The sequence below is a fragment of the Zingiber officinale genome, chromosome 9B (assembly GCF_018446385.1).
Source record: "Zingiber officinale cultivar Zhangliang chromosome 9B, Zo_v1.1, whole genome shotgun sequence".
Classification (NCBI taxonomy): domain Eukaryota; kingdom Viridiplantae; phylum Streptophyta; class Magnoliopsida; order Zingiberales; family Zingiberaceae; genus Zingiber; species Zingiber officinale.
Genome location: NC_056003.1, coordinates 115,518,639 through 115,590,727, shown reverse-complemented (window position 1 = coordinate 115,590,727; position 72,089 = coordinate 115,518,639). Strand labels below are relative to the sequence as shown.

Below are 72,089 nucleotides of genomic sequence, written 5' to 3'. Positions count from 1 at the left end.
CGCGATATTCGACCGTTGTTGGCAGATTGACATCAACACACGAGCCTGTTTAGATTCCTATCTACTAAAGTGTTGGTAACACTCTTAATTTATTGTTTACCTCTCATATTGGCAAAAAGGAAGTGTAGGATGTTACATTGTCGTATTTTCTATTTTGTATTCGATTACCTCTTCCAGCGGTTCCGGAAGAGACATTTAGTGGATTACCCATTGATAGATTCGTGGGACATGAGTTTTGTGTTAGGATCGTTCGTACTCGGCTAGAGAGGGGGGGTGTGAATAGTCACCCCAAATTCTCGCGTTCTTCCTACAGTTAGGGTTAGTCGCAGCGGAAATACAAGGAAGAAACTAAGGAGAAGAAAAACAAACCGATGTAACGAGGTTCGGAGATGAACTCCTACTCCTCGGCGTGTCCGTAAGGTGGACGAAGCCTACCAATCCGTCGGTGGATGAGTCCCCGGAGAACCGGCTAAATATGAGCTCCTTATGAGTGGAGAAACCTCGCCACAACTACTTCTTGCAACAGCAAGATAAGGAGTACAAATACAAGAGAAGCAAGAAGTAAATACATAGCAAATGTAAACAACCCTTGCCTTCTCGTCGACTGTTGAAGAAGCAACAGCTTCTCAGACGCCAACCACAGCAGCAGCTCAGTCGGAGTCCCAGCCGAAGGAAGAAGCTCACGCGAAGCTTGCGAAGAAGAGCTCAACAAAGCTCAAGCACCGCAGCACTTGGCAAGAGAAGAGGAAGAAGATAGCACGGAAGATGCCCTCGTCTCCTTTATACCGCGAAGAAGAAACAAAGAAACTAGCCGGGAGAAAGCGCTGATCGATCGGTGGACCGATCAGGCCCTACCGATCGGTCCCCGCACCGGTACGTAAACATTCTGCGTACTGATCGATCGCGGACCGATCAAAGGATCGGTCCGCCACGACCGATCGTGAAGCTCGATCAGCGCCTTTCGTGGCTATCGATCACCGATCGGTCTGCAGATCGATCGAACCAATGGAGCATTCGGTTACCGATCGGTCACCGATCGATCGATAACCAGTGACTTGGTTTTGCCCAAACCAAGTCCCAAGCCTTCCAAACCAACATTCGGTCAACCTCGACCTGTTGGTACTTCATTCCTAACATCTGGTCACTCCCTTGACCTGCTAGAATTCCCCGCCAAGTGTCCGGTCAATCCCTTTGACCTACTTGGACTTTCCTCAACACCAGATGTCCGATCATCCCTGATCCATCTGGATTTTCCCTTGCCTGGCTTCACTCACCCGGACTTTCACCTGGCTTCACTCACCAGGATTTCCACACTGCCTAACATCCCAGTTAGGACTTTCTCACTGCCTGGCTTCACTCACCAGGACTTTCCAACTGCCTAACATCCCAGTTAGGACTTTCCCACTGTCTGACTTCACTCACCAGGACTTTCCACACTGCCTAACATCACAGTTAGGACTTTCCCACTGCCTGGCTTCACTCACCAGGACTTTCCACCTCGTGCCAAGCTCCCTGCTTGGACTTCTCCGTGCCAAGTCTCCATACTTGGACTTTTCCAGTGCCAAGTTCCCTGCTTGGACTTTTCCGTTGCCAAGTCTCCGTACTTGGACTCTTTCCCGAATCAGGTCAACCTTGACCTACGGTTACACCAATAATCTCCCAAACATCTATTCTTGTCCCATATCAAGAATACAACTCTTCCACGAGTGTCAAACATCAAAATACAACTCAACTAGGTCAACCTTGACCTAAGGTTGCACCAACATTTTGGAGTAGGAGTCGCCGAAGGTTCCGAATCAAGTAAAATCGACTGAGTTTTCCTTGTGTGTTTTCTCTCTTTAATTTTTCCGTTGCGTAACTCTGTTTAACTGGCGATTTTCGACGAATGTGATTTACCCCTCTCAGGATCCAACACCTGTTGGGAATTGATCCTTTGCCTTATTGTAGTATATAAGTTTGTCACCCTTTAATCGATTGGGCATCTTGATTGCATTCATGGTAGCAAAAGGTGTAATCCGTCATCTCACCAGCCCCATACAGTCGCCCCCACGATCATCCGTGAGGAGGTAAATCGGGAAGCTATAGTTGGCTAGTGAGGGGAGGACTTTTTTCCCTCGATTTTATCGAGATTTGAATACTTACCCTATGGTAGCAATTATGCCTGCACTAGCCAACTCCCCCATCAACCCATGTGGCTCCGAGGGCATCTTGATTGCATTCATGTGGCTAAAGGTGATTTACTCGTCCCAACTCCCCCATCAACCCATTCCTAGGCAAACACGAAGGAAGTAAATCACTGATGACTACTAGCTATTAGTACAGTGGTCAAGATATAAGGGAAGACATGTTCAAACACACCTAATTTTAACCATATGATCTAATATGGCAACTCCTATATTTCAACCATCTCACCATCCCGAGGTACATCTCGATTGCATTCATTATGGCAAAAAGGTGAATACGCTCGCCCCCAACGCCCCCGCCAACCCGTCCCAGGGTCAACACGGAGAAGGTAAATCACGGGCGGCTACTAGCCTTTGGAATAGTGACTAACATATAAGGGAGGTATTCATCTCGATTGCATTCATGGTGGTAAAAAAAAGGCGAATACGCTCGCCCCCAGCGCCTCCGCCAATCCGTCCTAGGGCCAACACGGAGGAGGTAAATCACGGACGACTACTAGCCTTTGGAATAGTGATTAGCACATAAAAGAGATATGTATTTACCTCGATTTTACTGAGAAAATCGAGAATCTCGATTGCATTAATGATGCTTGAAGAACTAGTTGATACCGAGAACAATTAACAAATAAGGTCACACGCAGTTAAAATACACAATTAAGACATGTGCAAAGTAATCAATATTGAGACTTGTTCACCTAACGGTCTCTTCATTGGCGAATAACATATTATTTAGTCCAAATCTAATTAGTCATTCCAAATGGAGTTCAAGTTGGCAAAGGAAGGAAGTATATATTTGTTTGGTTGTAACAACTTGAGTCCAACTAATCTTGAAATCCTTGGCCCTAGTGTTTAGTGTTGATTGTGAAATTTGTAAATAGACAAATAAATTATAAAATGGAGAGATGATGAAAACGAACAGAATACTTTACTTTTTATACTTTAAATAATTTATAAAATGCTCATAACAGTTTTATTATTACCATTTTACCTTTATAAGAGGGATGAATCCATAATACTTATAAAAAGTGTGGGGCAAAATAATAAAGTGAATTAGTTAATACAATATTGTACACACTTATTAAATCACTATTTTACCACTACTGATTAAAAATTAAAATACCTAAAATAATCATACTAATTTAAAAGTCCTCCGGTATATATTCTACAAGATGATTAGTAAACTAAATTATGATATGTTTTGTATTTTAAGGAGTTGAGATGTCATCCTACCTAATTCAAGCCTAATATGTTTGTATTATGACTGATTAATTAACTAATTAATTGTCTAATCGAAATTTAACCACTCTATATGATTGGCAAAGTTATTTATGTTTTTTTTTAACAATCTTATATTATAATTAATGTTGGACGAATTGAGGAGTCATGATTCATACTTATCTTGAAAGTTAATCTACAAAATGCCGTATTCATTTTTATGAATTTATAATTAATGAGTAGCTCGTTGCCTATAGAAGAATTAGTAAGGTAATAAGTAATACCCATATAAAGGGATGATATGCACACTCATATGTGAATATCTAATGTTATTATTATTTTATTTTAATTTTCACTCCATTTTAACCTAAATATTATACTCTAAATCATCAGCTTAAAAATTTAACACCAAGTGTTCATGGATGCGACTAGATCTGAATAGTTCGAGATATTACTTCAGTAATTGAGGACTTAGTTCCCCCATTCTCTAAAAGACGAGAAGTCCTGTATACAGTAGGATGATCATAAAGTCGTCCGGGCTCAAGGGGCCCGCTTCTATTATTTCGCTCAAATTTCCAGATGCCCAGTATATATTCAAGCAACCCTAAAAATCGGATGATATTTCACTCAAATCTCCAGACACCCAGCATATATTCAAGCAGCTCTAAGAACCAAACGGTATTTCATTCAGATCTCCAAACTCCCAACATATATTCAGGCGACCTTAAGAACTGGACGATATTTCACTCAGATCTCCTGACGGCCAACATATATTCGAGCGACCTTAAGAATTGGACGATATTCCACTTAGATCTCCGGTATTACCATACATGTATATTAGAGCAGTGCAGAGTACAAGCCAACCTTATAAAATTCAAGGTTCCATTTATTATTCGTCAGAGCATCTTAACGCTCGGTTAAGATAAACTCAGGGAACAACATTGTTAGAGAATATCCTAACAACTTATTAGAAAATAATAACTGTCTGTTAGAGAATATTCTTCTAAGATGATGCATGTCCAGGTAACCTTCCTCGGAGACTATTATGCTTCCCCTCTGCTGACACATTATAACAACATATTCCTTCAACCGTCTTTTTAATGACGTCAGTTATAAAAAGGGTGCACATGGGTAGCTGAAGATTCCAAGGACTGGTAATTCGCCTTTCAAGATGCATATATTCCATTGCCCAATAATTTTTGACACCTGACATTCTCTGCCATCTTATGATTACAGATGTTATAAAGGTGATATATAAATAGGGATCATCTCCGATGGCAAGATACTCACACTTCATTACATTAAGTGTGCATTCTGTTGCTCGTTACTACTGTTTTACTTTCCGCTCGGACAATACACTGATTTAAGTATTGGAGGGCCTTCGTCAAGGATCCCTTTCCAGGTTTTTGACGTTGACATTTTATTGGCCCGTTTGAGTGTGTGTAGGAGCTTAGTGCATCAAAGAAGAGTCTTTGATCTAATCCAGAGGTCTTCATCCGGTCAATGTCGTAACCACCTACCCAAGGTATAATCTCTCGTTTTAGATTATATATATATATATATATATATATATATATATATATATATATATATATATATATATATATATATATATATATATATATATATATATATATATATATATATAGCTTTTATTGAGCATAATTATTTCTCATAGTTGTCTATATGATTTTATTAAATCAATAATCTAATAAATAATATTTATGTATTGTTACTCATTTTAATATTAAATTTAGAATATTTTGAAATTTGTAGATATATGTGCTCAATATATTCTTCAAATGTTTGAATATTGGAAAAAGTTTGTAAACATTTTTATTCATGTTATAAACTTTGTTTACGAGCCATAATGTTAATTATATACATTTTTATATTGAATGAATATAAATAATTTTCCACCAAGTTCACGAGTTGTTATGTGCATTTGTAACTTTAGGCATCATTAGAGTACCATAAACATATTTAAATGTTACATTAACAAGTAATTACAAGTGTTAATCGTGAAAATTGTCCTTTAGAGTAAAATTTGATCCGAGTCATATCTAGTCTAATCGGTTGGACACGATTGCCGACTTATTGGGGCCCGATTCAAATTCGGCCAATCAATCCGACAGAATCGATGAGATTGAGGTGGACCATACAAATAATTGGCTCTTTGTAATGCATATCATACTCATAATTATTGGAGTGACTTAAGAGACCTTTGGAGTTGCACCCACCAATTTTTTTCCATATCAATACAAAAACTTTATCGTACTAAAAAAATATAAGTAGGTGGGCTCTCGTGTGATGATGCCAATTGACCTAATTTGACTCATACAAATAAAGGGTAAATGTTAGGGGTTCAAAAAATAATTTTATTTGCGTGCAATAATTTGAAAAAGAATTATATGTTAATTTAATATTACTATTTTTTTTATTTGATTGTGATATTTATTAGGGTCGGTGGACTAACCAAAGAGGGGTGAATAGCTTATAATTATTAATTACAAATGATCGATGGACTGACTAAAGGGAGTGAATAGTTTGTAATTTTAAATTACAACTTCTCTTGCTTTCTACTTAGCTAGCAATGACATTGATTAATTAAAAATAAATAGTATAAAAGTAAAGTAATAGACAACAGATTTACTTGATTTACAATCGAAAAAATTATCAATCTAAGGCAATAAAAAGTGCACTAAAGATCTCCTTATTCCATAAGGGCCCGAGGCGGAGTAACCTCTTATAGCGTTTGAAAACAATCTTTGAGAATACAGAATTGAAAATTAAAAATACAGAGTGTGTTGTTTTCATTTCGAGCTCAAGGGCTTTACTTATAGTTCACCGGTTGAAACTGATCGTTTGTTGACATGACATCATACGGACACCTGGAAGCAATCTGGACACTTGGACTCGATCGAGTCGATCTACATAGGAGCAAGTCTCTTCAACGGTCCTAGGTTTCTCGGGCGCTTGAAGTCTACTGATGTAGACACATTGATGATCCGCTTTGACAACTGTTCTGCTAGCATGACCGCCCTTCTTGGGTGTCTAAAATCTTCTCGAGTAAACTTTCTCTCGGCTTCTCGTCCATCCGATGCCCCTCGTGTGCCCTTCTCGTTCCATTGGTGTATTCTTTTGTAGCTCCTCATCCCTCGAAGCATCGGACTCGTCGACTCCCTTTCCGTGCCATCATTCTCACTCGTTGTATCTTCCGCTCGATTTTTTTATGTTCCTAAGTTCCTGCACATGTTCTTAGACATAAGACATTAAAACATACAGAATCTAACTTAACTCAATTGATCAACATCAAAATTAATCCGTGATACTTATATATTTAAGAGTTATTTTTTTTTCTTTCCTTCATGAACATGATTGGATGTTCCATGCCAGTTGGCCTAGAAGGATTCAACATCGAGTTGTTTAGTGTTGCTCTTGGTGGGATCGAGAATTGTAGAAGATGAAAGCCTAGACAATATCATCCAATTTGACTATCCGAAGATTGTTGGAGCAAAGCTACTAGAGGATGGCAATTTAGATTTTGATGCTAATGAAGAGATAGTGCTAAAGCATAGGTGATTTAGAAGATGTGATAGCTAGTGGAAGCAAAAGATTGTCAAAAAGAAAGTGCGAGTTGAAGGGCAACATGGCGAAAGTGATGAAGCTTGACAAAGATGACACGGGAGTTCTCGAAGTGGAGGTTATTATCTTCATAATACGTGTAAATGTCCATTACGATAGTCCTTGACATTGTAGAGTGAAGATGGCGAAGAAGTATTGGAGGAAACTATTTGAGTTGGAGACTGAGTAAGATCGATCGAGAGAGGACGAAGTAGGAACAATGAATGTAGAACAAGTGTGTGGATTAGGTTCCACATAAGTTTCTTATGAATAAATAAGTGTATATGACGGTAAGTCTAAAAGTCCAATATTCTTTAATTGTATTTTTTATTTAGATGAAATTTTTTTATAAATTTATTCTATCGAATTACGAATACCTAGTAATAATTAAAATATCCTATCGTCACACCGTAATAGTGAGGACAGCTCACATTGAGTAAAGGAGTGTAGCAAAGACGTCCACTTAATTCCTCTAAGAAAAAAGATAATACTTTTCATTAGCCAACTAAATACTTTTGACTCCAAATTTAAAATTTTTAGAAATCAAAGGGCCAATCTGAATATTTACTCCATTCTGAACCGTAGATTGGACCGGTCCAAGACTGGTGCCCAACGTTCAAACTTGGCGGCTGTTAAAAGTTGGGGTCAACGCCTTGGGTCTATCTATTTTGACCGTATCTGTAAATTATTATCTAGTTTCTAGAAGAACATTATTATTTAAGATAAAAAATTAACTACAATTACTACTTACTAAGGGATAATGCGGTCTAGTGTCGTCCACTCTCGGAATAAATATAAACATATATAAATCATAAAAAAAATATTTATTCTAATAATAAAGTGATTTCAAATTGAATGTCTAATGACAATTATCTTAACCATCACTACTTATTAGATTAAGTGAAAAGTAAGTCTGCGTGGCGTTTGATTAATGTGACGTTTAGTTCACTCCTAAAAATTAAAAAGAAAATAGATACATAGGATTATGAAATGAGAATGAGTATGAATTTAAAATTAATATTTGGTTAGTTAAATATTTTCAATCGGAATAAATCTAAATTTTTTTTTACCCTTAAAAGAAAAAAATTAAATGTGAGAGAAAAATATGATAATAGAGAAAGTGGGATGAGACAGAAAGTATTATGGAAAAAAAATAAAGAAAGTGAAAGTGTGGTGAAAGAAAATGAGGAGAGAAAATGTGATAGGAAAGATTGAGTAGAGAAAGAGTATAATGAGAGAGAAAATATGATGGGAAAAAAATAAAGAGAGGGAAAGTGTTGTGAAAGAAAATGAGGAGAGAAAACATGATAGGAGAGATTGAGGAGAGAAAAGTATGATGAGAGAGAAAGTATGATGAAAAAATGAAGAGAGGGAAAGTGTAATAAGAGAAAATGAGAAGAAAGAGAAAGTATGATGAGAGAGAAAGTGTGATGGGAAAAATAAAGAGAGAAAAAGTGTAATAAGAGAAAGTGTGATGGGAGAGAATGAAGAGAAGAAAAGTGTGATGATAGAAAATGAGAAGAGAGAGTATGATAGAAGAGATTGATGAGAGAGAAAGTATGATGAAAGAGAAAGTGGGATGAAAAAAATTAAGAGAGAGTGTCTAACAGGAGAGAAAGTGTAATGAAAGAGAAATATGATGAAAGAGAATGAAGAGAGAGTGTGTGATGGGAGAGAATACATGGAGAAAATGATAGAGAATGAGGAGAGAGAAAATATGATGAGAGAATGTGGAGAGAGAAAGTATGATGAAAGAGAACAAGTAGAGAGAAAGTGAAATGAAAGAAAAATTGAACAAATATATTAAAGATATTTTTATCCAAAACTTAATTTTCATTTCCATTCCTATTAAAACCTAAGGGAAGCGGTGAGTTTCATCAATATCCAAGTTTTTGAATTTCATTCTAAAATCTTGATTCCATTCCCATTAACCAAACACAAGGTTTGGAAATGAATTCATTCCCTCATTCCCAAACCCCTAAACCAAACGCCACCTAAATTACTAGAATAACTATAAGTATGAGTTTGATAGTAAGATGGAATGAGAATGAGAATGAGAATGAAAATGAAATCTACCTAATGAAATCCATAAATTATTCTTAAATTGTCATTCTCAAATCCACAATCCAAACACTATCTTTCACTATTATTACATCCCTCATTCTTAAACCTATCAACTAAACACTAATTATGTTACTAATTATGATAAAATTAGTAATACAAAATAAATATTTTAAAAAATTAATAGTGGAATTAGGAGTCTAGTTTTATCCTTCAACTTATGCATTCGAGTAAACCAACTTGACTCATCCAGTTCACTCGAGACCATTTGAATTGCTAAAACACAAATGATTCCCGAACATTGGACTCGAGTTAAAGGGGAAAACAAATATTCTACCTAATATTCTTTCTTCTCTCGACTAGAAGAAACTACTACCATTCTACAATTTTTTTATATAGTAAATAATAAAAATAATTTAATATGGAATAAACAAAATTAAACTGATCACTCGCGTGATATTAAAAAAAATAAATCCAATTATTTGGGGATGACTAATATAATCTTATAAAATTTTTTTATCGACTACTAAAATAAATTAAGAAAGGCTCGTCGTAGACTACTAAAAAGTCTAATATTTTTGATTACACGTCCAATTTAAAAGAAACAATTGCGTGATATTAAAATATGCTTAAAGAGGTTCGTATTTATTTCGAAAAGAAAAGTTAGCAAGGAAAGAATAAAACATTTCATTGGCACAATGAAACACTAGCAAAATATTCTCACTTTAATTTCGCCAAGGAAAGAATCTTAACTTTATGAACTTGTGTTCATTTCCTTATCAACTTTGTACTCGAGCAATACAAAGCTGTGGATAGAAATTTTTCCAAGCGGACCTAACTATATTACGATGATTAATTTCTGATTTACTTTAATAGAAAATAGAAAATTTCTATTGAGTCACATAGATTATCTTAAAATTAGGGTAACCATCATAAAATTAATGAGTTCAAAAAATTAAATATATGGTGTCAACTAAAAAAGTATTTAGTTCCCCGGGACACGATGAGGTGGTAAAAGATAGGACGGACTCTCATGCAATGAGAATTCGAAACTCACATCGAGCACCTCATACGCTCGTGGTATTTGAATCATTCATGATGCTAGACCGTCCGATAGGACTCATCTATACTGTTGGACCTCGGACTAGTTTTGATATGATCAACCAAGTTAAAAATAGATTCTGTTGTATTTGACCCTTATGTCTAAGTATGCAGGAGCTTATGAACAAAAGAAGTCGAGCGGAAGATGCAGCTAGCGAGAAGGATGACACGGGAAGAGAACCGACGGACTCGGTGCATCCGAGGGACGAGGTGTTACGTACGGAATAGTACATCGGTGGACGAGAAGGACATATGAAATGTTCTGAGGGACGAGAATCCGTAGCAAAAGCCTGCTCGAGGAGAAAGCTGGAAAATGGATTCGGGTGAGCCTTATTTCGGATGACCGCGATCACCCAGACGATCGGAGAGCAGAAGGATGTACGAAATATTTTGAGGGACGAGAAACCGTAGCAGAAGCCTGCTCGAGGAGAAAGCTGGAAAATGGATTCGGGTGAGCTTTATTTCGGATGGTCGAGATCACCCAGACGATCGGAGAGCAGAAGAACGAAAGGAGGCTAGAATTATTGCTAGAGGCGCCTTCAAAGTGAATTGAAGGCGCCTCCGCACCTTCACTGTGGAAGGTGCCTTCCATGGCTGGAAGGCGCCTTCGATGAATAGTACGAAGACGCCTTCCAACCCTATGGAAAGTGCCTTCAGCCATGCTAATTTTACCGTTGCTAAGGGATACAACTTTATCCTTTGGTGCCTCGTTGGAGGCGCCTTCTATCCTGTTAGAGGCGCCTTCCACCCACGGATAGAGTTTCCCATGAACTATAAAAAAGCCTCCGGAGTTAGGAAATAGACAATGACTTCTAAATCAACTTTAGTTTTAATTTCCTAGCAACTTTCTAAGTTTTCAACAAGTGTAAGAGGCTTCTCTGCCTTCAACGAAGGAGATTTTCTTTTAGTATTTTCATTGGTCTTAGATTAACAACCACCTAGGTTGTAACCAAGTAAATCTAGTGCCTCGTTTTTAAGTTGTTATTTTCATTTACTATTATAGTTGCTTTTAATTAGAGTTGAAAGAATGGGAAAGGTATTATTTTTATTTTCAGGCAATTCACTCCATCAAGCCGACCGCCAAGGGACACAACATATACTTCTCGAATTTACATGGTAATCAGTGGAAAACTTCAGTAGAATCTCATCTATGCTAGATATTTTATTTGTAGTTAGTATGTGTACTAGATATCAAACTTATACTAAGGAATTTCACCTAAACAATGTTAAAAGGATCTTTAGATATCTAAAAGGTACACCTAATGTAAGAATGTGATACCTTAGAACAATAAATTTTGAACTTATAAGATTTTCCGACTCAGATTGTATCGACTATAAACTAGCTAGAAAAAGTACAAATGGTGAATGTCAACTACTTGAACCATCAATTGTCAACTGATTTAGTAGAAAATAATTAACATTGTATTACTTTATCTACTACTGAAGCAGAATATATAACAATGGGTGAATGTGTAACACAATTATTATGGATGATACACACATTAAAATTCACCAGAGGATAGTTAGGGAAATTTATGGAAAATGAAATTTTTATAGGATACTCACTAAACAATAGAGGTTATAGAGTCTACAATAAAACACACTAAGAATTGAAAATACAATAAATACAAAATTTAACAAAAACACTAGCTCTAGAGAATCTAATCTAAATCGAACTTAATATCAACCAATTGACTTTGTTAGAGCTAGCATTGATCTAGGGGGAACTAGTGGAAACCTAAATCATCTACAAAATCAAGAAGATGAACAAACTCAATCACAAGAGAGCAATAAGAGTTAGCTCTGTTCATCCAATTGAATATATTTTAGGTAACCCAGACTTAAGGGTTCAAACTAGATCATTATTTAGAAATCTAAGTCAAATAGTATTAATATCTAAAATTAAACTCAAAATAGTAGAAGAATCCCTACTTACCCAGATTGGATTATAGCTATGCAAGAATAATTAACTCAATTTGAAAGAAAAGAGGTCTGAGACTTAGTACCTTTACTTAAAAATAATAAATTCATAGACCCAAAATGACTATTTAGGAATAAATTAAATGAAAAAGGGTAAACTATTAGAAACAAAGCTAAACTAGTAGCAAAAGAGTTTAGTCAAGTAGAGGAACTTGACTACAATGAAACCAATACCCCAGTAGCATTCTAATCTATTAGAATGCTACTAAGTTATGCATCCCATAACGAATTCAAACTCTATTAAATGGATGTTAAATCCGCTTTCTTAAATGGACTAATCAAGGAAGAAGTTTATATAGGTTAACCACCTAGATTTGAAAATATAGATCATCCTGACCATATTTTTAAACTAAAGAAAGCATTATATGGTCTGAAACAAGTACCCAGGGCTTGGTATGAACAATTATCTACCTATCTGATTTCCAAAGGATTCAATCAAGGTAGGGTTGACTCAACCCTGTTTGTAAAAAATCTTAGGACAGACATTTTTATAGCTCAAGTATACGTAAATGATATAATTTTTGGAACAACAAATTTAGAATTCTTATAAGAATTTATAAGCTTAATGGAATAATAACTTAAAATGAGCCTAGTAGGTAATTAACAATTTTCTTATCTTTACAAATTAAACAAACAAATAAAAGAAATTATGTTTATCAACAAAAACATACAAAAGAGTTGCTTAAAAAATTTGGAATGAAAAATACTAAAGAAATAAAAATACCAATGACAACTAATATAACTTTAGATAGTGATCCAAATGAAAAATCAGTAGATTTAAAATATTATAGATGTGTCATAGGTAGTCTGTTATACCTAAGTATAAGTCGACCTGATATTTTATTTGTAGTTAGTATGTCTGCTAGATACTAAACTTGTGTTAAGGAATCTCATCTAACTAATGTTAAAAGGATCATGTCGGTTGTAAACTAGATAAAAAAGTACAAGTGGTGAATGTCAATTACTTGGACCATCACTTGTTAGCTGGTTTAGTAGAAAATAACATTGTGTTGCTTTATTTACTACTGAAGCAGAATATATAGCAATGAATGAATGTGGAGCATAATTATTATATATGACACACACATTAAAAGATTTTAACTTAGAATATGATAAAGTAAAAATCTTTATTGATAATATAAGTTCAATTAACCTAACAAAAAATCCAGTGTATTATTCAAGAATAAAATATATTGAAATTAAGTATCACTTTGTAAGAGATCATGTCGCCAGAGAAGACATTAAACTTAATTATGTTGAGTTCAAGTCAAATTTGACTAACATATTTACTAAACCACTTCTAAAATTTGAGTTTAGTAATTTATGAGGACAATTAGTATTGTGCACTATAGACTACGACTTGTTCTATTTTTTAATATCTTTTCCCAAAAATTCATGCTTTTCAAAACTTGAATTTTAAATTAATGCTTTTCAATGCGTTCTTAAAACTTATGTTTTACAAAACTTTTTATTAAGTTATGTTTTCAAATTTTATAGACTTAGCCTAGGTTTTCCTCTTAGAAAGCATGCACCTATAGTTTTAGGCAATCAACATCTCACAAGCACATTAGGATTACCTTGCTTGTGTATTCTGTAGGATCGAAAGTGATAGAGGGGGTGAATAGTGCTCATGATTTTTTCACACTCTTTGCGTAAAACAATCATATAGAGTAAAATACAACGAAATAAATAAAAAAAAATAAAAGCAATGCTGACACTTTTGATTTTACTTAGTTCGAAGCCTCAGACAACTTTTACTCCAAGGCTCACACTTGTTGAGTGTTTACTTTGGGAAATTCACTATCAATCTGTAAAATTGCATAGACAAGTACAACTACAATTGAATGCTATAAATGAAAATTATATCGACGACTTAGAGAGTTGGAGTGTCGAGCTTTTGGTTGTCGAAGCAGCATTACAGCTTTGTTGACTTGTCTTTTGAGCAACACACAATAGAGAGATCGTGAGAATTCATTGTTATGAAGTGTTGGTTGATGCCTCCTTTTATAGTCAAGTTGAATTTGATCCGATCCACTGATCTCAGGATCACTGTTCGCGACTTGACTTTTATTGGTTGACCAATCCACCTAGATCGGTCGACTGATCCTTCTATATTGGCCCGACTTTCCATCTAGACATTGTCGCTTCGGATGAAATCTTTGTTCGGTTGACCGATCTTGCTGTTCAGTTGATTGATCTTGCTATCCTCGCCGACTTATCTAGTCCAAACAACTCATTGTTTATCCACCATTTGGTCGACTAAACCTCTCTGTTCAGTCGACCGATCCCTCGGTCAAAACCTCATTGCGAGCTGAAATCTGATCTTTTTTACTTGGGGATTCAATCGACTGATCCGGACGTTCAATCGACTGGACAAAGTAAAATTCTAACCTGCAAAATGTTAGTCTTCTTACAAAACAAAGTTAGAATAATAGTCAAACAGTATATAAAGAATAATTTTGATAGTCTTAGGACTGTTCGGTCTTGACTTTGAGTTTCACTGAAACTCTAAGTCAGATCGATGTCTACTGTTCCTTCTTCGGGAAACGCGTCCTCACCTACTCCTCTCAGAAGAGTTTATCTTTTGCTAGACCGGTCCTCTAGACCATCTGAACTGTTGGATCGAATCACACATGAGGAGGGGGGGGGGGGGGGGGGAATCACATGGTTTTGAAAATTCATCTTTTCGATTTTGAAATCAAAAGTACGCATAGCGAAAATTAAGTACAAAAGATAACACAAGAAAGCACGGTTGATTTACTTGGTTCAGAGCCTTTGGCGACTCCTACTCCAAGACCCAGGTCCCACGGACCTATCGATAGGTAATCAATCCACTAAAATACCTCTTCCGGTACCTTCGGAAGAGGGAATCAAGTACAAGGATAAGAAATAGAAAAGTGTAATAGGCTACACTTTCCTTTATGGAGAATTAAATATAACAAAATAACTTCATTATCAACAAGTAAGAATTGAAGTCCGAACGCTTGTTTGTCGATGTCGGTCTGTCATCTGCGATCGGAAGTCCTTGGAATGATTGTCAGGTATAGCAGCTTCGTAGCACAGCATGAGGAGGAAGTAGCAGCACTTGGAATCCCAAAGGATCGCGTGGAAGATCGTATAGAAGTTGTGTTTGAAACTTTGTGTGAGCATCCTTATAAAGAGCTTGGAAGGTGCCTTCTATAGCCATTGAAGGCACCTCCAACCCGAGAAATCTAATCCCGAACAACCCGGCTTCTATCCGCGATGAGATCTGAATTCTATCCTGCGGAAGGCGCCTTCCATGAACAGTACAAAGGCGCCTTCCATAGCCATTGAAGGCACCTTCGAGTACTGTTCATCTGAAGGTTTTTTTGCTCCTTTTGCCCTGCAAGTTGTGTTAGTCCAAAACTAAAATATCGAACTTGCACAACAAAGTTAGCGCAGTTAAAAATAAGTAGTAATTAGTTCCTGTCCTCCCAGGACCAGGAACTAGTCAAAGTCTCGGATTAGAGATTCAAAATGGACCTAACCTGGGCCGACGCCTATTGTCCCTCAATCGGACGTGTCCTTACAAAGTCACTCTCCTCCAGTGACTTACCTTACCATCTTGCAGTTGGTTTGACTAGTCTTCTGGCCCACCAGGTCTTCATACCAGTTGTTCGGTCTGCAAACCTATGGACTTCTACCGGTCGTCCGGTCCAATGGATCTAACTGAACTTCCTGCTAGATATCTGATCAGTCTGTTGACCTATCTGGACTTCGTACCAGCTATCCGATCCTGCAGACCTAGCTGGATTTTAGCCTGGTGTCTAGTCTGTTAGACTCGTCAATTCCTGCACACTCGGTAAAGTAATTAGATCACAAAAATACCTAACTTAACTCACTTGTCATTCATCAAAACCTGAGTTAGACCATTAGCTCTACCCAAAAGGCCTCATACTAATAGAGATATTTTTTTTCTTATAAACCCATGGTTTTTCCCATGTGTTTTCAATATGGGACTATATTTGCAATCTTGCAACACCAACACTGTCCAATCTTCCACCTAGTGTCCACGACCTCCATGATTTTCACTTAGCATCCTCGACTCTAGGATTTCGCCCAACGTCCTTGACCTACCAAGACTTTGCCCAGTCCCCTGAACCAGGACTTCGTTGTCTGATCGCAGCTAGGATTTTCCACCTACCTTGCTTCAACTAGGACTTTATTTTACTTAAGATCACTTAGGACTTTCCTACATACTTAGTTACACTTATTATATCACAAGACAGCTTAACTTTGAATCCCTTTGCCATTGTCAAAACACAGGTTCGATCATCTGGTGCTCCCTGCACCAATAATCTCCCCTTTTTGATTATGGTAACTTGGTTCAAAAGTTAAGTAAAATCATATAGAAGTTCAAGAAAAAAAAACATGGTAATTTAATACTAAAGCAATTTAAGCATGAAAAAACTTTTTAAGAATAAGTTCGAGTGTTAAAGTAATTTTTAAAGGAAATATTAAGAAGAAAAAAACTTTCAATTTAGCTTTCCCTTAATTTATCACTCCTTTACTTTCTTTTCCTTAACTTTTGACCATTCTCTCCCCCTTTGTCATTCATAAAAAATAATTTAGGGAGAAAATAAAAAAACTTAATTTCAAAATGAAATATTTCAGTTTTTTAAATACATAGTTTTTGTGACAAAGTTTAAACTTGGAAATAAAACTTATTTTTTGAAAAATACTTTGAAACGAACTCTGCTTTTGAGATAGTAGAATTTTACTTTGAAAGGCTTTGAAAAGAAAAGTTAAAAAAAAATTCAAGTAGGAAGTTTAACTAGAGTACTTAGCTTTGAAAAAGCTTACTTAAAAAAACTAATTAGGTTTTAATCAAACTATCTTTTGAAAATACTTAGCAGTTTTATAAAAGTCTTAAAAAAAACTTTGCTTTTAAATGCTTAAACAATTTAAAGTAGAATTTAATTTTGTTTAGCTTTTAAAAACTTTGTTTTCTACTTAGTTAAAAATAATTAGTTTTTTTTAAAAAAAACTTAGTTCTAAAAAAAACTTGACTTTTGAAATACCTCTTTCTTTTCTTAAAAAAAAAAACTCAAAAATTTAAAAGAAATAGGCAAGACTAACAACATAAGTATAACCCTATGGTCCATGAATAACAAAAGTAATTAAAGTAAAATTTTTTTTATTATCTATTTTCTTGATTTTTCATCTCACTTTTTTAAAGTTATCAAACATATTAAGCTTATGAGTTTGTGTGAGATGAAGTTAAGTTAATTTTGAAATTGATTGAGAATATCATTTCTAATTTGAAAAATTATTTTAAAAAATAATTTTGAACTTCAAAATATTTAAGTTTAAATTTGAATTTTGAAAAAAAATTAAATTTGAATAATTAATTTAAATTTTAAAAAATATAATTTTGAATAATTAAATTTGAATTTTGAAAACATAGGTTTGAATTTTAAAATATTTAAGTTTAAAAAAATTAAATTTGAATTTTATAAGATTTGAAAATAATTAAGATTTTAAAAATAACTAAGATTTTGAAATTAATTAAAATTTAAAAATTAATTATGATTTTAAAATAATTAAGATTTTGAAAATAATTAAAATTTGACAATTAATTATTGAAGATTAGATTAAGTTTAATTTGATTCGGTTTAAATTTGGTTAAGTTTGATTAAGTTTAGGTTAAGTTTGATTAATTTGAATTATATTTGCTTTGATTTAAAGATTAAGTTAGGTTTAAACTTTAATTAACTAATTTTAAACCTAAATCAATCTCACCTTTTCTCTAAATTAATTTTGAAAATTTAACTTTATCCGTGATAACCAATCATAGCTGGTCCCAAGCCTAGATAAAGGAGGACGATTGAGTTAAGTTACCCGTTAAAACTATGACAAATATTCAATGAATGGATCCATTAAACTATTGTGATAATACTAGGTTATTCTCCAGAAAGAACACGTTGTAGGGTCTGACTATAACGTCTCGGCAAGGACCGGTACATCTCCAGAACTCGAGTGTAGTGTTAAATATGCAAGAGTTTGCATTACAGGGTCTGACTGTAACATATCAACAAGGACTGCTATATCTCCATGGGAACTTAGGTGTCGTGTTAAATAGGCAAGAATTCTCACATCATAGTTTAGATAAGAACAAATATGATATGAAAACTAATAATATAATATTTGAAATATAGAATATAGGAACCCTCACTGGTAAATCAATAGAGGTAGTAGATACAATTATTAGGAGAAGAATTAATATTTTGTGTGTACAAGAGATAAAATAGGTAGGCGAGAAGGCAAAACTGATAGAATAATCGGGTTTTAAGTTATGGTACATAGAAAAGAGTAAAGCAAGAAATAAAGTGGGTATTGTTATAGATAAGTTGTTAAAATATGGAGTTGTAGGAGCAGTTAGAAAAGAGGATAGAATTATAATCCTTAAGATAATAGTGGCGAAAGAAACTATGAACATAATTAACGTATATGCACTGCAAGTAGGATTAGATAAAGTTGTCAAATCAAGATTTTGGGACGACTTAGATGAAATATTATAAAACATTTAACCAAATTAAATAATTTTAATAGGAGATGATCTAAATTAGCATGTCAGAGTGGAAAATGAGGAATATTAAAGGGTACATGAGGGTTATGGATTTGGAACGAGAAATGAGGAAGAGAAAACTATATTAGATTTTGCGATATATATGACCTTATATTAGCTAATATATTTTTTAAGAAAATAAAAGAACACCTAGTCATGTTCAAAAGTGAGAATAATAAATAATAAATTAACTTTCTTATGGTGAAGAAGGACAGAAAAATTTGTAAAGATTGCAAGGTTTTCCAAAAATTAAGTCTACAAATTTTAAGAATCTAATTCAAATTTTAATTAAAAAATAAATTTAATTAATTATAATAAAAGTACCATTTAATTATGAAATAATAAATAGTTCAAAATTAAATCTTAAAAATTCAAAATTAAAATTTAAAAATCTAGAAATTAAATCTATAAATTTTAAAAATACTAATTGAAATTTTAATAAAAAAATTTTAAATTTAGTTAATTATACTAAAGTACCCTTTAATTATGAAATAAATAATAATTTAAAGCTAAATTTTAAAAATTTTAAATTAATCAATTATAATAATGTACCATTCAATTATGAAAGAATAATAAATTTAAATTAAATACCAAAATTCAAACAATTAAATCTACAAATTTTAACAAATTAAATCCACAACTTAAAAATAAATAAATAAATAAATAAAATAACATTAAAACTTTGAAAAATTAAATAAAGAAATTAAAAATCATAAAACAAGTTATAAGTATCGTAAATTATGGAACTAATTATTAAAATTTTACCAAAAAAAATTGTTGGAGCAATCTAGGTGCCCTAGGTTTTGATGTTTGAGCAAAGGTTTAAGTTAGGTTTATTGTTGTATTTGATATGCATTGTGAGTGTGCAGGATACAAGTACAACAAGAAAAGTCCAAGTGTGATCTTGGCAAAGGAGGAAAGTCCAAGAATGAGTCTTGGCGGTGTAAGTCCAAGCATGTAGTCTTGGCAACGTAAGTCCAAGTGTGACTTGGCAATGGATGAAGCCCCGGAGGTGAGGAGCCTCTTGGCAAAGGAAGACCCGACAATATGGACAAGGCCGAAGGAAGCTCCAGAAGGCAAGACGTGAAGGATGGGGAGACATCCGAGGGACGCGAGGCTGATGGAGGAGGCTAGAAGGCTAGGTCTAGGTTGGTCGGGAGAGAACGAGTGCTGAGTGAATGTACTCGAGGAAAAATCATAAAATTAGGGTTTACTGTAGTGTTACTGTAGCGTTACTGTAGCAGTCGACTGATGCACTGTAGCAAAGAGCCGTTGAGATAGCCGTTGGCACCAGTCGACTGGTCAATGTACCAGTCGACTGGTAACGAGCAAATCAGCTTTCTGATTTGCTCCAAGCTCTATAAGAAGGAGCTTGGGATGGCCGGCCAAGATGACGAAATTAGACTTGGTTAAAGCCTAATTAGTAGTCACCAAAGTGCTCAAGAGATCTTTGTGTGCCAAGAGGTCTTGGTTGAAGTTGTGGTGAGGTTTCTCCACCCACAAGGAGGTTGAGCTAGCCGGAGTTTGCCGGGGACTAATCCACCGACGGATTGAGGGATTGTCCACCTTACGGACACGCCGTGGAGTAGGAGCAAGTTATCTCCGAACCACGTACACGCCTTGTGTTAGAGTTTGTGTTTGGTTTGTTGTCTTCTTCCTTCTTGTTTTAGATTAACTTTCGTATTTGTTAGTTTGCTTTTGTATTCCGCTGTGCACTAACATTATAGGAAGTAAAGTTTTGGGTGAGAAGCTATTCACCCCCCCCCCTCTAGCGGACGTCAAGGTCCCAACAAGTGGTATCAGAGCTAGGTGAGATCTTGTTGGACTAATCGCCAAGAGAGCGGCTAGAGGAAGAAGATGGAGTCGGAGGGACCTTTAGGATGGGATATTCGAATCCCACCTCCATACGATCGAGATGATTTCGAGTATTGGAGGAAGCGGTTGGAGACTTGGTTCCAAATGGATTGGAACCAATGGATTGTGTTGGAGGAACCGTTTGAAGCTCCAACGGACAAGAAGGGAAAGCGTCTCCGACGTCGATATTGGACCGATGAGCAAAGGGAGCAATCGGAGACGGACAAGGAGCTAACTAGAATTTTAATTAATTTATTACCTCCTAATGCGATATTGAATGTAGGTGAATACAAGAATGCAAGTGACCTTTGGAAAAAGGTAATTGCGCTTCATGAGAGTCCTACACAAATCCAAGAAGAGGAGGAACCCAAGGAGAAGGACTCATTGGTCCAAAAAGAGAAGGACCAATCGAATGTTGACACGAGCTCAACATCCGAGGAGGAGAAGGAAGATGAGGAGGTATCATCCACATCTTCAAGGGAGGAAGAAGTGGAACCATCCACATCTTCAAGTGAAGAGGAAGAAGAGCAATCCAAGGAAGAGGAGATCTTGGAAGCTCAACCCTCCACCTCAACTACCAAGAAGAGCAAAAAGGACCACATCAAATGCTTTGAGTGTGGTAAGATGGGGCACTACAAGAGTAGGTGTCCTTCGCTCAAGAAGGTAAAGGAGGTAAACCCTAAACTCACTAAAGTTAATTTAGAAACTAATGTGAGTTGTAGGAAGAAGAAGGAGAAGAAGCACATTAGGTGCTTTACATGTGGTGAGTGGGGTCACTACCACACAAAGTGCCCAAGGAGAGGAGAGCTCAAGAAATTGGCGCACTTGAAGAAATGGGAAAAGAAGAGGAGCACAAGTCAAGAGGGAGCTTCAAAGGTAAAAGGGAAGGTAATTCCTATTTTGAAGCTTGATCCAAGCTCTAATTCTTATATGCTTGTTAGAAATAATGTAGATTATTTACCCAAGCATAATCATGGATTTAGGTATAATTATAGGAATAGGGTTAACACGGTAGATAACCCTAAGAAATCATACACTAAGGGTAGACCTATTAAGACCCAAACCACTTTGCCTAAGGGAAGGAAAGTGGGTGAAAACCTAAGCATTAATCCCAAGAAAGGGAGACATATGCCTAGGAAGGTGGGTAGGTCTAGGCATGTCCAAGGTGAAGATGTTGACTTTAGGGTTAGAACCCTAGAATTAGAAAATCAAGTCTTGAAGGCAAAGCTTGAGGAAATGGAGAAAGTCCTAGAGAGGTTCATTATTGGACCTAAAGGACTTGACATGTATTTGGGTAGTCAAAAACCTAAAAATGTCAAATTAGGTCCCTCCAAGACCAAAAAGAGGTCAAGTGCTAAGGTAGCACATGACATTGGTAAGGGAGGTGTGACCAAGGATAAGGGAGAGTCATCTAAGGCCAATAAGAAGGAATATGCTAGGGTGACATATACTTATGGCAAGGATGGGATGTCCAAGGTTAAGGACAAGAAGAAATTAGCCAAAGACAATATGTCTAAGGTTAAGAAGGTGAGTTTTGTAGGCCAAGTATCACCCGAGGTGCACCGAAGTGGCCTAGCCATAGTGGATGAATCACCAAGGGAGGTGACTAAGGTTAAGATTCCTAAGGTTAGGAAGAGCCTTTGGGACCCATGGTAGATGGGTTATCAAATGTGCCAAGTGGTTAGGAGACGGACTTAAGTCTCTAACATAGTGGGTTGGCACAATTGAGTTGAGTTTCATGCATAGAAATATGAATTGGGTTCATATTGCATGAAAATTAGTTTTTGATGTAGAGATGCCATATAAACTAATGCTAGTAATGCATTATGGTTTAGTATGGGCAGATACATCAAGAGGAAGCCAAAACTAGGACTTTAGGTCAAGGTTTAATTGAACCATTTAGTTAGTTTTGAATTTTGTGTCAATCTTGGGATCTGTGATAAATATATTTATATATATATTTTTTCCAAGTAGACATGGGTACAATAGACCTCTCCACAAAATTTGGAAATTTTTGTAGGTCTGTGGAATTTCTGGTGCATTTCTGAAGTTGACCTGAAAAGGTTGATTTTTTCATAAATAGGGTACCAATCGACTGGTACAAATATCAGTCGACTGGCAACAGTGTTTTTGAGCACAGAATGTTTCTGTAAGCTCATTTTGTCGATACCGTAACAGTAGATTTCGACCACAGAATGTTTCTGTGAGGTTCTGTCGAAGGGGGCAGTCGACTGGTACCTAGTTCAGTCGACTGATACCAGCCTAAAAGTGTTTTTCGACATTGTTCTTGACCGTGTCAACTCGTTTAAATGTATGAGATCAATGGGGGATAAATACATGAGTTTATGGTCAATTTGGATGACATGTTTTCAACAATTAGGATATTGTTGGAGCTCTTTTTGATGTATGGCAAAGGGGGAGAAGTCTAGGTTTAAGTGGGAAACCTATACACCTTTGCAAGAAATCCTAACTCAAGGGGGAGCTTAGGTAAAGGGGGAGCGATTGTTTAGGCAAAGGGGGAGAAGTTTACCTTTGCGAGAAATCCTAGCTCAAGGGGGAGCTTAGGTGAAGGGGGAGCCTAGGGATTTAGGTTCCATTATTTATGCATGAGTTGATTTGCATATTTATTTGCATATGTATTACATTTATGTTTCCCTAACTTAAACAGGTTGTCAAACATCAAAAAGGGGGAGATTGCTAGAGCAATCTAGGTGCCCTAGGTTTTGATGTTTGGGCAAAGGTTTAAGTTAGGTTTATTGTTGTATTTGATATGCATTGTGAGTGTGCAGGATACAAGTACAACAAGAAAAGTCCAAGTGTGATCTTGGCAAAGGAGGAAAGTCCAAGAATGAGTCTTGGCGGTGTAAGTCCAAGCATGTAGTCTTGGCAACGTAAGTCCAAGTGTGACTTGGCAATGGATGAAGCCCCGGAGGTGAGGAGCCTCTTGGCAAAGGAAGACCCGACAATATGGACAAGGCCGAAGGAAGCTCCAGAAGGCAAGACGTGAAGGATGGGGAGACATCCGAGGGACGCGAGGCTGATGGAGGAGGCTAGAAGGCTAGGTCTAGGTTGGTCGGGAGAGAACGAGTGCTGAGTGAATGTACTCGAGGAAAAATCATAAAATTAGGGTTTACTGTAGTGTTACTGTAGCAGTACTGTAGCGTTACTGTAGCAGTACTGTAGCAGTCGACTGATGATTGTAGCAGTCGACTGATGATTGTAGCAGTCGACTGATGCACTGTAGCAGAGAGCCGTTGGCACCAGTCGACTGGTGCATTGACCAGTCGACTGGTAACGGGCAAATCAGCATTCTGATTTGCTCCAAGCTCTATAAGAAGGAGCTTGGGATGACCGACCAAGGTGACGAAATTAGACTTGGTTAAAGCCTAATTAGTAGTCACTAAAGTGCTCAAGAGATCTTTGTGTGCCAAGAGGTCTTGGTTGGAGTTGTGGTGAGGTTTCTCCACCCACAAGGAGGTTGAGCTAGTCGGAGTTTGTCGGGGACTAATCCACCACGGATTGAGGGATCGTCCACCTTACGGACACGCCGTGGAGTAGGAGCAAGTTATCTCCGAAGCACGTGCACGCCTTGTGTTAGGTTTGTGTTTGGTTTGTTGTCTTCTTCCTTCTTGTTTTAGGTTAACTTTCGTATTTGTTAGTTTGCTTTTGTATTCCGCTGTGCACTAACATTATAGGAAGTAAAGTTTTGGGTGAGACGCTATTCACCTCCCTCTAGCGGACGTCAAGGTCCCAACAAAAATAACTAAATTAATAAAAACAAAATGTGTCAAAGTGGGTTGACACATTCATGAGTTCACATAAAATATATCAAATCAAAAATTTAATCCATCATTAGAAATCAGCTATAAATTGTTTGACTTGTTTGACACATGCATACTTGCGATGTACATACACTATTTTATGTTAATAAATGTCATGTCATTTATACTAGTATTTTGTTCATGCTTAATTTAGAATGGTTAAGAACTTAAACTTGATTGATACTTGTCCAACCTAGTATCAGGGTGGAGCGAGATGATGGTACATTAAGGAAACTTGGTCTAGAGAGTCAAGTGGAGTAAGGCGTACCCTTCTTGGTTTACTTAGCTAATGGAACTAATCGACGCTATCTCGCCACATCCTAAACTAGTTAGACCAGGGTTTCTTAACAAGTTGATTAAATATAAAATTTCATTAAAAGACTTTGTTTTAGAAAGTGATCGTTGCTTCGATACCTAAGAAGGCCCCTGTGCTTTGTCACTGCCTAGAAGCTAATTTTTGAAATATGTATTTAATTGACTAACTATTAATTTAAATCTAACACAAGGTGAATCAATCTTTAGATTCAAACTTAAATTTTAAATTAGATAAAACTGACAAAACATCTCATAAAACTCATACGGGTACCGTAATTGATTGTGCTAAAACATTTTGAATGAGTGAGATAAAGAGGACTATTAAATTAAAAATATTTTGAAAAAGTTTTCAAATTTCATAGATAATTTTCTTAAAATTATTTTCAAAATAGTGATGTAACATAATAATATTTTAATCTCTATTTACTCTAAATCACGGATGAGAAAGGGAAAGGAATCTATGGTAGAAAATTATCTTCGGAAGAAGAGAAGAGAAAGGTCAGGGTGAAGAAATTCTTTCCTTTGCATGCTTGTTTATCTTAATAGAGGAAGGTGAATACATGCAACGTAATTTTGTAAATAAAAAAAGGTACATGCATCATTTTTTAGATACATGGTTTAATTTTGTGAGTTAAAAAGGGTACATGCGTCATTTTTTTGTATATAGTATAATTTTATAAATGAAAAGGAGTACATGTATCATTTTTTTTCTATCTGTTGCTTTCCGTCCGATTTGAGATGATCGATTTTGGCTCGAAAATCATCTGTTGATGGATTGCATTTCTTTTCCATCTGGAAATTTTCATGAAGTAAATTCATGAAGTAAACAACAGAAACTTTTCCACTACAGAAACTTTTCCTCAATTTTGATTTCCATTCTCTCAAGTAAACTGACCATTAATGAATTTCATGCTTAATTGGGTGTATTTATATATATAAATGTTAAATAATCTATATACTTGACAAATATTGATTGTTGACTAGTACTTAAACGTCCATATCTTAAGGTCAACACTATAACCCAATCCTCTAGACACTTAAGTAGATTTCCTTATAGTTAATAAAGATGACCAGGGTGTGTCAGGTTAAGGGGAGATGTTTTTAAAAATTCAAGAAAATGATTTAAAAAATTATTTTAGAAATTTTATTTTCTAAAAACATAATAATAAATTTAGAATTCTTTTTAAATATTTGAAAACTCCTTGAAACATCTAGAAATATTTTTTTACAAATATTTTAAAAAAAATATATGAAAAATCTTTAAACACACTTGAAAATATTTTGAAAAATTATTTTAAAAATTTATGTTTTGAAAAATATATTTTAATTGATCTTTTAATTTGAATCAACTCCTACACATATAGGTAGTTCTCCTTGTGGTTAACAAGATTTACTAAGGATTTGTCAGGTTGAGGGGAGTTCTAATTAAAGATGACATATATATACTTTTGAAAATTCCTTGAACTATTTTGAAAATTCTTAAATAAGTTTGTAAAAATATTTTTGAAAACTTTTAAAGATACTTTCCTTAAAAAATTTATTTAGAAAATATTTTTAAAAAATACTTTAGTTATTCTTTAGTTTAGATCAACTCGTAAGACACATAATTTAGATTAATAAGGATTCCTAAGAAAGTGTCAGATTGAGGAGAAATCCTGATTGAAATATCAAACATAATTTTTAAATTTCTTTTAAAGTTAATTTTCAAAATTACTTGAAACTGTATTCAGACATTTTTGCATTTGTTTAACTATAATTTTAAAAGTGATGTTTTAAAAAATGATCCTATTTCAAAAATAATGTTTGAAAACAAATGCTTTAACAAAGATTTCTCAAGTATTTTGAAAATTATTGGTGCAAAACCTAAGGGAATCTTAGGTAATTTTTTTAATATATGTCAAAGGGGGAGAGTGACCTTAAGTTAAAAATATTTCGATTCCCAACTTTGATAGGAAAACCATAACAACCAATACCTAACTTAAGAAAATTATCAAACATCAACAAGGGAGAGATTGTTGATGTAATTAGCCTTCAGGGTATCAATATTTGACAATGTACCTAAGTCTGGTTAGTTTGACTAAGGGTTGATCCAAATAAGACTTGATGTTTGGAAGAGAAGTCTAATCAAGACTAGATGACTAGCAAAGACAAGTTCTAACTAGAGGTTAGTTAGGTGAAAAGTTTACTGAGTGACTGATCCTAACTGGAGATTAGATAAGGGTAAGTCCTAACTGGAGGTTAGGTAGGTAAGAAGTCTACTGAGTGACTAGTCCTAAGTGGAGGTTAGGTAAGGAGAAGTCTTAGTGAGTGAAGTTAGGTGGTGGAAGTTCTGGTGATTGAAGTCAAATCCTAATGAGTGAAATTTTTTTTAATATATTGGTGCAAAACCTAAGGGAATCTTAGGTAATTTTTTTTAATATATGTCAAAGGGGGAGAGTGACCTTAAGTTAAAAATATTTCGATTCCCAACTTTGATAGGAAAACCATAACAACCAATACCTAACTTAAGAAAATTATCAAATATCAAAAAGGGGGAGATTGTTGATGCAATTAGCCTTCAGGGTATCAATATTTGACAATGTACCTAAGTCTGGTTAGTTTGACTAAGGGTTGATCCAAATAAGACTTGATGTTTGGAAGAGAAGTCTAATCAAGACTAGATGACTAGCAAAGACAAGTTCTAACTAGAGGTTAGTTAGGTGAAAAGTCTACTGAGTGACTGGTCCTAACTGGAGATTAGACAAGGGTAAGTCCTAACTGGAGGTTAGGCAGATAAGAAGTCTACTGAGTGACTAGTCCTAAGTGGAGGTTAGGTAAGGAGAAGTCTTAGTGAGTGAAGTTAGGTGGTGGAAGTTCTGGTGATTGAAGTCAAATCCTAATGAGTGAAGCTAGATGACGAAAGTCCTAATGAGTGAAATTAGACAGTGAAAAATCCTAGGGAGAGAAAATCCTAGGTAATGAGAAGTCTTGGAGGAGTGAACTCTAAGCATGGAGCTTAGTAGGTCGGGTAAACTTACAGGAATACGGCTTGATCCTAAGGGATTAACCCTTAGATGGTAGACTTGGAGGAGGGACCTCCAAACAAAAGGTAAGGCTAGTAGATCAAGTAGACTTACAGGAGTGTGACTTGATTATAAGGGATTGACCCTTAGTTGATAGACTTGGAGAAGGGACCTCCAAGCAAAAGGTAAGCTTAGTAGGTCAAATAGACTTACAAATATATACTAGGTTGCTTATTTGTGTTTTGTATGGTTGTTTTGTAGGAGCTTGGAGCTGGAAGCAAAATAGAGAGCAGATAAACACAAATAGGTGAACCGAACTTGACTCAAGTCGAACCAAACCCAAACCAATCTAGTAGATCGAACCAGTGGTTTGGCTGAGGATAAGGATAAGCCATATTGCTGAGTTATGAAATGTTGACATGGAAGATGATATGAGAAAATATTTGATTCATCTTTATGATTTAGATGAGGATAAGGATAAATCAGATCATGCGGATAGAAATAATGCTTGATCCAGATAAGACTTGATCCAAATATTGTTTTATCTAGATATGTCTACATCTAGATAAGAGTTCATTCAAATAAAGATCTAATTCAACTCTATAAAAGGAGACGAAGACTCTACGTTCAAGATATCAATTCTTCATACTACTACCTTCTCTACACTCAAAAAGCTACGCCGCGAAGCTCTGTGACTGAGGAAGCTCTAGGAAGAGTGTGTTGCACTCAAAACTTCCGGATCATCCTTTTTATTTGGTTTGTTTTATATATTGTGCTAAGTCTTTATATTATTTGTGACTGTAAAACAAACTATAAGCTGTTTCTATGCCTTGGGAAGATTTTCATAAAGGATAAAAACTAATGGACAGATGTCTCTCATGATTAAGCTTTAGACGTCCTGATCTTGGGGGTTGGAAATCAAATAAATCGTTAGTGTTCTTTTTTATGTCTTTATTGTTATATTTTCGTTGTTACTAACTAACTCTGATAGAAAAAAAAATAAGTACAAAAAGATGAATCGATATTTACTCCCTTTGTCAATGCCACTTATCCTGTAGATTTACCTCTTCTCTCACGTGCCTACTGGTCTAAAGTAATTTTATATCTGAGCGTGAAAAGATATATGAGTAAAGTTGAAAAACATAAGATATTTTTTAGTAAAAAAAACAGAGAACTTTAATATTGAAAAAAATATAATTATGCTCAAACAAATAATAATAATAATAATAATAATAAATAAATAAATAAATAAATAAATAAAGGCTAACTTAAGAAACATACTAAGTTTTTCTGTGTGTACGTATATAAAGGTAAAATTCAAAAGGGTCTTTCTTTTTATAAGAATCATTGTTTTTTTATTTATTATCAAAAGACACCTCATCTAGTCTTTATATATTTTCTTTCTCAAACTATTTTTATTGTCTTCCATATCTCCATGATTTAATCCTTAATTACGATATATTTATAGAAATTTTTTATCTAAATGAAAGGTATAATCAAAATATGCTTAACTTCTGGATTGATTGTCACATGCACTTCTCGATTTATCCTGATGACCGATGATAAATTTTTATAGAGTCAGGTCGATCATCCCAGGCTCAACATTACCCAATCTGATTAATCATTTTTTATTTATTTATCCTATTAAAGAAGTCAGAATAGGATATATTTTCTTTCTTAAAGTGCTTTTATTTATTTATCCTATTATAGAAGCCAGAAGATCATAACAATTAATTAGAATTGTCTCCTAACTATAATTCAGTAGCTATTGTATAATATGTTAGTCTTGATCAAATTTAAAGTATTGTTATAATATAATATATAATAATTAATATTGATCAAAAGATAAAATATTACTATAATAAAATTTATTAGTATTGATTATATTGTAGTAGTTTTGTATAATATAATTTTTTGTATTGATTAGAGTTGAAATATTTATATAATAATAACTATAAATTGGTAACCGCAGTAATATCACAAAAAAAATAAGGATAATTTTGCACAGCAGAGTATATAAAAAAAATTCTATTCAAATAATCCCCTCAATTTCATTTTAGTTAAATATTGTTAAAAAAAAAGGAAAGATATTCAAAATATGTTTCTAGATGTAAAGTGACTTTGTGCCTTTGTGGTCTCACATCAAGATGCATGTGAAGTGTGAACTCTTGAACAGAGTATAAGGACAAAATAATAAGAGCCAAACAAAATTATATAAAATAAAATAAATAAAATAAAATAAAAAGAAGGTTGCATCACCAAAAAAAAAAAAAAAAAACGCCACTTGTTTGGCTTAGTGGTGAGATCCAAATCACTCCCCACATTTGACTCACATGTGATGTGAACATATTTTGACCATCTCATACGATATCTTTTCTTTTATATAGAATCATTTTTTCTTTAAAAAAAAAAGTCAATCTCATTTATTATAAATGATTAGAGTTATGTAAGGCTTGCCAATTAGGTCCGCTTATATTTTATTTAGCTTAATGGGCCGGGATTCAAAAACCAAGGCCCAGTAAAAGGAGCCAGACCATGAACAATACATACCGGCTTGGGGATTGCGATTTGAGACGAAAGTTGAACAAAAGGGAGTTCTTTTTTTCGATGGCATTGTTCATTATCGTGGAGTTGAACCGACTGACTTGATGGCAGTTCTTTTTTTCGATGGCATTTTATTATAGCAAAAGATGATTATATTCACTCAGATGTTCCTAATAATTCGTCCCTAGATTATATAAAAGGAGATAAATCGGCCGACTTGATGGTACTTCATTGTGGCAAAAGATAAATACGCTCGTCCTCAGCGCCCTCATAAATCCGTCCCAAGGTCAACACGATGCTAGTACCTTTATGCCTTCTCCTTCAATGAAGGTTATGATTCAAGCAAGCAATTCCTTTCGTCTGCCGTTAATTAACCATATCCGTGTATATAACAGTAAAGTATAACGTTGTTCCCATGAATTAAATCTAATTTACTTAAATTTAATTACGATTAAATGGCAACTAATCAACTGCTCATCGCCGGCGTTGGCGATCAGAGGAGCCCTCTCTTGTCCGACGCCGGAGGGGAGGAGGACCACAGCCACAAGGCGGAGGCGGTGCCGTCGCGTACTCTGCTTCAAGTGGTATACAAGAGCACTGCCGACCTCGCCAATTACCTCCCCACCGGCACCACCCTCGCCTTCCATGTTCTCGCCCCCGTCCTCACTGACGGCGGCCGATGCGCCGCCACAGCCAACCGGGCCATGACCTCTGCACTCCTCCTAGTCTGCTGCCTCTCCTCGATCGTCCTCACCCTCACCGACAGCTTCACCGACGCCACAACCGGCCGCGTCCGCTACGGCCTCGCCACCCGGCGTGGCCTCCTCGTCATTGACGGTCTGCCGCCTCCGGCGCCGGCTGTCGCGGCTGAGTACAGGCTGATGCCGGTCGACTTGCTGCACGCGCTCATGACACTGCTAGTGTTCGTGGCCGTGGCGCTGGCGGACCGCAACGTGGTGTCGTGCTTCTACCCGATCGAGTCGCCCAACGTGGCGCAGGTGGTGGCGGCTGCGCCGGTCGTCGTCGGCCTCGTTGTAAGCGCCGTCTTCGTGGCTTTCCCGTCGACTCGCCACGGCATCGGATTTCCAGTGACGCCCAAATGATGCCTTCTTCTTTATTTATTTATTATTAATAGTATTAGTATTATTATTGGCTTTCTTCTACACCATAAAAGAAATTTTTTATATTTATTTTTGAAGTTAATTCCTTTCTTTATAATTTTTTATATAATTTTAAAATTATGAAGCCGTTTGAGCCAACAAATTTAGTTAGTTAAAGGTTGAATGGACTGGTAGGATAGACATAGATCGAGCCATAAGAGACACGTGTCGATTACAAACAATTTCTAACTTTTTATCACATAGATTTTTATAAATAAATCCATTAAACAATTTATCTAGAACTTGAAATTTTATCTAAAAGACACGCATTCTTATTATTTAGTCTCCAACAATGCCTATGATTCCGCCTTCACATGGAAATAGTGCGCTCCAACTAAGCTATATATTTAGCCATAATTTACCTTGAATAACATTATTTAAAATATATATCAAAGAAAGTCCTCTAAAGTCAGGCCTAAAGTCACTCTTCCAATTTGTTCCTCAATCATCGCAAGAACACACGGTCAATTAATTGGAAAAGACGAATTTTAAAGTAAAGAAAACAAAATAAAAAAACTCCTATAAATTCAAGTAAGCTAGAGCAACACCATCATACTTCAAATTGATCTCCTTCCATGGCTTCCTCAGTGAACTTCTTACTCTTCTCTTCCCTCCTCCTCACGTCTTTATCCATCTCTTTTCCTGAAGTCACTGCAAGAACTCCTGCAACCACAACAACCACAGTAGTCGTCCCTGAGGCGACGCCGGCCGTCCAAGTCGAGAAAGCTGCAAAATTCAGCACTCATAATCATCCCTCTCCCACCACCAAGTATAAGTTTTCTACTGTATCTTTCTTTTACTGTTTCCTGATCAGTTTAATCTCTAAATTTACTGAAAATCAATGGTTTGAGCAGATCGAGCTACGAGGAGAAAGAACCCAAAGCTCAGCAAGGTTACAGGAATGAGAAGTATGGAATGAGTGACACATTGTTCTTAGAAAATGGGAAATATTTTTACGATCCTGTTGCTGAAAAAGGATATGGATTATATGCTGGAATTGGCTTAAAGGGTGCTAACCATTATGTGTACAATAATTATAATGACGAGGCAAATAATTATGAGAGACAGAACAATGGAGAAAATGAAGAGTATAATCCATGAAAGGTTTTGATTAATGCAGCAAATTAAGAGTAAAATTTAAAAATAAGTATGTAATAGTGATGCTTTTATTTGGGGTTTAATTGAAGCAATGTTTAATGTGAATGATTGTGGGGTTTGATGCAAAAGCATGTTGGAACTATGTATGCAATAGTTTTTAAATAACCTAATTCCTTATTAGTGATATTATATTATTTTGAAGGAGAAAAAACTCCATTGCGTGCGTGTTTTATATAGAGTTTGAATGAAATAAGTTGAAATACAAAGTCACTCCCTTCTCATGCACCAGTAGTGCCTTTTTTTTCTTGGTTTTTTTTTTGGTAGTCTCTCTTCTTCTTGGCATCAAGGGACGTATTAATGAATATGGATTCATTTTGCACTTTGGCCTTCTTGATAGGGAAGAGCTAGTTCACTATTGAATCACCCTTCTCATGGAACTCATTCCATCATGCAGTTTTGTATCCAATGATCCTCTTCCACTTATCTTAGGCACCACAACCCTCACCCTTTCTCCATGCATGCATGTGCATTTCGCCTACCACTCTTTCCTCATGCAACCATAGTGCCCTCCTTTATCGCATAAAATCTCTCCTTGACATCAATAATGTGATCACAATTTGTGATCCACTTTGTCCTGTGACCCAACCCAATGATGATGGTCTCCATTCTCCTTATGCACCCTCCAACCTCCGTATGTTCTCATCAAGTGATTTTAATTTCCATTTATCATCGGCACCGATGACCCTCTCTCTTCCTCTTCACATAGTCATCCTACCTTCTATGCCTCACAAGCCGCAATCCTTCAGACTTTCCTAGCCATGGTATCCTCTTCTTCAATGACGATGTCTCACCTAGTTCATCGCTGACAACCCTACCTTTGGCCTTCTCTACCGATGATTACTATCAATGTTGAGAAAATAAATAAATGACTGCATTGATTGGGTTCTTTTAATTATAATATGTAACATTTTTTGTTTCTCTATAGACTCCACATTCTAAAATCCAAACTAAATGACTAACTTTTTATAATCATAAAATCTAAAGGTCATCTTTGTGTGTGTGCATGTGCATAAATAGAGAATGTGACTTCATCAGATCCTAAATTGGTGGTTAAAGATTAGTCAATATAATCCTAAATATCCAAAATAAATGAAAGACATAGCTTACCTGTAAGGAGAAATCCAAACTTCCAAAAAAGTCACGCAATTCCATTGCTCGTATAGTTACTGAGACACCACTACCTGTTCATTTATAAAATTCAAGTTTCAAGTGACTTTCCTTAACATCGCTTAGGTATGTTCCAATTCATATTGCAAAACAATATAACGTGCAGACTTAGTGTAGACGTAATGAAAAAAAACATCAATTAGTCCATTCAGTAGAAAGAAATATATCAAGTACAATGAATATGTATGTGTAATATATGCTCAAGATATCCCTCAAGTAAAGATTCAACAGTCTTTGTTAAGTGAATGATATCAGTGTAAGAGTATTATATCTATTCTTGCTTCCAACAGATTCTAAACAATAAGGTGTGACAAACATCAAGTATGGTCGCCAAGGAGTAGAAAGAACATTTAACTGAGTTTCAAAAACACTCAATCTAACATAACCGTAAGTCCCCTTTATGAAAATTCAGAACAATGTACCAAACTAGACTTGAACACAACCAAAGACAAAGCTCACCAATCCATTTGTCAACAAAAAGGAACATTGATAAACAAAGAAGAAACTTGTGCTATAGTCAGATGCCAATGCAAGAGACACAATGCAGAACCAAAAACAGATGAATCTTAAGCAAAAGAAGCTATCTTCCCTCAGCACTAAACATCAAGTCATTCTAAGGGTTAACCTATCTTAAATGCGGAAGCCACTAAGACACTTCTCTCCGCTCATTAAAAATTGTAAACATAATCATATACTTAAATCGGGCAATCGAATGGCCGGATGCGAAATTAGGGTAGAAAAGTAAAGCCAGAAGAGGAACGGCAATACCGTCACCATGCTAGAGCTTCCGATATCAAAGAATGACGGCGCCAATGTCGAACGCCATTCCCTAGGAAGGCCTGCCAAGCCCAAGCCGAATAAACCGCCTCGATTAAAGCGGAAGGAAAGGGAAGCGAATAGGCAAGCGCAAGGAGAGGAGAGTAAACCCGTCGAAGTCCTAGCAAAAAAGCTGCTAGAAGGACGGCCGGAAGCGAGGGTTATCCGGCGACGGCGAGGATCCGGGCGTCAGACCGCGATGCCCGGACGAGAACGGGACGAAACCTCATGAATGACTTGGATGCGAATATCCCTTCACAGCAAAAAAATATATTTTTGTGAAATGAAAATGAAAAAGAAGAAAAATAAAATTGCGTTTGCCGGGAGTCGAACCCGGGTCTATTGCTTGGAAGGCAATTATCCTAACCGTTGGACTACAAACGCATCGACATTAGACTTTTCTAAAGTTAATATAGATTCTTACTTTTATTACTCTTATAGTCTTTTTAAATAAAATAAACTTTTTCGGTATGTGTAGATATTTTATAAATATTAATAATTTGATGAATAAAAAAATGATTTAAAACTCAGAAGCTACCTATGATATCATCTCTCAACGGTGACCTGACGAATTGCATAATGATTAAGGTGTAGAAAATTATGGCAATTGTCACCTGCAGCTGACACCGTTGAACCAACCTCATTTCATTTCATTTCATATCAATCATATCGACCGAAGAATGTATCGTGTACAGAGGATATGACAAGTCAAATACATCACATCAAAATCAAATGCCTCCCTTCATTTCAACTCAAACAGTTAGCAGATTACTGATCCAACGGTTCAGTTGATGGACCGTCCCGGTTTATTCGGTGAGCCGCGGTTCGTTGGGTGTTAAAGCCGGAGGTTCTTCTTCTTCCTCCTCCTCCCGTCGCCGTCGCCGTCGCCGTCATCTCAAACCGCGAGCTCCTCCTCCTCCTCCTCCTCGACCTGTGAAACCACACAATAGATATCTAATCGCCGTCGCCCTCTCGATTCGACGGACCGATCGACGTATGCATGAAATGCCATGCAACCTCGCCATGGCAAGTGGCAACGATTGACATTCCCTTCCTCGACGCCCACCAAGAATCACTCCTCCTCCTTTCTTCTGTTCGTGACTTCTCCCGTGCATGCAAGATTCATAAAGCTGATGTGATGGAATTCGCCTCATGATTTATTGAATACTGTACTGTTCCTTTCTCACCATCCCTCTCTGACAGATTGAGATTTTGCGGCAGCTTTATCTGATGCGAGATCACCTCAAATCCCTCTGTTTTCCTTTTCTCCCCTGTTTCCACTGTTCCTCTCTCTGACACCAAAAAACCTGCACACTTTCTCACGCGCGCACCAATTCCCCTCTGACCTCCGCCATGGCTGAGCTCACAAGCAGCTCTGCTCTGTAGCCTAGCAGAGCGGAGCAGAGCTCACTCTCCGTTTTCCTCCAGGATTAGATAGGAAGCAAGGGCTACGGCATGGCTACCTCTGACACGCCTTGATTCGTCCTGCTCATTTAAGTCGCACAGCTCACCTCTCTTCCCTCTTTATAAGCAGAGTTTGAGAGCTTTTGTTGACGTATGATTTCGGTCGTGGAATGACAAAAAATTAATCTTTGGCTCACTCGATCCGATAAGCAGCGTTGAAATGGAGAACCACGTCGCCAGCGAGTCTCAGCTGCCGCCTGGTTTCCGTTTCCACCCCACCGACGAGGAGCTCATCACGCACTACCTCCTCAAGAAAGTGCTTGACGTCAACTTCGCAGGCCGGGCCATTGCCGAGATCGACCTCAACAAATGCGAGCCATGGGAACTCCCAGGTTCGATCTTTCGATTCTTCTCTGTTAATCAACCAGCAAGATCCCGTGGTTTAATTGGGCGATAAGTTAAATGCAGAGAAGGCGAAGATGGGGGAGAAGGAATGGTACTTCTTCAGCCTTCGCGATCGGAAGTACCCCACCGGACTGCGGACCAACAGGGCAACAGACGCCGGGTACTGGAAGGCGACGGGGAAGGACCGGGAAATCTACAGCTCGAAGGCGACGGCGCTGGTGGGGATGAAGAAGACGTTGGTGTTCTACAGAGGGAGAGCTCCCAAGGGCGAGAAGAGCAACTGGGTGATGCACGAGTACAGGCTCGAGGGCAAGTTCGCCTACCATTTCTTGTCGAGATCTTTCAAGGTGAGACGCATTTGACTTTGGAGCTCAATCTGTGGATGTTCTATGAGGATCATGTGGGAAAAAGAGTGTTGTTGCAGGAGGAATGGGTAGTTTCCCGCGTGTTTCAGAAGTGCGGCGGTGGGGGAAGCAGCGGGAAGAGGACCCGCTTCGCGCTCGCCGGCGAGAGCGCCGCCGTGAGGGAGGCGGCGCCCGTGCCCTGCTTCTCCACCACCGTCTCCTTCATGGGCCTCCACTTCCCGCCAGCTCCTCCGTCCGGCTTCGCCGGAGGCTTCCAGAGTCTGAGGTCGTTGCAGGAGAATCTTCACTTGCCGTTTCTCATACCAAGTGCGGCCGGGCCGCCGCCGGCGATCGATTCGGCGGGCTCGGGGTGGCCGTCGGATTTCCATCGGACGGCCGAGACTAGTGATGCTGTGCTGGGTCACCAGTTGCCTGTGGGGTCCACGGAGCTAGATTGCGTTTGGAGCTTCTAAAGAAGTCCTGTTTGGTACCAGCGGCAGCTGCTACGAAATCTGCCCGTTTTGTACTCCGATCCGACACGTGTCGCGTTGTGATGTGAATTTCTGGCTACGAAAAAGAAAGCGTTCCTAAAATTTAATTATTATAATGTCTTTCACGTGTTCCCTCACGTGCTCCACATGATCGACTCTTGGGCCTCGCCTAACGCCGTTAGACGACCATCGCCCCGTGTCGACGGGACCTTCCTCCCAAACAGAACGCCGTCTCCCACGGTAGTCGCTTCCCGACCGAGCATGTGAACCGTCCGATTGTCTGAGTCGGCAAAAGCGAAGCCGCTCGTCTCCGCTGAGAAACTCAGCACTGGTACGCGGAGATGGTAAATTACTGAATAAGTACGTCGATGAGATAACATTCATATAAAGTTTTTTTATTATTATATCTAAAATTTAAAATAAATAATTTATTTTATTAAATTTAATTAATTATTTTTTTATTATATATTATATTAAAAAAATATTATTTTATTTTTAGGATAGAAATTTTAATTTTAAAATTTAAATACTTATTATTCACCAAATTTATATTTAAAGAATGAATAAGATATCTGATATAAATATTTTTTAATTATTCTATTTTAAATTTAAGATAGAATTTTTTTATAGAGGAGCTCATATGGATGTTTTAAGAATTTATGTTTTGTTAGTCTAAAGTTTCACTTTATAATCTTGGTAAATCTTTATTTATTTATCATCTCAGTTTATATGATCTTAATAAATCTTTATTTATTTATCATCTCAGTTATATTTAAGGACTAATGCTAAATTATGATACTAAGTGGTATGTCTCAGGACTAATGTGAATGTTATAAATATACCACTTATGACTAATGTGGATGTTTTAAATTATGATATGAGTAAGTAAATGAATTGGAGATGAGTTATACAGGATACATGAATTTATACTTTGTCAAATCTGAGGTTTAGCTTTTAAAAATCTCCATCTATTTATTATCTTACTTATGTCCGTGGAACGTCTGATTGTCTTAATCATGTTGCAAAAAAAAAAAAAAGTGAAAGGTTTGTCCTTACAAATCCGTCTCAAGATAAACACAGTGGAGATAAAAAAAAAAGACGAAACGTTTATCCCCACTAGTCCATCTCAGGATAAACATAAATCACATTAACTGAAAAAATTAATAGATGTGAGGGTGAGTTATTCCGGGACATAGGGATTTATGTCTTGTTAATCCTGAGTTCGAACCTATTGTTTGAATAAGTGGCAAAATAAAAGGTGATGTGCTCATCTCTAACATCTCCGTCAATCCGCTCTAAGATCAATATAGAGAAAGTAAATTATGACGACGGAAAGGGTAAGTGGATGAGGAGATGAGTTACACAAGACATAGAGATTTACATCCCGTCAATTCTAAGATTTGATTCCTAGATCTCAAATGATAAACCCTCCATCATTTCATCTCAACTATGTTCGTGAGGACGATTGTTTGAATCATAGTGGCAAAAGGTAATTCATTCATCCCAGTGTCATTGTTAATCCGTCCTCAAATCAATACAGAAGAGATAAACTATAGATGACTATTAACTTTGGATAGATAAATAGCGCACAGGGAAGGACAAGTATTCAGCTACTGTCCCGAGAAGATATTGATGATTTTAAAAAAAAATTCTATGAAGAAAAAAAATAATTATATTATTGATTAGTCCTCATTCATATAGTGAGGAAAAGAAAGAGAATAAAATACGAGTTTATTATCCTCTTCTTCTTAATATTGTTTTGCAACTCATTCAAGAATGTCTTCTTCCATATTTTGATTATTTACATTAATAGTTAGTAGTTATTCGTGATTTATCTTCTCTGTGTTGACCTAAGGACAAGTTGGTAGGGGCACTAAGATGAGCGAATCATCTTTTTACCATACGATTTTATAATTTATTTAGAGTGTAGTGCAAATATAAGGTTCCTAATAAATTTTTAAAAATATCACGGATTTTTATTTATATCTTGGTGGATACATAAGAGTATCATGATTTGATTTTCAATTGAAACATGTATATATTTTATTTGGAGAAAAAATTATGAGAAGTAGTACGAAGTCAAATTACTTAGATAAGACTAGATGCCCTGTTCTAATATTTGAGTTGAGCATGACAGCTTACAATGATAGGTTGATTGTGGAGATCTATGTAAGATGACCACCCGAGTATGGTTCTAATATTCTAGTGGCAGGTAAAATTTTTTTATGGAATTGAACTGATCACCTTTAGGATTAATTGATGTAAGTTGAATATTTGACACTAGCAATTACCCCGCGCGCGGATGAAATGAGGGATTTAAGGAGAAGGTAAGAAGATATAACATATATTATTTAGATTTTTTTTTTTAAAAAAAGAAATATTATTTATTTATATAGACTCTAGACCATAAAATCCAATTAAAGGAAAAAAAAAATCTTAATATATGAACTACAATTCTTTAATTATAAAGAAAGAAAAAAATTCTTTAAAAAAAAAGAAAAATTATAACTCTGACAATCCTAAAATTTCTAAACAGACTGAAAATATAGAAAAATAAAAATTATCAAAAATTCCTAAAATATATAAAAATATATAAAATTGCCAAAAAAAAAATAAAAAAATAATAATAATCTTCGAATCCTCAACATCATTCATCCCGAATTGAAAGAATTTGCCATTAAATTTAAAATAAGAATTCTTATCAATCTAGATGATGAACATAGTTGTACTATAACTGAGACTCTCTTGATATTGTATATTAAAATTTTAAAATTTGTTATATCCATTTGTTCAATGTTTAATCTTGAGATTTGTTTGGTTTTTTTTTTTTTATGTTCCATGGCATTAATTTCTTTATGAAATTGTTTTCTTTAATCCAACTCACAATTATTATTTCAAATCACCAGGCATATATTTCCAGACAAATTTAGATGATAAAAATCTTTTAAATCATTGGTACAAATACTACGCAATATCTTACTTTCAAAGAATGACGACGATAATCATCAAACACTTTGCCTGTTCCATAATTGGATTATTAGTTACTTCAATCTCATCTTCAATTTGAGATCGAGATTCCTCCATCAACAAACTCTCACGAACAATTAAAGTCTTCCGATTATCATCATAAAATATCACGTCAAATTCTTCCTCTAAATCATCTTCAAATCCGTTAGGTCAACTTGGGTGTTAAAACTATCATACTTCATGACAAAACTTAATCGTCATTGGAACGAAGTTTCAATGTACCGAAAAGGAAGAAAGTGGTGATCTTTCATCTTTTTATTCATCTTTTCCCAATCCTTGATCTTGGTTTAACCTATCTATTTCGTAAGAACTGCAAGTGCTCCCACCACGCGCGATGTTCTACCCTTGAGTCTGATGTTAATCGGCTTCACCTTCATTTGATCTAGAACTTATAGTCGAATATCCCCTCCACTTTGTTGATCAAATCAACAAAATTCTCTGTTTGTGATGTATAAAAAATTCAGATAGATCAACTCAAATTTCAAAATTTCTATGTTGACCCTCTCGACCACGTACTTCATGATCTTTAAGATTTCATTTCGCCATACATTAGGTTAAATTTACAACTTACCTCTGTAAATCCTTAATACTCAATGTCTTTCATGGTGCTCGGCTTCCTTAATCATAACTTGCCCGTTGTTACGACCATGACCACGATGACCTTCCATTAGATTTAACGTTTGACTTCTTCAATTAGAACCTACCCGCTCTTATACCAACTAACGCCGAGCAGGATAATAATTATTCTACAAATTGACAAACGGGAATCGAGGAGGAGGCAAGAAGATATAACTGGTATCCTCTAATTTTTTGTGAAAAAATAAAATATTATTTAATAATGTAAGATTATTATTTAAACAAATAAATATATTACCTCATACCTTAAGATATAAATTAAAAGAAAAATCATAATATATGAATTACAATTCATAACGTGTACAGAAATGAATAAATTCTAAAAGAAAAAATATTAATAGAATCCTAAAATTTCTAAGAGAATCAAAATATATCTAAAATATTCTTTCAAAAAAAAAACTCTAAAATTATTTTTTTAAAAATATATTAAAAATAATAATAATAAATTTCGAATTCTCCTACCCACTAACAAATAGGCTCAATCAAACACGGCTCGGCTCCAACCCGGAGCCGGCTCCAGCGTCGAAGTAGAATCATCGTACCACCATTTAATGGTCGTGTCATCGTCATCCTACGCGTTGTTCTTTTTTCGTATCGCACATGAACCACTGTTAATCCCCTCCAAACTAACACCAGAAAGTTAACATTCTAATGAATCACAGCCGTTGTAATTGCAGAATATAACACGCGTTATCCATCCCACAGGTAATTTTAAAAACGATCCGTGGATTAGTTGGACGGGATCCGAATTGGGCATTTTTAGATCCCCAAATGCTCGAACGCCATGTTTGTTCCACTTCCGCGCCTCAATCCCTTCTCTCCTCGCTCGATCGTTGAATTGAGTTCGTCGCTTTTGATCGATCCGATCCAAAGTTTCCAAATTTGGAGCTCCCATGGCGGAATCGACGTGGAGCGAGGAGGAGAAGGTCATGGCGGCGGCCGTCCTTGGCAGGGAGGCGTTCGACTACCTCGCCGCCAGCCGCGCTTCCTTCGAGGGCCTCACCGCCGCTTCCGAGGCCGACCTCCAGAGCCGCCTGATCGATCTCGTCGAGCGCCCCCCGGACTGCCCCGGCCTCAGCTGGAACTACGCCATCTTCTGGCAGATCTCCCGCGCGATGACCGGTGACCTCGTCCTCGGCTGGGGCGACGGGTCCTGTCGCGAGCCCCGGGAGGGGGAAGAGGCCGCGTCCGTTTCCTCTTCGGTGAGATCCTCCGGAGAGGACGAGTCGAGCAGGCACAAGATGCGGAGGTCCGTTCTCCAGAAGCTCCACGCGTTCTTCGGCGGATCGGACGAGGACAACTACGCCCTCCGTCTCGATCAGGTCACTGAAGCCGAGTTGTTCTTCCTCGCGTCGATGTATTTCTCCTTTCCGCCGGGGAAGGGCGCGCCAGGTCAGGCACTGGCGGCAGGTAAGCACCTCTGGATACTGTCCCCTTCCGATTACTGCTATAGGGGCTTCTTAGCGGCATCCGCAGGGTTTCGCACAATCGTCGTAGTTCCGTTTGAGACCGGTATCCTCGAATTGGGATCCGTTAGATTGCTAACTGAAAGCCCAGATGCCTTGCAGAAGATAAAGTCGGTGTTTTGGGGCAAAAATCCTGCAGAGATGCTGCGACCCAGTGAGAAGATCGAGAAGAATGGTACAGACACATGCACGAAGATCTTCGGAAAGGAGCTTAATCTTGGGACTTCTAATGTCAAAGAAAAGATTTTGGCTGCGAAGGTGGAAGACAATTCTTGGGATACAAACTTGAAGAGCGGCAGCACCAACAATTGGCTGCCATTTCCTAATGTTCAAAAGGGAACGCAAAGTTTCAGCTGGAACCATGTCCGTGGTGCGAATTCTGACCATAAGCAGCTTGGTAATGGCGTCTTGGTCACTAGGAATGGAGTTGGTAACCATAGTAATGGCGAAAGGGGAGATCATATGAATCAGCACCCGATCCAGACGAATCAGCACAAGCCGCAACAATTGTTGCAGCCATCTCCAAGGCAGATTGATTTTGGTGGAGGTGGAACTTCGATGGCTGGAGCAATGATTGGCAATATTGGAACATTGGAAGGGGAACAAGCAAGCATCGAGGCTTCTTGCAACGATGAGAGAGTTGGCCCACTTGACGAGCAGAGGCCAAGGAAGAGGGGAAGGAAACCTGCAAATGGGAGGGAGGAACCTCTCAATCATGTTGAAGCAGAGAGACAGAGAAGGGAAAAGCTTAATCAGAGGTTCTATGCTTTGCGTGCGGTGGTGCCGAACATTTCAAAGATGGACAAAGCCTCATTGCTAGGGGATGCCATTTCACACATCACTGAGCTCCAAAAGAGGTTGCAGGAGATGGAGTCTGAGAAAGAAAGGTTCTTGGAATCAGGGGTGGTGAATCATGAGACTCGAGTGCTTCATCCTGAGGTTGATGTGCAAGAGTTGCATGATGAGATGATTGTGCGAGTTAGCACCCCTTTAAACACTCATCCTGTTTCTAAAGTTTTTCAAGCTTTAAAAGATGCACAAATTGACGTAGCAGAGTCGAAGATATCAGGTGGTGACGAGAGTATACAGCACACTCTCATCATCAAATCACCAAGTTCAGAACAGCAAATGAAGGATAAGATCATTGCTGCATTATCCAATGACAGGGACTCAACTTAGCAACAATACATGTTCTAAATTATTAATGAATTCTAGTATTAGTTTAGGTGGTAGAAAATGTCCTCTCACTTTATCACCTGGGATTTTGTTGCCAACTGAGACACAGCTTGCTGTTCGAGGCTATGTATCCTCATGGAAAGCTTGAATCTTACACTAGAAACATTTTACTAACTGCACAATTCAATTAACCCCAATGACAGTTATGTTTCCTAGTAAGAAAAACCTTCTGACTATGTTATACTGATGTATGTAATGTACAATTATCTTTCAAAGTGTTATACCCATTAACTTGGAGTGGACAATGTTTCTTATCATTTGATCATTAGCGATGTTGTACTTATGTTAAGAATTTAAACAGTTTGCTAGTTACCTCATATGCAATAAATCATGATTACATAGAATTGAGTTGGATGTTCTTAACATCTGAAGATATAAACTTATATTGTTGCACGTCTCTTTCTGACATTCTGCTATGTTGTTTACATGCATTTTTTTTATCAAGGGCTTGATGAGGATGGTACGAACTAGCAGTAGTTTCAGTCTTAGGGATTATATTTGTTAATAAGTCAGTATATAATTCAAGATGACAGATCACAATATTGACAAAGACCAATTATTTTAATAATTAGCCTTGATAGAGAATAATGTAGCATCCTAGAAATCAAGAGAGGAGAGGTGAATCTCGATCGCTTTAAAATCTTTTTTTTTTTCGTCTTCGTAAAACCAAATCAAAGTATAATTGCAATAGAATAAGAAGAAAGACAAAGGCTTAGTCAGTTTTACATGATTCGTAGTCTAGCGACTATTACTCTAGGGCCCACGATCCATAATGACTTCTGATGGGCAATCACTATAGCTCTTTTCTCCGAACTCTTTCGGAGAAAAGCAAACTCGTACAAATATGAGGAATATAATAATAGCACTACTATCCCGTTGAATGTAAATGCAAATACAATGTAAATATACGAACAACAAGTGTAGGAGATGAAGCGTAGCTGTCGGAGAGCCTTCCGACATCGTAGTAGTAGAACTTGCATGAACAAAAGCAGTAGTAGCGTGACGGAGCGATGAAGGAATGAATTGATGGGCTCAACCCCCGAGGCTTCTTTTATAAACACCGTTCGGTCAACATAAAACCAGTTTTGTCGATTGATCTTCTCTGTCAACAGAACCTCCTATCTGTCGACTGATCTTTGAGTCCTTCCTTGTTTGCTCCAATCTAATCCACTCAATCTCGTAAATTACGCTATTTGGTCATCCACTTTCTCCATCGATGGAACATTTGGATTTCCTTTCTTACGTGATCCGATTAAATTTGTAATTGCTTACCAAATATAGATTGGTCTCATTTATCAGTCAATGGAACCCCTATTGCCTTCTTTGCCATATCTCGAACCCCACTTGGATCAGTCGACTAATCCTCTGGTTCAGTCGATTGAACCAATTGGCCAACTGACTTTCTTTCTACAAAATCAAGTTAGCATAACAAGTATACAAATAATAATAATCCTACAAAACAAAGTTAAATAATAATATGCATGAGCATATGTACAGTTAAGAGTATCTTAATCTCAACTTAGAAATCTTCATCGGTTTCTTCAATCGGATCATAGCCTAAGGTTTGTCCTGACTAGGACACAACCTTACCACTCCACTCCAGGAGCTTAGCTCAACTTACCCGCCAAACATCTGGTCCTCCAGATATATTTGGACTTTCTTTGATCCTGCTTAGTGTCTGATCAACCTGATCGACTAAGACTTTCTATAACACTGAGTTAGCACAATAGATATAAAATAGTAAGCAGTGTTAGCCACATTCAAGATTCGCTGGTCCAGTCGACCGCGCGGTCACACTTGCTTGAAGTCCACTCCTCCAAAACTTCTTATTACCTAGGATTCACTCCCCTAGGGTTTTCCCTTTGTTTGGAGTTCACTCTTCTAAGACTTCTTATTACCTAGGTTCACTCTCCTAGGGGTTTTCCTTTGTTTGAAGTTCACTCCTCCAAGACTTCTCATTTGTCTAACCTCTAGTTAGGATTTTTCCTTACCTAACCACAGTTAGGATTAATCACTTGGTACACTCCTCTTCTTTGCTAGTCATCTAGTTAACTTTAACCTGACTAGACTCTATTAAATATATTGTCAAACAAATATCAAAACTCTAAAGGTCAATTGTAGTCCCCAAGATGTAGCACAGATGGTAGGCGCATGACATCTCTGACGTAATGATAAATAAGTTCAAAAGAAATAGTTTCAAAATGAGGTGGTTGGGCATTGCTCAAATATATTATAAACAATAAATTGATGTTAGCATGATCTATTTCTTCAACCCCACCTGAGAGGGGCATATGCTTAGTTATTTTCTATCTGTCTTCTTCAAATAATTTTGCTCTTATGGTCCCTACACATTTAAGTTGGTATTTTCTTGTTGGTTACTAGAAAGCTCAAGGCAACCTGTGTCATCTTTCTGTTTATAAGAAATTTTAGAGTTAACTACTTTTTCCATTTGTTTGTCGCCAATGTTCTACTAGAACTCTTTGGCCTACAAAGGCTCCCCATTCTCAACTCTTGTAGAACTAAAATGAACAACTGTAGATATTGATCACACATCCTTTATGTTTCCCCACCTAAGATTTGAAATTCTAGCTGCAGTATGACTTGGTGTCATTCGGCACCAATTCTAGGAGTTTCATTTGTTTGCCATTTCCAGCAGTGGAGCTTGCACTTGACATTCCCTTGCTGTGATTGTTGTTTTTAGTTGTTTTAAGAAGTTGTGACGTTCATTTTTCTGCTTATGCTATTCTTTAAACCATTGGTGGTCCTTACATCCTTGTGTTTACCTTGAATTTTTGAATCTGACCAAGATTTTGCAGCAAGGTGGAAGCCCAGAAGCAAAGCGAAGTCGGTCAGAAATGTTTTTAGTTTACCAATTCCTTCTGAAGTCACTGCTTTAACCTTGTGTTTTACGAGTGATATGGATGTTAAGGGCAGATCCAGGTATGACACGGCAGTTAAAGTCAAGGTAACGTGACGATCAAGATCAAGGGGTCACTCTCTATGAGGCTTTGTTATTTGCTCAGTGCTAAGGCCTTCATAATGAGGACGACCGGCCTAGAAGTCGGTCGGACTTAGAGAACCTAGTGCTCCGTTCTTGTATTGAAACATCTATCATATATCCAAGTAGTCTATATCTGACCGAATTTAAGGGACATCTGACTTATCATAGATCCGGTCGGTCATAAGTTCGGACAGGATAAGGAGACTCAGCTTCCCACCCAGTACTAGCCTTTCAGCATATGACCAGTCGACCCTACGAGTTTTTTCACATGCCAGTCCTCCTTCGTATAATCGGTCGATAATAACTCTAGTCAAATTTACATTGCTCGGCAAGGCCTATCTCTCATACGTACAGAAGATAAGTGTAAAACAACTTTCCTTATAAATTCTGCCGGATTTCCAGATCTCAAGTTCTCGCTTCAAAGGTGAGTCTTCTCTCATATGGACGATCGGCTTAAAGTGCTGATCGAATCTCCAGGGACTCTATTCCCTATTTCTTAGAAGTGAGTATCCAATATATGGTCGGGCGGCTAAAAAGTCGACCGGACCTAGAGGACTTAGTTTCATATTACTTCCATAACAGATCTTTAGTACCACCCAGTACATAACCGAGCAGCTTAAGGGAAGAACGGATATGAAGTTGGTCAGTTTAAAGACCTGGCTGGGATACAATCAGCAGACAACATGGTTAGAGAATCACAACAACCTATCAGAATAACAATCGTTTGTCAGAGAATATTCCTCTATTATAATGTGAGCATTCACTAGAACCTTCTTCTAAGGTGATTACACTTTCCATTAGTCGACAACTTATGACAACATATTCCTTTAAATGTCTCATTAATGACATAAGTTACAAAAGACAAAAGAGGTGTGTTGGAGTAATCCGAGTATGTTAGATTTTGATGTTTGGGAAAAGGTTTAAGTTAGGTTTATTGTTGTATTTGATATGCATTATGAGTGTGCAGGATACAAGTACAACAAGGAGAGTCCAAGTGTGATCTTGGCAAAGGAGGAAAGTCCAAGGGTGAGCCTTGGCAGTGTAAGTCCATGCGTGTAGTCTTGGCAACATAAGTTCAAGTATGACTTGGCAATGGATGAAGTCTCAGAGGAGCGGCCTCTTGGCAAAGGAAGACCTGACAATAAGGACAAAGCCGAAGGAAGCTCCAGAAGGTAAGGCGTGAAGGATGGGGAGGTATCTGAGGGACGTGAGGCTAATGGAGGAGGTTAGAAGGCTAGGTCTAGGTTGTGCGGACAAGGACGAGTGCATGAGAGATTATACTCAAGGTAAATTCTAGGTTTAGGGTTTTACTGTAGTAATTACTATAGCAGTCGACTGGTATTTTCATCAGTCGACTGATAGCGAACAGAATGCCTCTGTTCGCTCAACTCATGTGGAGCAGTCGACTGATACTTTTACTAGTCGACTGGTATCGAGCCGTTGGTCTGTAACGATCGAATTCCACTTAGTACCAGTAGACTGGTGGTTTTACCCGTCGACTGGTGGCGGGAAGCACAGATAGGTATTTCCTCCCGAGCTCTATTTAGTAGAGCTCTGGGTGCTTAACCAAGGTTGATGAAAATAAAGGTGGTTAACCCCTATTACAGTCTCTAAGGTCTTCTTGAGTGATCAAGAGCTTGTGCGAGTTTGTGGTGAGGTTTCTCCACCCACAAGGAGCTACTCGAGCTAGCTTGAGATTTTTTGGAGAGTCATCCACCGACGGATCGGGATCGTCCAACTTACGGCCAGCCGTGGAGTAGGAGCTTTATCTCCGAACCACGTTAAACAATGTGTTAGGTTTGCCTTCTTTTGTTAGTGTTTGTCTTGTATTTCTGTTGCGCACACTAACCATTATAGGAAGCGACATTTTGGATGAGATGCTATTCAACCCCCCCCCCCCCCCCCCAGTCTAGCTGCGTTAAGATCCTGACAATTGGTATCAGAGTTAGGCCATTCTTCTATAGACTAATCGTCAAGGGACCAAAGTACTAGAAGAAGATGGAATCAAAAGGTCCGCTTGGATGGGATATCTAGATCCCACCTCCATATGACCGAGAAGACTTTGAGTATTGGAGGTCTCACTTGCAGACTTGATTCCAAATGGATTTGGACCATTGGATGGCATTGGAGATCCATTAGAAGCTCCAACGGACAAGAAGGAAAAATGCCTCCGTCCTCAATATTGGACCAAGGAGCAAAGGGAGCAATCAGAGGTGGATATGGAGGTAATGAAAATTCTATTGAATTTATTGCCCCCCTAACGTTTTGGTGAGTGTAGGTAAATTCAAGAATGCAAGTGACCTATGGAAAAAAGTAATTGCATTTCATGAAAATCCTACAAAACTCCAAGTAGTGGAGGAGCCCAAGGAGAAGGGCTCATTGGTTCAAGAGGAGAAGAACCAATCGGTTGTTGACACGTGCTCAACATTCGAGGAGGAGAAGGAAGATGAGGATGTATCATCTACATCTTCAAGGGAGGAAGAAGTGGAACCGCCCACATCATCAAGTGAAGAAGAAGAAAAACAATCTCAGGAAGAGGAGTTATTGGAAGTTCAACCCTCCACCTCAACTACCAAGAAGAGCACAAAGGACCACATCAAATGCTTTGAGTGTGGTAATATGGGGCACTACAAGAGTAGGTGTCCTTCGCTCAAGAAGATAAAGGAGGTAAACCCTAAACTTACTAAATTTAATTTATAAATTAATGTGAGTTGTAGGAAGAAGAAGGAGAAGAAGCACATTAGGTACTTTACATGTGGTGAGTGGGGTCACTACCACACAAAGTGCCCAAGGAGAGGAGAGCTCAAGAAATTGACACACTTGAAGAAAATGGGAAAAGAAGAGGAGCTCAAGTCAAGGAGGAACTTCAAAGGTAAAAGGGAAGATAATCCCTGTTTTAAAGTTTAATCCAAACTTTTATTCTTATATGCTTGTTAGAAATAATGTAGATTATTTACCCAAGCATAATCATGGATTTAGGTACAATGATAGGAATAGGGTTAATATAGGTGATAACCCTAGGAGACCTATTCATGTTAAATCTAGTAAGGGTAGACCTAATAAGACCCAAACCACTTTGCTTAAGGGAAGAAAAGTGGGTGAAAACCTAAGCATAAATCCCAAGGAGGGGAGATATATGCCTAGGAAGGTGGGTAGGTCTAGGGATGTCTAAGGTGGACATGTTGATTCAAAGGTTAGAACCCTAGAATTAAAAAATCAAACCTTGAAGGTAAGGCTTGAAAAAATGGAGAAAGTCCTAGATAGGTTCATTATTGGACCTAGAGGACTTGACATGTGTTTGGGTGGTCAAAGATCTAAAAATATCAAATTGGGTCCCTCCCATGCCAAGTGGAGATCAAGTGCTAGGGTGACACATGACATTGGTAAGGGAGGTGAGACAAAAGACAAGGGAGAGTCATCTAAGGCCAATAAGAAGGAATATTCTTGGGTGCATATAATTATGGCAAAGATGAGGTATCCAATGTGAAAGACAATAAGAAATTAACCAAAGACAAGATGTCTAAGGTTAAGAGAGTCAAGTTTGTAAGCCAAGTGTCACCTATGGTACACCATGTGGGTGTAGCCATAGTGGATGAATCGCCAAGGGAGGTGACTAAGTTAAGATTCCTAAGGTTAGGAAAAGCATCTGAGACCTATGGTAGATGGGTTATCAAATGTGTCAAATGGTTAGGAGACGAACTTAAGTCTTTAACCTAGTGGGTTGGCACAATTGTGATGTGTTTCATGCATTGAAATGTGAATTGGTTCATATTGCATGAAAATTAGTTTTTGATATATAGATGTCATATAAACTAATGGTATGGATGTATTATGGTTTAGTATGGGCAGATACATCAAGAGGAAACCAAAACTAAGACTTTAGGTTAAGATTCAATTGAATTATTTAGCTAGTTTTGAATTTTATGTCAGTTTTGGGATTTGTGATAAATATATTTTTATATATATATTTTTATCAAGTAGACATGGATAAAATAGACCTCTCCACAAAATTTAGGATTTTTTGAAGGTCAGTAAAATTGTTGGCATATTTCTGAAAGTGGGTCAGAAAGGTTAATTTTTGTCAAAATAGAGTATCAGTCGATTGGTACAGTTACCAGTCGACTCGTAATAGTAATTTTGAGCATAGAATGTCTCTATAAGCTTATTTTGATGATGACAGTCAACTGGGACTTATGGCAGTCAACTGATACGGTCTAAAAATATTCTTCAGCATTAGAAAATGACCAAAAGAGTGGTGAACATGTATGTAATCTTATGGAGGATTAATACATGATGTTTATGGTCATTAGAGGTCAAAAAGTCTAATAATTTAAATATTATTGGAGCTCTTTTTTATGTATGGCAAAGGGGGAGAAGTTTAAGTTTAAGTGAGAAACCTACACATCTTTGCAAAAAATCCTAGCTCAAGGGAGAGCTTAGGTGAAGGGGGAGTGATTGCTCATTTATAGGTAGAGGGGGAGAAGTTTACCTTTGCAGGAAATCCTAGCATAAAGGAGGAGCTTAGGTGAAGGGGGAGCCTAGGGTTAGGTTCCATGACATATGCATGAGTAGATATGCATGTTGATTTGCATTGTTATTGCATTTATGTTTCCTAACTTAAACGGATTGTCAAACATCAAAAAGGGAGAGATTGTTGGAGCAATCTAGGTACCCTAGGTTTTGATGTTTGGGTAAAAATTTAAGTTAGGTTTATTGTTATATTTGATATACATTGTGAGTGTACATGATACAGATACAATAAGGAGAGTCCAGTGTGATCTTGGCAAAGGAGGAAAGTCCAAGGGTGAGTTTTGGCGGTGTAAGTCCAAGCATGTAGTCGTGGCAACGTAAGTCCAAGTGTGACTTGGCAATAGATAAAGTCTCAGAGGAGCGGCCTCTTGGCAAAGGAAGACCCGACAACAAGGAAAAGGCCGAAGGAAGCTCCAGAAGGTAAGGCATGAAGGATGGGGAGGCATCCGAGGAACGCGAGACTGATGGAGAAGGCTAGAAGGCTAGGTCTATGTTATGCAGGTAAGGACGAGTGCATAAAAGATTGTACTCAGGGTAAAATTCTAGATTTCTAGGACATAGTTTCCTTCTATAATCAACAAGACACACTATAAGTAACATCATTTCTCAACTTATCGGGCATTTTGATTTATCGAGCTAAATCTCACCCTTTGATAAGTCAAAGAAATAAATATTAAATATATGTGCTTCTTATTATATTAGGATTAAGAGCACATACTTTCATAATAGCTAAGGACATGTTCTTTTATTAAATCAGTATAAAATAACTTTCCTTAAATGGTCCTGCTCAATACACTTAGAGTGTACTAGTGTAATCTATTAGTCAAGATAAACTAATACCTAATTACACTACGACTATTCCAATGGTTTGTTCCTTTCCATCTTAGTCGTGAGCTACTGTTTATAATTTATAAAGAACCGATAACACGATCTTCTGTGTGTGACACCACACACTATGTTATCTACAATATAAATTAATTGAACATCTACATTTGGTATATATAAATGTAGACACTTGATCAATGTGATTCTTATAAATGTTTATACCAAAGCTAGGCTTTTAGTATACACTCCAACAATCTCCCACTTATACTAAAAGACTATGCTGCTATTAAAAATGTCATACATCTGATTCCCAACCCTTCAACGTATCCATTAAAAGCTCTTGCCTTAAGGACCTTAGTGAAAAGATCTACAGGTTATCACCTAATGCAATCTAAGCGGCAACAACTTCTCCTCGTTTATACGATGTCTCGTATAGGGTGGTACTTGCGCTCTATTGTGTTTACTTGCCTTATGGACTTATGATTTCTTCGAGTTTGCTACTGCACCACTATTATTACAATAAATTCTAATAATTTTTGGGCAAACTAGAAAACATGTCTAAGTCCATCATGAAGTATCTGAGTCATACAGCTTCTATGACTGTCTCAGAGGCTGCCACTTACTCAGCTTCTATGGTGGAGTCCGAAAAAATACTTTTGCTTATCACTCTTCCATAATTATGACTTTACCTCATAAAGTAAACACAAAACCCCGAAGTTGATTTACTATTGTCCCTATCTGATTGGAAGTTAAAATCCGTACAACCCACAGGGAGCAAATTATCTGCCTTGTAAGTTAGCATATAATCTTTAGTGCCTCTAAGGTACTTTTATATATGTTTTACCGCAGTCCAATGTCCTTGTCCAAGGTTACTTTGATGTCTGCTAACTATGCCCTTGGCAAAACAGATTTCTAATCTCGTGCATAGCATACATTAGGCTTCCGACAGCCGAAGCATAAGGAACTGTCTTCATTTCCTCTATCTCCTTTAATATTTTCGGAGACATCTCTTTAAATAAAGCTACTCCATGTTGAAAAGGTAAGAAACCTTTCTTGGAGTTTTGCATGCTTAAAACGAGCAAGGATTGTTTCGATATATGAAGCTTGGAATAAGTAAAATATATTCTTTTCTTGCGATCCCTTTGATCCCAAGAATATATGCATTCTCCCAAGTCCTTCATATCGAATTGTTTGGACAACCATACCTTTACTTCTGATAACACTTTGATATTATTTCCAACTACCAAAAATGTTATCTACGTATAGTACAAGAAATACCATCACGTTTCCATCACACTTCTTGTATACACAAAACTCATTCGGTTATAAAATAAATCCAAAGGTCTGGATTACTTTATTAACCCGGATGTACCAAGACCTTGAAGCTTTACTTTAGTCCATAGACTGATTGAGCTTACACACAAGATGCTCTTTGCAATAAACCCTTCTGGTTGCTATATATAGATGTTTTCTTCAAGACTTTCATTAAGGAAAGCTATCTTGACATCCACTTGCTAAATCTCATAGATAAAAGAATTCGGATAGACTTAAGCATGGCTACCGGTAAAAAAGTTTCCTTTTTCAACAAGCCTTGCTTTGAAAGTTTCTACCTTCCTGTCTATCCCTCTTTTCCTATTGTAGACTTATTTTCACTCAATGGCTTTTACACCATTTGGTGATTTTATAAGCTCCCAGACTCTATTAGAATAAATATATTCTAATTCTGTATTCTTTGCAAAGATGCTGCATCTTTATCTTAGAGTGTTTCGTCATATGTCCGGGGATCAAGTTCATGTCTACCAGGGATCAAGTCCAAAGACTCTTCCAAAACATGAATCTTTTAGGTTGCCTAACAACCCTCTCACTATGACGAGACACTTTCTGTAATTGTGTATCATTTATGATACGTGTTGCAGTTTCTTGTGATATTTCATCTTGTACAGTTGGTACTAGATTAGACGTATCCTTTAAGAATAATTTTTTACTCATGGGCTAGTGGTTCATAGTATAGCCCTTTTCTAAAATCGGACATTGGTGCCAACAATGACCTTTCGATTTTAAGGACTATAAACCTCTTTTCGTTTTTCTAGGATAACTCACAAACAAGTGAACTCATGTCCAACTTATCAGTGTCTCTCATGTGCTAGACCACCCAAATCCGAATATGCTTCAGACTAGGTTTACGCCCATTCTGCAATTCTATGGGAGTAGAAAGTTCTGACTTAGAAGGTTCTATGTTCACTTCCGTTTCCAGTATATATCCTTAAAACCAATTTGGTAATTTTCTGAATAACTCATCTTCAATCTAATTATTCCATAAGAGTCTTATGCCTTTTTTCTACTACACCATTCTGTTGAGGTGTACCAGGTGTAGTTAGTTGGGATTAAATCCCGTCTTCTGATAAGTGACTCCTAAACTCTCCTAAGAGGTACTCGTTACAACGATTTCACCGTAGTGTCTTGATACTTTTACATTGACGTTACTCCACATTAGCCTAGTACTCTTTGAACTAATCAAAGCACTTAGACTTGTGGCGCATTAAGTAAATGTATCCTTATCTCGAATAGTCATCTATAAAAGAGATGAAATATTCGAAACAACCTCTTGCCTGGATAGTCAAAGGTCTACACAAATCAGAATGAACAAATTCCAACATATCTTTGGCTCCATACCCCTTAGACTTAAAAGCTTCTTGGTTATTTTTCCTTCCAAGTAAGACTTGCAGGTTGGAAAGATTTTCACTACCAATGAACCCAAGAGTTCATTGGTTATTATCCTTTGAATCCTACTCAAGTTAATATAACCTAGCCTTGGATGCCAAAAATATGATTGGTTCATTTTCGAAGGTTACTTTCTCTTATTTAGAAAATATGTTATTAATTTCCATTTATTACATCGTGGGAGTTATTGGATTATAAATTGTCAACCAACGTACCAGAATAGATAACTTCCCTATTTTACTTGATAACAAGTTTGTTATCAGAATAGACAGAATATCTATTCTTTAATAGTTTAGAAACCGAAATCAGGTTTTTTCTAAACTTAGTACATAAAGATAATTTCTGAAAATCCATATTTTATTCCTATCAAAGGATAAATATCTCCGACTGCAACAGCTGCTACTTTTGCAGTAGTGCCCATGTAGACGGTGTTTTCCTTTTCATATAGTTGTCGGGTTTCCTGGAACCCTGCAATAAATTACAGACATGATAAGTGGTTCCCGTATCTATACGCCAAGTACCGGTAGATAACTCCACTAAACATGTTACAACTAATGAATAAAATACACCTAAATTGTTCTTAGTTCTAAGAAGACAGTTTACCTTAATGTCCAAATCCTATTTCCAATCATTATAATTGGGACCACTAAGTCTATCCTATAGTATAACAGTTAGGGGATTGACCAACATTTGAAATACTAAGAATCACAAAAATATTTGGTCAAGACTAACACTTTAAAATCCCCATAAATTTTGTATGCCACAATAGTGTGGACGTATATAAAATCAAAGAGGAGATTTTATCCATTAATTTTATTATCTCGTCAACATAACTTTATGACAAATAAAATTAATAGTTGGTTTATTTATGATCAAATATTTGGTCAAAACTTTGAATTTAAAATAATATTGATTCCTCAAAATAATATCATTTAAATTCACCAACAACTCAAACACCGCGAATTTTGCATGGCACGATAGTGTGAACGTATACAAAATTGAACATTTGTAAGAGGAGGGTTATACTCATTAATAACCTTGTCAAACTATCTTTATGACAAATAGAATTACTTCAAACACCGTGAATATTGTATGTCACGATAGTGTGGACGTATACAAATTCAAACATTTGTAAAAGGAGTTTTACCCATTAATTTTATTATCTTGTCAACCTGGCAAATAAAATTTCCTCAAACACCGTGAATTTTGTATGCCACGATAGTGTGGATGTATACAAAATCTCAACATTTGTAAGAGGAGGGTTATAATTTTATTATCTTGTCAACCTATCTTTATGACAAATTAATAGTTGGTTTTCCTTCGATCACACAAATAATAGCAGTGTCTCCGATAGGGAGGATACTATTAAATGAGCCTAAGTGTATACCATTACTTGATACTTAGTCCATTAAATAAGATTATGCCCCTTTCGATGGGGAAGATCACACGCTCTTAATTAATTTCCTATAACCATCCAAAATGAAAGTTTGATCTAGTGATCCGCAAACAAACTCATCCGATATGGAGGAAGGCACTCAGAGCCAACGCGCAAACTTGTTGCATCACTTACAAACCAGTAATGGAGATCATGGGATTCATATACTAATACCTCTCCCACTTAGTTATTTATGGTGAGGAATTTTAACCTATGCTAGCATACATCACATGCACACACACAGAGTAAATAAAAGCAATAAATTTGGAAATTAATTTTCCAACTATTATGACATTTTCATCGCTGTCCTCTGTGTGCTCTAACCCTAGCTGCTGTCATCTTTAGCCACCGCCATTGGGTCGAGTTGTCGCATCTATCTTGCTTCTTATTCCGCTATACCTTTGGTCCTCCAATAGCACCACGCCTCGCAAAGATACGATCCACGACAAAAATAGAATTTTACATATATCGATCCTATATTCCATAAAGGAATGTACATGTATTCTAGATTGAACAAAAAAGTAAAATTCTAAAACTAATACAGCTCCTGCTATATTTAATACATACAATCATGCACACATAAAATAATGCCCTAGACATGTCCAAGGGTCTTGATCCGGCAGTAAGAACAGGGGACCCCCGTTCTGGGGAGTCAACGCCGCGTGGAAGTCAAAGGATCAATTTGATCGATAGGCGAAGGATGAACCGACCGGACACCCGAGAAAAGATTGGATCAATAGGCCGACCGGAGAAGGGTGGGCCGACCGCCCGGCTGGCCTACCGGTGTCCAACTGATGGCAAAAGGCGCCCCGGTGGGAGTCGGGGTTCCGACGCTCGCTTAACAGGATCATAGGGCCGAGCGGATGATACGCTCGGTCGAAGACATAAGGTAGCATACTGCGAACAGTCCCCACAGAGCACATTACCGAGGATCTCCTAAGCTTGCCAGTGTGTAACGACCCACCTTCTGGGTACTGGCTGTAAGGCCGGTCGCTACAATTATGCTAAACTATACTGTGCGGAAAGCTGGGCTAATTAAAATTTTAGTCTACTAATGACGGATACAACTGCTAAGAAAGGTCTAAAGACCTTCTTTGCTGGTGTACATATGCTAAGGAGGGGAAACTGAACATTCCAACTGGGCTAGGGACTAGAACTAAACTTCCCAACTAACTACAGTCCTGCCGATCGATCCGTAGTTCGATCGAAGCTATGGGGCATTCGGTTCCCAATTGGATCGGTCGGGCAGACCGATCCATGTGTGGCTGGATCGGTCGGCAGACCGATCCAGGTGTGTCTGGAACGCTACTGTATCGTGCTGGATCGGTCAGCTGACCGATCCAGGAGGATACAGTGGCATACTGTATCTGTCTAGATTGGTCGGCTGACCGATCCAGAAGCCTGGCACACTACTGGATCGGTCGGCAGACCGATCCAGCGTCTGATTTCCTGATACGAAATCAGAAATGCTGATTTCGACACCTTGTCGTGCCAAAACCACCTGCAACCACTCTAACATATACTAATAACTATTCTACCATACATTGGCAACATTCAAGACATAATATAATGCATGTTCACTAGTTCATACCATTAACCATACTAGAATGCGAAGCATAAGGGAAAAGAGAACAAGACTTTAATAACTAGGCTTGCTACAAGTTCTAATGCGTAGTAAAATAAAACTAGATCCCTAGGATCTTTATTCCAGTTCCTGCCACACACATCCTCATCTGCACTGACCTCCAGCCTCCACTGCTAGTCCATTTTCCTTTTACCTGTATCTGCAGTATAAGGAAAATAGTATCTGTAAGCTAAAAAATTTAGTAAGAAACCATCTACCTCACTAAATCATGCATACGATGCAAATATGCTTTTAAATCATGCTGTTTGAAAAACATACTGAATATGCAAGCATGGCATGGCATGGTATCATACATAGCATGGCATAACATAAGCTGAGCATAAAATAAAACTGATCATAACATGTCTATAACTGTATATGAAGCTATCATATTTAACAACTGAAATAAGCTGAGTTGATACAAAAGTGAGCTAAGCTGAAGCTGAGCTAATCTGAATTCCATTATGTTTTAAAACTGATTTGGAAAACTATTATATATAATAGATAAAAATACTAAACATGCTGCTGTAGGGCCTTGGCAACTGTACTTGTTGTGCGCGCATCCCTATCTAAACCCGGGATTGCAAGTTTCGAATCTAGTAGGATTTACTAGGTTAGCTAAACCTAGGGACGACTATGGGAGTCCAGCCCAGTGAATATCTAATCCAGTACAGTGCCGCTACTGAAAGTAAAATACTGAAATGCTAATTAGCTGAATCTAGGTTATCTGAACCTAGAACTAGGTTGTCTGAACCTAGAGGCGACTGTAGGAGCCCACCCATTGGACATCTAGTCCCATAAAGCTGGAATAAAACTGATATGCTGTTTTAAATGCTTCTATACATTTACTATGCTGTTAAAACTGTCTAATGTTGCGCTAAACATTTTTATCGAACACCTAGTGTGCTCCAACTCTCCTCTCTAATGGGGAAACCACCTCTAGGCACCCGACGACGTCTAGAATCTCTATCTGAAGAGGAGAAACGCGTCCGGCCCATCCAGAGATACTCAACTAAGCCCTAAATCTGCGAAGAGAATTAAATACACTCTAGATGTCGATAAAAACCTACATATAACTAAATTATAAGCATGCAATCAAACGAGAGCTACTTATACTGCAGGTGAGGGGTTTCTTACCTTGTGTGCTAGATTTCTTACAAATCTAATCGGTAGGAATTCCGGTGGAGACGACTTCTCGACGATCCGCTCGCGTCCACGTGCTCTACTCGCGGAGGGGAACGTCCTCGTGCTGAAATCGTCGCCGGAAAGTGACCTTGGGACCCTAGGGAGAGAACCCTAGGTTGTTTGGGTGTTGGCGCCGAGAGAAGGAGAGGAAGGAGGGGTTGGCGTCGGTGAGGGTTTGGAGAAAAGAATTGGCGTAAGGTTTTGTGAGGAGAGGGCTGCCGAACCAAATTAAACCAAACCCACACTTAAGTTTTTTTTTCCTATTTATATTAAGCGGATAACTAAGCCCAACTTAAATATAAATATATTTGATTCTCCTTTCCTTTCAGCACGGCCCTGCTGGGTTCACCGGTTACTAAGGCTAACTAAAGGTTTAGCGGACCCGAGAGGTCCCGGGTTCGATTCCCGCTTAAGCCTTTTTATTCTTCTAATTATTTTTGCTACTTTCGCTACTCGGAAAATTCCGGAAAAATATCTAAAAATTCCAGAAAAATCATAGAATAATTCTAATGCAAGTTTGAGAATTTTCGGGCATTACACAGTGCATATGGATGGCCGGACGTGATGTGAGTGCTGGCCGGCCGGACGTGAGAGTAAGGAGAGAAGGACAAGGAACATCTTCTGACAGCTGTCATGCTTTATGACTAGGCCATACTCCAAATCTGGCGACAAGGGGTTCTGCTGTCCCATCGAAGACATGCTTGGACTGTGGCAGTATGGTGTCAGGTAAGCCTTCTGACAAGCCCTTACCGAGGTATGGGCTGGGGACACGTACTCGCCTCGACATGTGTGCATGAGCTCCTTCCCAGCTCTATATAAGGGGCCTTGCACTTCACCGGAGGTACGCATTCTGAGAGACTTGGGGCCACTTCTTCGTTGTCCGCTTACCTGACTTGAGCGTCGGAGGGTCGCCGTCGGGAACCCCTTCCCCGCCCGACTTCTGTGCAGGTTCGTACGACCAGTCGAAGATCTACGTTAGCGATTCGGAGAGAGTCACGTGCCCAGCGTCCGTTGATTCAGCTTTCGGACAGGATCAATTTGGCGCCGTCTGTGGGAACGCTCCTGCATCCGATCGGAAGCAATGGACGAAGCTGGACGACAGCACTCGGTGATGCTCTCCACAGAGGAGCTCGATGCTTTAATCGAGACAAGAGCCGCCAAGCTTATGGAACAGGGACAAAAGTCACAAGCCGAGCGGGCGGAGCAGTAAGCAACATCAGCATCAGGCGGCCGAGCGGAAGCACCGCAGGCCACAGTTGCATTCCATCGGGCCCTATTCCTCACTCCTGAAGCCGCAGCAACTAATCGCGATCAAGGATCTTCTTCGGATGAAATGCCAAGACGAGACAGCAAAAAAGGGAAAGCCCCCCAAGCGGACGCCTCTCCCGAGCGGATCAACCGTCAATTTTCAGAGGCTATTCTACAAGACCCCCTGCCCAAGCATTATGTGTCTCCAGCGATCGGTGAATACAACGGAACCACCGATCCGGATGATCATTTAGGTAAGTTCGACAACACGGCTACTCTTCATCAGTACACAGATGGAGTGAAGTGTCGAGTTTTTCTTACCACCCTCTCGGGATCGGCTCAACGGTGGTTTCGGAGACTGCCGGACGGATCTATCTCAAGTTTCAAAGACTTCCGAACGGCTTTCCTCCACCACTTTGCAAGCAGTCGGCGCTATCAAAAAACTAGTGTTAGTCTGTTTGCCATCAAACAAGAAGCCCGCGAATCGCTCCGAGCCTACATCCAGCGCTTCAACAGAGTGGCCATGGATATTCCAACGGCCACCTCGGAGACCATGATGAATGCCTTCACACAAGGCCTCGTGGATGGGGATTTCTTCCGATCGCTCATCCGGAAGCCGCCCCGAGACTACGACCACATGCTACACCGGGCCAACGAATACATCAACGTGGAGGAAGCCTAAGCGGCCCGGAAAAAAGAAACTCCAACCAAGCGGGCTCCTCCCACCGAGCGGAAGCCGCACGCTGCTCATCAGCCACCCAGAGGACCGAGGGCCGAAGCAATCCGCTCCCCCCATGCTAGGTCCCACGTGCTAGAGGTAGCTGCCGCACGACCCAAGCCAAAGAAGAAATGGACCCCAATGTTCTGCTCCTTCCACCGGACGGACACACATAACACCCGGGATTGTCGGAGTCTTCCTCTAATCGCCCACCCCGTTCCCGGGAGTACCGGTCGTCGATCGCCATCAGCCGACAGGCGACAGAGGCATCGGGAAGTCGATCGGACGATAGCTGACAGGCGACAACAACAGACTCCCGAGCGGCATCGCTCTCCGAGGCGGGAGAATCTCCGGATGTCTAGGGAACGGCCCCGACCGTCCGCTCAGGAAGAAGAAAATAGAAGTAATACTTCCCGAGGCGAGATCAACATTATTGCTGGCAGGCCGACCAGAGGCGATTCTAACCGAGCAAGGAAGGCGAGCGTCCGGCAGCTCCAGATCCATGCGGTCGGCTGCAGCCAGGAATGGGCAAGCGGACCCGAAATCAGTTTCGGGCCCAGGGACTTGGAAGGAGTTGAAGTTCCCCACGACGACGCTCTTCTCATCAAAGCGGTAATAGCCAATTACACTATACACCGCGTTTTATTGACACAGGAAGCTCGGTCAACATCATGTTTAAAAAGGCCTTCGATCAACTACAAATTGACCGAGCCGAGCTGCTGCCCATGACAACCCCCCTTTACGGGTTTACGGGTAATGAAGTTCAGTCGATCGGACAGATCCGGTTGGCCATATCGCTGGGAGAGGAGTCGCTCAGAAGGATGCGGATTGCAAACTTCATCATAGTGGACTCTTCATCGGCGTACAATGTCATATTGGGACGACCGACTCTAAGTGAGTTCCGAGCGGCCGTCTCCACCTTCCACCAGAAAATCAAGTTCCCAGTAGAAGACAAGGTGGGAGAAGTACGAGGAGATCAACTGGCATCTCGGCGATGCTACGTCGAGATGGTCCGAGCTGAAGCCAATGCCGCTCGGAAGGCGCCACGAATCGAGGTGAACGTTATAACTGAAAAACCTCCCTCTTTGGTTTATGAAGAAAAAGAGGAAGTGCAGATTCACCCGACCCGATCGGAGGTCACAACGTTCATTGCGGCCGATCTGGAGGCCAACCAGAAAGAGGAAGTGATCAAATGCCTCCAGAGAAACCGTGATGTCTTCGTCTGGTCGACGCATGAGCTGCCCGGAATTTCACCGAGTATAGCGCAGCATGAGCTACATGTCCGACCGGACGCTCGGCCGGTGAAGCAAAGAAAGAGGGACTTCAGCGCCTAACAGAATGCAATCATCCGATCGGAGGTCGAGAAACTCTTGGAGGCCGGCCACATACGCGAGGTCCAGTTCCCTAGCTGGCTGGCGAACGTGGTACTAGTCTCCAAGCCGGACAATAAATGGAGAATGTGCATCAATTTTCGGGACCTTAACAAGGCGTGCCCAAAAGATTTTTATCCTCTGCCCCGAATCGACCAACTGGTGGATTCTACGGCCGACTGCGAGTTGATATGCATGCTCGACGCATATCAAGGCTATCATCAAGTGCCGCTCGCCCGAGAAGATCAAGAAAAAGTCAGCTTCGTTACAGCCGACGGCACCTATTGCTACAATGTAATGCCGTTCGGACTAAAGAACGCGGCAGCCACTTATCAACGATTGATGAACAAAGTGTTCAAAGAGCAGATCGGGCGAAATCTGGAAGTATACGTGGACGACATTCTCATAAAGTCCGTCCGAGCGGACGATCTCTTCTAAGACATGGAAGAGACTTTCAGAACGCTGAGGAGGTATGGAGTTAAGCTCAACCCCCAGAAATGTCTATTCGGAGCCAAGGGCGGGCGTTTCTTGGGCTACATAGTGACAGAGCAGGCCATCGAGGCAAATCCCAGCAAAGTGAAAGCCCTACAAGATATGCCGCCCCCAAGAAATCTGAGGGAAGTGCAGCGCTTGACCGGTCGGATAACTGCTTTATCCAGATTCATCTCCAAAACTGCCGACCGGAGCTTACCTTTTTTCAAAATCTTGCGCAAAGCCACTAAGTTTCACTGGGACGAAGAGTGCGATCGGGCGTTCGAAGATCTGAAGACATATTTGAACTCTCTCCCGGTACTAGCCAAGCCAACTATGGGTGAGCCACTTTGTATCTACTTATCTTCAACCGAGCAAGCAGTTGGCTCGGCACTAGTTAGGGCGAGCGGAGAAGAGCCTGTATATTTTCTGAGCCATATTCTAAAAGATGTTGAATCGCGCTACACTGGGCTCGAGAAACTGGCTTTCGCTTTGGTCCTCGTTGCTCGGCGCCTCCGTCCCTACTTCTTGGCTCACACTATCATCATCCGGACGAACAGCCCACTGGGAAGAGTGTTGTTGAATCCCGAAGCGTCCGGGCGGCTCATCAAATGGACAACGGAGTTAAGCGAATTTGACATTCAATACCAGCCCCGGTCGGCGATAAAGGCGCAGTCCTTGGAGGATTTTTTCATTGAAGTACAAAGGCCAGAACCCGAAGCCATGTGGAAGATATTTGTGGACGGATCGTCCACTCGGCTCGGGAGCGGTATTGGTATATTATTGCTTTCTCCCCAAGAAGAAAAGATGCATCTATCCGTCCGGCTTGATTATAGAGCTACGAATAATGAAGCAGAGTATGAAGCCCTTATAGCCGGCTTACAAGCCGCCCGGCATGTAGGAGCCGGACGGGTGATGTTGCACTCAGACTCGCAATTGGTCGCTCAACAACTCTCAGGTTCTTTTGAGATCAATAACGCTCGGCTCAAGCTTTACGCTCAAGCCTTCGAGAAACTCAAGGCCGACTTCAGAGAGGTTATTATCCAGAAGATACCCCGAGCGGAGAACCAGGCGGCCGATGAATTAGCCAAACTCGCAAGTTCAATAACGCCGGTCGTCATCCAGCAGCCTATTGAGCAAGTATCTTTGGTGGCGCACGTCGATCGGATGGAGGGCCTCGAGTTTCCGAGCGACTGGAGAACAGCCATCATGGAGTTTCTTCGATCGAGGGCAACACCATCCGATCGGGAAGCAGCCCAGCAATTAAGGAGGAAAACCGGTCGGTTCACGCTTATTGGAGACCAACTTTACAAGAAGGCTTTCTCCCGCCCGCTGTTGAAATGCGTGAGCTCGGAAGACGCGGCGTACATCCTCCAAGAAGTGCATCAAGGATCGTGTAGGGGGCATCCGGGCGGACGATCGCTGGCTAAGAAGATCCTGCTGGCCGGATACTTTTGGCCAACCCTGCAAGCAGACGCCGCTCAGACCGTGGCGACGTGCCTTTCTTGCCAGAAGTACCATAACTTCTCCCATCGACCGGCGGAGGAAATGAAGGCAGCTACAGTGTCCTGTCCGTTCGACCAATAGGGAATGGATATTGTTGGTCCGTTTCCTATGGCGACCGGGCAGAGGAAATTTTTACTAGTGGCGGTTGATTATTTTTCCAAATGGGAGGAGGCCGGGCCACTGGCCAGGATCACCGAGCATATGGTCAAGAAGTTCATTTGGCAACATATCATCTGCCGGTTCGGCATCCCCCGTCGACTCGTCTCCGACAATGGGCGGCAATTCGCGGGAATGTTGCTCGAAAATTGGTGCAAAAGTTATAGCATCGAGCAACACTTCACGTCCGTGGCATATCCCCAAAGTAACGGTCAAGCCGAAGTAGCCAATCGGGAAATTCTTCGCATTTTGCGCGCTCGGCTCGACCATTTGGGAGGAAGCTGGGTGGATGAAGTGTCAGGCGTCCTATGGGCCATCCGAACGACCCCGAAGGAGGGCATGGGCGTGACACCATTTCACTTGGTGTATGGCGGCGAAGCAGTTATTCCTGTCGAAGTCGGCGTAGAGTCAGTCCGGATCCAAAATTATGATGATGGTAACGCCGAGCGGAGGAACATGGAGCTGGATCTGGTCGAAGAAGAGCGAGCCAAGGCGTCCGTCCGGCTGATGGCGTACCGACAACGGATGAAGCAAAATTACAACCGGCGCGTAATTCCTCGATCGTTCCAGGTTGGTGACCTTGTCTAGAAGAAAGTAAAGTCGGTCGGCGACGTCGGCAAGCTGGAAGCCCCTTGGACGGGCCCCTTCAAAATCATCGAAAAGCTCCGGTCGGGCGCTTATTATTTGGAGGATGAAGACGGATGGCAGTTAGATCGACCATGGAGCGCGAATCATCTCCAGCCATATCGAGCTGGGTAAGAGGTGCGCTGATGTAATTTTGCATGTGCTTTGGTCGCCTATGTACCTGTAATGCAGGCAGCTAAAATGATAAAAAGGATGACAAATAACTTCGCCGAACGGCAGTGTTAAAGTTAGCCTTAAAGGCCGTCGAGCTCCGACGTTAAAAATTGAGAGACGAGCCGGCGTCTATAAACCCTCTGAGATCGAGAGACGAGCCGGCGTCTATAAACCCTCCGAGCGGAAGACCGTCGAGCTTCGACGTTAAAAATCGAGAGACGAGCCGACGTCTATAAACCCTCCGAGCGGAAGACCGTCAAGCTTCGACGTTAAAAATGGAGAGACGAGCCGGCGTCTATAAACCCTCCGAGCGGAAGACCGTCGAGCTCCGACGTTAAAAATCGAGAGATGAGCCGGCGTCTATAAACCCTCCCAGCGAAAGACCGTCGAGCTCCGACGTTAAAAATCGAGAGACGAGCCGGCGTCTATAAACCCTCCGAGCGGAAGACCGTCGAGCTCTGACGTTAAAAATCGAGAGACGAGCCGGCGTCTATAAACCCTCCGAGAGGAAGACCGTCGAGCTCCGACGTTAAAAATCGAGAGATGAGCCGGCGTCTATAAACCCTCCGAGCGAAAGACAGTCGAGCTCCGACGTTAAAAATCGAGAGACGAGCCGGCGTCTATAAACCCTCCGAGCGGAAGACCGTCGAGCTCCGACGTTAAAAATCGAGAGACGAGCCGGCGTCTATAAACCCTCCGAGCGGAAGACTGTCGAGCTCCGACGTTAAAAATCGAGAGACGAGCCGGCGTCTATAAACCCTCCGAGCGGAAGACCGTCGGTCAAGAGGATCCATACTCGCTGTCAATATCGTTTGACCACCTATACATTCCGCTCGGCCCAGTATCCAAAGGTACTTCATCAATATCCATTGAATAACCACTTCTGTTGAAGCAGAATATAACCTGTCCGAGCGGAAATGTTACGCGAAATGCTTTGTACAAATCCCTTTCGAGAGCAAGAGATGTGACAAAAGGCGAGCGGACAACACATATATAAACTTCTATTCAAGACATTATATCAAAGGGATAAAGCAAGCAAAAAGACATCATATTAAGGAAATTAAAGTCGAATGGCCGAAGCACAAAAGGGGAAGTTTCTAGGCCGAGCGGCCGAATTACATATTAACTTCCTACTCTAGATAGTCGTAAAGATCCTTCGGTATGTTGTCAAGAAGCGCCACCTGATCGGCGGCCAAGATGACGTGGGACTCGGGAAGTTGCCCCTTGGACTTCAAATAGGTAGTGGTGGCGGCCATGGCGAGGTCGAAAGCAGTGTACATCCGCTCGCAAACTTTTTCTGAAAATTCGGGCGATCGGATGTAATTCTGTCTTAGAGCAGCAACCCGGCTCGGCTCGGCCTCCTGGTATTCTTTGAAGGCCAATTGAGATGCAGCGAGGGACTCTTGCAGAGTCTTCAGCTCGTCTATATGCTTGACTGCATCAGCCGAGCGGCCTGCCTTCTCGCCATCAAGCTGGTCCATCAGCTCCTTTACTTTTTGTTCTAGGCCCCGAGCCTCCACATTCTTTTTCTCCAAGTCAGAGATAGCAGTGTTCTTCCGCTCGGTCGCCAAGCTTATCTTATGATCCAGAGATTTTTTCACTCGCTCGAGCTCGGCCAGATGGTGAGCCTGGTCGACCGCTTTCTTCTGCTCGGCCGCCAGCAAATCCTGAGTCTTCTTAAGCTCTTTTTGCAGCTCAGAGTATGATGGACCTTGAGAGCCGGACGGACCAACCGCCGCCTTCAGTTGCCTTAGTTCTTCATCCACCATGGCCAGGCGGTTAGATACAGCAATTTCCTCCACCCATCTCTGACAAAAGAAATTACAAGTTGTTAGTGGCCGATCGGAATGAAGGCATATAAAACCGCGGAGAAACTAAACTTACCCCCGTGGCCTCCTGCATATGGCTATTGGCCAAATTTCGGATGGGGATCAGCGTGACGCGCGCCCGAGCGTTGGCCCACATCTCAACTAGGGGCCCCTTCAAGGTGATGGTGTGCTCGGGCGCGGTTGGTCGATCGGCCTCTAGCAGCAGCTCTTCAGTCGGGAGATGAAGAGTGACCTGAACCGTGCGGCCATGACCGGGGGTCGTCTGACCGGCAGTCGGAAGAGGATCAGAGGCCGGCGCCGAAAACTGAGAATGAATGGTTGAACGCTGGACTGGTTGACGAGCGGGCGGAAGGGTGCTGACTGGAATAGCCTTAACGGGGGCTGTCGGCTCGTCCCATTCAGAGGGCGTCCGGTTGGACGAAATGGCTTCGACCTCGGGAGCCTTGCCGCGAGCAGTTGCAGTGACCCGCTCAGACGGTTGGACTGCAGAGGTAGCCGATCGCAGGGGGGTCTCCACTCGATGCCTCTTTTGTCGAGGTTGCTCCTCCTCCCGAGCAGAACCTTCCTCTTGGACAGTCGGCCCTCCACTGGGGGTGGCTCCGCTGGCCACGTTCTGATGAGAGGCCTGAGCGGCCGACTCTTCCTGAGCCCCGCTTTCCCCTTCATGCGAGCCGACCGGCTGGATGCTGAGCGTCTCCATCTCTTTTGTTGCCGCGGCTTCAAGCGCCGCCTTCTTCTTCTTGAGAATGCCAGCCATTACCGACTCCATGACGATGTCCGCTGCAGAGGAAAGAAGAGAAATCAGTTAGCAATCAAAGCATATGCCCAAGTAAAATTCTTACCGAAGCTGCTCGGAAGAGGAGTCCGTATGGGACTCAGGCCGAAGATGTACATCACTCCCTCATGCAGAAGCTTATTGATGTCAAGCCGCAGACCGGCTAGCATATTTGCAGCATGGAGGTAGTCCGGTCGGGTCTTGAACTTCTTCAGCTCAGGAGTAGAGGGTAGGTCGACCTGCCACTTGGTCCGTAAATTGGCCTGATCGGGCATACGGATATAGAAAAAATACTCCTTCCAATGTTTATTGGAAGAAGGCAGTTTGTTAAAGAAGACTAAGCCGGGCCGAGCTTGGAACATGATGTTGGAGTGTATACTGAAAGCCTAAGCTTTTGTAAACATTTATGTTGAATAAAGAATCACATTTGGTCAATTTATTTATAGTTGTTCAATTAATTTATATTGTAGATAACATAGTATGTGGTGTCACATATAGAAGATGATGTTATCAGTACCTTATAAATTATAAACAGTAGCTCACGACCAAAATGGAAAGGAACAAACCATTGGAAGGTCGTAGTGTAATTAGGAATTGGTTTATCTTGACTATATAATTACACTAGTACACTTAGAGTGTATTGAGTAGGACCATTTGAGGTTGTTTCTTTTATACTGACTTTATAAAGGAACATATATCTCAGTTATTATGGAAGTGTGTGCTCTTAATCCTAATATAATAACAAGCACATATATTTGATATTTATTTCTTTAATTTATCAATGAGTGAGATTTAGTTCGATGAATCAATAAACCCGATAAGTTGGGAAATGATATCACTTATAGTGTGGGTTGTTGATTATAGAAGGAAACTGTGTCCTAGAGATACTAGGTTGATAATGTCCTCAAGAGGAGCTCATAAGGATTGTCATGTTAAACCCTGCAGGTGGACTTAGTCCGACATGACGATAAGGTTGAGTGGTACTACTCTTGGACTAAGATATTAATTAAATGAGTTGTCAGTAACTCACTTAATTAGTGGACATTCGATATCTTAAACACAGGGAGACTAACACACTCATAATAAGAAGGAGCCTAAAAATGTAATTTGGGATTGGTGCGGTAGTTCAAAAATAGTTCTCTAGTGGAATGAATTATTATTGATAAAATTAAGTTGTGTGTTCGGGGCGAACACGGGATGCTTAATTTTATCGGGAGACCAAAACTAATTCCTCCTCTCGGTCCCTATCGTAGCCTCTTATTTATAGAGTACTATACCCACCTATACCCACTTTCTATACCCACCTAAAGGGGGTCGGCTAAGCATGGTTTAAGGTGGCCGACCCTAGCTTGAACCCAAGCTAGAGGGGGCCGGCCATATTAAATTTAAAAGAATTTTAATTTTAATTATTATTATGTGGAAGATATAATTTATTAAAGAGAATTAAAATTAAAATATCTCTCTTGTAAAGGATCTACAAAAGATTAAAGAAAGAGATTAAATCTCTTTCCTTATTTGTAGATTGGTGAGATATTTTATTTTCTCTTTAAAAATTATTCACATGTTGAAAAATTAAAATTATAGAAATTTCTTTTTATCAACCATGAAGAGATTTTTGAAGAGAAATTTTATTTTTAAAATTTCCGGAAACAAATTAGGAAGTTTTAATTTGTTGATTAAAATTTGTCTAATTTATTCCTCCATGATGTGGTCGGCCATTATAGTTTAATTGGGAAATTTTATTTTATTTTTCTCAATTAAATCATGACAAGGAAATTAAGAAAATTTTATTGTAATTAAATTTCCTAATTTACCAAGGCTAAGGAATATAAAAGAAGGGGTGGGGGTGCCTTCATTGGATACAACCTCTATTATTTCTCTCCCTTTTTTCCTTGGTGTTGTGGCCGGCTATCATCCTCTCCCTCTCTTCCTCTTGTGGTGGCCGAATCCTTCATCTCCCTTGGAGCTCTTGTGGTGGCCGGATACTACTTGGAGAAGAAGAAGAAGAAGAAGGAGAGAAAGCTTGCATCTCTTGGAGCTTGGTTGGTGTTTTGTTCTTCATCCTTGGTAAAGCTTCTTTATTGTGGTCGAACCTAGCTAGGAGGAGAAGAAGGTGGTTGGTGTTTTCTCATCTCGGAAGATCGTTGCCCACACAACGTCCAATGTTAGAAGAGGAATACGGTAGAAAATCAAGAGGTCTTTCTAGAAGGTATAACTAGTAATTTTTCCTTTCTGCATCATGCTAGTTATTTATGGAAATAATACCAAATACAAGAGGCTTACGTTTCTAGTATTTCGAATATGTTTTTCGATGTTGTGTTTTTTTTGTTTTATTTATCCTTGTGATTTGATTGTTCTTTTCGGTTAACCTAAAGTTATTTTAGGAAATTAAATATTAGCTTTCCATAAAAGGTTTTGTCTAGTCGGTGGTGGTTGCTCCCATATCCAAGAAGGTCGTGTGCCTCGCCACGTCAGTACTGAGAACCAATTATGGAAATTAATATTTAATGGAATTAATAACTTAAGGTGATTTGGGTCGAACGTGTTAAGTTCCGCAGGAGACCCAAGTCAAAACCTAAAAGAACGAATAGATTAAGTTTTGGATCAAACGTGTTAAGTTCCGCAGACGATCCAAAATTTAATTTAAAAGAACACATGGTAGCTAGGAAAAGGTTCAGACCTTTGTACAAAATTTTTGTACAGTGGGACCTCTAGGTTTTCCGAGTAGCAACCAACACATGAAGGTGCCCGGCTCGGATTGCTTGGGGTAATAAAAATAATAAAAAACCTCCGGTCGGAGGGGAATGTTGTGGATCTTGAACAAAACAACAACACCACAGAGAAGACGAAAGGTGTTGGGTACTAGACTGCCGAGCGGAACACCAAAAAAGTTGCAAACATCTATAATGAAGGAATGTACAGGGAAACGCAGACCGGCAGTAAACTGGTCGCGGAAGACACAGAAAGCTCCGCGCGGCGGCTTGTGTGGCCGAGCGGAGGGACCGGCTAAAAGAAGCTCAAAATCACCGGGGATTTCAAAATTACCTGTCAGAATATCAAAGTCACGATGATCGAATCGTGACACCATGGTAGTGTACCATGGGCCGAGTGACTGGTCTTCAGGATAAGAAGAACTAGCCATGGTCTGATCGGAAGGAATCAAAAAGGTAAAGAAAGGCGGAAGAAAGAAGACAGCAAATGAAAAGAGGCCCCGAGAATTGGAATATGGGAAAGAAATGCAGAGAAAGCACAAAGACCAAAGAGAAGAGAGGAGAACCTTACGGGGAAGAGGGGGATCGAAGAAAGAACACCAGAGATCGTCGGAGGCAGGAGAGCACGTTCGCCTGAACTCTGGAACGCGGGGAATAACCGGGGGCACGCGAGAGCAGAAGTGAGACGACGGAGGAGAAAGCGAAGTTCTTATAGGGCGAAGCTCGAGCGGCCTCCACCGTCGGATCTAGGTCACGGGGTCCAAAGCACACATCCAGCCGTTCATTTCAAACTGCCTCGATCTCGTCGCTCGACTACGCCGCCGCCGTACGATAACGCCAGTGCGCCACGTGGCATTCAGCCATTCGATGCATTTAAGGAGCGCGTGCTCAGCCTTAATGTTTGAGATTGGCGCGAATTACGAAGAGATTCGAGGAATGTTGCTGTTGACTAACCTTACGACCATTCCTGCGGGAGGCCGAGCGGAGGATAATTGCGTGGAGGAGCCGCCCGGCTAGACCCACAGTCCAGTCAGTCGGACTAATCGCCTCCTTCGACTAGACTTGAAGGGGAGGCAAGTGATCCGGCGGTAAGAACAGGGGACCCCCGTTCTGGGGAGTCAACGCCGCGTGGAAGTCAAAAGATCAGTTTGATCGATAGGCGAAGGATGAACCGACCGGACACCCGAGAAAAGATTGGATCAATAGGCCGACCGAAGAAGGGTGGGCCGACCGCCCGGCTGGCCTACCGGTGTCCAACTGATGGCAAAAGGTGCCCCGGTGGGAGTCGGAGTTCCGACGCTCGCTGAACAGGATCATAGGGCCGAGCGGATGATACGCTCGGTCGAAGACATAAGGTAGCATACTGCGAGCAGTCCTCACAGAGCACATTACCGAGGATCTCCTAAGCTTGCCAGTGCATATGGATGGCCGGACGTGATGTGAGTGTCGGCCGGCCGGACGTGAGAGTAAGGAGAGAAGGACAAGGAACATCTTTTGACAGCTGTCATGCTTTATGACTAGGTCATACTCCAAATCTGGCGACAAGGGGTTCTGCTGTCCCATCGAAGACATGCTTGGACTGTGGCA

General features: G+C 39.5%; 4 protein-coding genes, 1 long non-coding RNA gene and 1 other non-coding gene across 8 annotated transcripts; 4 read left to right on the top strand and 2 right to left on the bottom strand.

Annotated features, from left to right (window-relative positions):
* The first annotated feature begins 28,392 nt into the window (after positions 1–28,392).
* On the top strand, positions 28,393–31,451 carry LOC122024828 (protein DMP6-like). 2 transcript variants are annotated; one of them, XM_042583544.1, is made up of 3 exons: positions 28,393–28,501; positions 30,478–30,688; positions 30,787–31,451. In XM_042583544.1, exons 2-3 carry the CDS (start codon positions 30,599–30,601, stop codon positions 31,390–31,392), a joined length of 696 nt encoding a protein of 231 aa, XP_042439478.1. In that variant the 5' UTR covers positions 28,393–28,501; positions 30,478–30,598; the 3' UTR covers positions 31,393–31,451. The 2 variants fall into 2 exon arrangements, with proteins under 2 accessions (XP_042439478.1, XP_042439480.1); XM_042583546.1 differs by lacking the exon at positions 28,393–28,501 and having other exon boundaries at positions 29,572–31,451.
* A 406-nt stretch (positions 31,452–31,857) lies between these two features.
* On the bottom strand, positions 31,858–34,840 carry LOC122022346. Of its 2 annotated transcripts, XR_006122954.1 has the most exons (4): positions 34,701–34,838; positions 34,543–34,613; positions 33,715–33,788; positions 32,092–32,175 (listed from the first exon to the last, which is right to left on the bottom strand). It is a non-coding gene; the product is annotated as an uncharacterized LOC122022346 (long non-coding RNA). The 2 variants fall into 2 exon arrangements; XR_006122953.1 differs by having other exon boundaries at positions 31,858–32,175; positions 34,543–34,840.
* On the top strand, positions 32,025–32,751 carry LOC122022345 (protein E6-like). Its single transcript, XM_042580309.1, has 2 exons — positions 32,025–32,218; positions 32,304–32,751. The coding sequence occupies exons 1-2, from the start codon at positions 32,025–32,027 to the stop codon at positions 32,548–32,550; spliced, it is 441 nt and encodes a 146-aa protein (XP_042436243.1). The 3' UTR covers positions 32,551–32,751.
* A 62-nt stretch (positions 34,841–34,902) lies between the features above and the next one.
* Positions 34,903–34,974, bottom strand: TRNAG-UCC. The gene has a single exon. It is a non-coding gene; the product is annotated as a tRNA-Gly (tRNA).
* A 972-nt stretch (positions 34,975–35,946) lies between these two features.
* LOC122024534 (protein CUP-SHAPED COTYLEDON 2-like) lies at positions 35,947–37,341 on the top strand. The gene is made up of 3 exons (XM_042583188.1): positions 35,947–36,386; positions 36,463–36,746; positions 36,824–37,341. The coding sequence occupies exons 1-3, from the start codon at positions 36,215–36,217 to the stop codon at positions 37,214–37,216; spliced, it is 849 nt and encodes a 282-aa protein (XP_042439122.1). The 5' UTR covers positions 35,947–36,214; the 3' UTR covers positions 37,217–37,341.
* A 4,336-nt stretch (positions 37,342–41,677) lies between these two features.
* Positions 41,678–43,856, top strand: LOC122023901 (transcription factor MTB1-like). Its single transcript, XM_042582323.1, has one exon. The coding sequence runs from the start codon at positions 41,791–41,793 to the stop codon at positions 43,540–43,542; it is 1,752 nt and encodes a 583-aa protein (XP_042438257.1). The 5' UTR covers positions 41,678–41,790; the 3' UTR covers positions 43,543–43,856.
* The last annotated feature ends 28,233 nt before the right edge of the window (positions 43,857–72,089 follow it).

Coding starts and splice junctions, on each gene's coding strand:
- LOC122024828 (XM_042583544.1), top strand. CDS start 30,599: ATGCCTTCTCCTTCAATGAAGGTTATGATTCAAGCAAGCAATTCCTTT. Junction 30,689..30,786: donor TCCGTGTATATAACAGTAAA/GTATAACGTTGT, acceptor GTTGGCGATCAG/AGGAGCCCTCTCTTGTCCGA.
- LOC122022345 (XM_042580309.1), top strand. CDS start 32,025: ATGGCTTCCTCAGTGAACTTCTTACTCTTCTCTTCCCTCCTCCTCACG. Junction 32,219..32,303: donor CATCCCTCTCCCACCACCAA/GTATAAGTTTTC, acceptor TGGTTTGAGCAG/ATCGAGCTACGAGGAGAAAG.
- LOC122024534 (XM_042583188.1), top strand. CDS start 36,215: ATGGAGAACCACGTCGCCAGCGAGTCTCAGCTGCCGCCTGGTTTCCGT. Junction 36,387..36,462: donor CGAGCCATGGGAACTCCCAG/GTTCGATCTTTC, acceptor AGTTAAATGCAG/AGAAGGCGAAGATGGGGGAG. Junction 36,747..36,823: donor TCTTGTCGAGATCTTTCAAG/GTGAGACGCATT, acceptor GTGTTGTTGCAG/GAGGAATGGGTAGTTTCCCG.
- LOC122023901 (XM_042582323.1), top strand. CDS start 41,791: ATGGCGGAATCGACGTGGAGCGAGGAGGAGAAGGTCATGGCGGCGGCC.